We start from the raw sequence: 72,089 nt of genomic DNA, 5'->3' as shown, positions 1-72,089 counted from the left end.
CATACATTGAGGTAAATGGATACAATTTAATGACATCAGAGTGTCTGATATTTGGAACTGAACATCCAGGACCTTTTATATTTGGGGACGTAATACAAAACATAAAAGGAGGTGGGGTAGATCTCCAAGTAAAAGTTGAGATCTGTACAATTGTAAACAGAGAATCTTACATCAAATCTTCAAGTTTTTGGCTTAATCTTATTGTTTCTGTATGCAAAGTGCCAGTTGAGTTGGGTTTGGAGAGAGATTTTCACAATGACGCTGAGTGGATTTCACCAAACCTAATGGACAGAAGGGCCTGAGTGATGTGGCTTTTTATGACCCTATCACATTCTCAAACGGATATTCTCCGGAACATTCTCTAACCAACATTCCTCCGGAACAGTCTATGACTGACATTCTCCAACACATTATATAACTGACATTCTCCGGAACATTCTATAAATGGCATTCTCTGGAACATTCTACAAGTCACATTCTCTGAACATTCCATCACCAACATTCCCAGAATATTCTATTACTGACATTCTCTTAACACATTCTGTAACCAACATTCTCTGGAACATTCTATAAACAGCATTCTCCAGAACATTCTCTGACCCACCTTCCCTGGAACAATCTATAACCAACATTCTTCAGAACATTCTTTTACCAACATTTGTAGGAAAATTCTACAGCCTACGTTCCCCGGAACATTCTGTAACTACATTCCCCTGAACAATCTATATCCAACATTCTCTTGATCATTCTATAAGCAACATTCTATGAGCAAGATCCAGTTCCATGGAGGAGGAAACACTGTTTCGAACGCCCCTCAGCAGTTAAAGGGCTTTCCCCTACGTTTACACTTCTTCACCTCAGAGGATCGATCGACCACAATTTAGACTAAAAGACAGAAATTTCTAACGTCCGTTTTCTTTAAAGAACTGCAAGAGAATTCTTCAGGATAGCAATGTTTATCCTCTGTATTAGGAACTGTAAAGACGTGACCTATCTGCTTTCGAGTGATCGAGAGTGTGGGAATATTCTAGAATCCATCTGTTTTTATAGATGCTTGTCTGTGCGTTTAGGGATGGAGGGTTTCTTTTGTATTACATCACATTTCTGTCAGTAATTCAGAATTTGCCATGTGTTATTCCAGCTCCAACTACATCAATAAATCTCAGAACATTTCATTTTGAAAATCTCACTCTGATCTCAATCAATTGTAAAATGTCCTTCAGGCTGATGTCTAAATTGTTGGTTTTCCTTCCTCACAGTTAACATCATGACCATCTTCGTCCTGCTTTATAAAGATTGTGGATTGTCTCCATGTATCAGGCGTTACCTGGAGGCAATGGCAGTGACGGATCTACTGGTCATTATCCTCGATCTGATATTGAGACACATTCCCATTGTTTATCAGGAACAGTTTTATTTCCTGTACTCCGTCCCCGTGTGTAATATCCATGCCGTCCTGCTTTATGCAGCCACTGACTGTTCTGTCTGGTTCACTGTCACTTTCACCTTTGATCGGTTTGTGGCCATTTGTTGCCAGAAGCTGAAAAATAAATATTGCAGTGAGAAAACGGCGGCTGTGGTTCTGGGAACAGTGACTGTGCTGAGCTGCTTAAAGAACATTTTCTGGTATTTCATGCTCACGGGTCTTTATCGGTTGGGGAACTCCCCCTGGTTTTGTTACATCAGGAACGGTGTTCTATCTTCTCGTGTCTGGGTCACAATCGAGTTCCTCCATCACATTCTAACACCAGCTCTCCCATTTCTCCTGATTCTGCTGCTCAATGTTTTCACCATCAGACACATTTTAGTGACCAGCAGAGCCCGCAAGAGACTCCGGATTCACACCAATGGGGACACTCACCATGATACAGAAATGCAAAATCGCAAAACATCGATCATTTTATTGTTTGTGATCTCGGCCAATTTCATCCTGTTATGGTCAACATTAATGCTGTATTCAATATGGACTCGGATGTATGCCTTGGCATATAATTTTGTGTATCTGCATCGCTTTGTGCGGGAATTGGGCTTCATGCTGCAGCTCCTCAGTTGCTGCACTAACACCGCGATTTACGCTGTGACCCAGACTAAGTTCAGACAGCAGCTGAAAAATGTGCTGAAATATCCCTTCGCCCAAATTCATCAATCAATCAAATTCACTGATTCGTCAATTTATCCAGGATTTTCTCATTTCAGTTCAATGTTTCAGCAACGAAAAAGCCTGTTGCTATGATAACAGACTGAGGGCAGTGCTGTTTTTTCCAACCTGATTCAACAGGGGGTTACATGGACACATTTCAATGTTTCTCAACTCGGGGATCAGTGAAAAAAGGCACCATTTCACTGAATGTATCTGTCACTTCAATCTGTAAAAATGAAATTGTTCATTAAGAAGTACCAAGCAGCAGAACAAACTATTTTGTTGTTTGTGTTGAAGCAGCTGAGCTGGAGAGAGACAGACTCAGCCCCAAGTCCTGGTCATTAGGGAAGGGGAGGGAACTGGGTCTGAGCTCAGGAGTTGGGTTTAAGTCACTCTGTCCTTTACTTTCACCTCAGGGTCACTGACTCTGACCTGACCTCGGCAGATTTCATCTCTCTCTCCATATCCAGCTCTCATTCTCACAATGTCCCCTCTTTCTCGCATCCTCCCATTTTTGTTTCCTGTTGCTCATATCTCAGATGCAACATCGGTCAGCCAAAACTGCTGTGTCGCCAAAGAAATTGTTTGAAGAATAACACAACTGTGCAACATGAGAGATTCACAAGCTGTGATGCTCTCACCACAGAAAAGATCATCCACTCATGTAGCGGCATGTAGCGACCAGCAGAGAGTGGCATTGTATCACATTAAACAATTCCGGGGAGAGAGAGGGGTGTTTAACGGGGGCGTGTGTGTGTGTGTGTGTACGTGTGTGCAAAAGAGACTCAGCCTTTGATTCATCACTTTTTAATTCATTCACTCATTCAAACTTCCCTCCAGTCCCATTGCACGAGAGACAGATCCACAGGCACAAATATATAGAGACACAATTTGGAGATACTCTCCAATATGACACTTTACACACAAGATAGACAGACAGAAAGAAAGGGGAGAGACGGGTAAACACCATTTCAATGGATTCACCCCCAGAACAACAGAGGTCACTGCACAGTGACACAGACTTAGAGACACACTGAGTCAGAGGGACGCACACTAATACACACACTCATCTACAGCAGTTGATGGGCACACAGCTACAATAAGAGCTGAAATAGATCAGAAGAGACAGTTCAGTACAGATATACACACACACACAGATACACGCATAGATATATATATATATATATACACACATACACACACACAGATACACACACATAGATACACACACACTGACACAAAGACACAGACAGATAGACACACACACACAAAGATACACACATAGAGGTATACATACACACATAGATACACACACACATACAGATACACAGACACACACACACAGATACACAGACACACACAAACACAGATACACACATACATACACACACAGGTACAGATACACACACACACTCACACGCACACAGATACACACACACCCAGATACATGCAGACACACAGTCACACACACATGCACACAGACACACACAGATATACACACACATACAGATATACACACATACACAGATATACACACACACACTCACCCACACACACACAGATACACACATATACACACAGACATACACAGATACACACACACAGATGCACACACATGCACACACACACACAGATGTACACAAACACACACGCACACACATATATGGAGATACACACAGACACACACACACAGATACACACATACACACACACGCAGATACACACACATACAGACACACGCAGATACACACATAGATCCACACAGATACATATGCACACACACATGCACACACAGATACACACACACAGGCATGTACAGATACACACAGACACACATGCACACACAGACACACACACATGCACACGCACATACACACAGATACGCGCACACACACACACACAGATCAACACTAATACACACATCCATAAAAACTGCCTCAAACACTCAGAGCTAAGAACATGCAGATATAGTTTGTTTGGGATAGACACGCAGACAGTTACAGATAGAGAATCACATACAGACACAGAGATACACACAGGCACATTTATACACACAAACATATGGACTGACATAGATTCATACACATACAAAGACAGAAACAGACACAGACTGAGGTGCAGACGTGCAAACAGACCTTTACACAGACACAGACACAGAAACATATACATACAAACTCAAACACACAACCAAGCGCACAGACATATGTTATTGTGGGTAAAAACAAGGACTGCACATGCTGGAAACCAGAATCTAGATTAGAGTGGTGCTGGAAAAGCACAGCACGTCAGGCAGCATCCGAGGAGCAGGAAAACCAAGCCAGAACACCTCAAATATATTTTGGTAGCTGAGACCCTAACCTTTTTTTATTTTAAAGGCAGATTGGAAATCAATATTCCAGGTGTGATGCAGCTGGTCAGACCACTCAATACATAATTTATGAAAACACAGCAGTATAACAAAAGAAAATCAAATTTAGAATAACGTAATTATTGGAAAACCTAACTATCCAGATACAGCAAATTAATGAAGGGACTGTACCCATCCAGACATCCCAGAATACACACTTTGGCAAAATAGGGAAACTGAAACAGATTCTTTCAGGCAGGAGGAAACAACATCCAAAGAAATTCGAGAGCGACATTAAGTTAGGATTCATCTGCTGAGGGTTGGAATCATTTCTGGACTCCAGCATCTTGTGACTGCCACAGTTAAACCAAACTGGAAAGAAAAACGTGAACTGGGAGAACTGGCCACTCCCCTGCCATTGTTAACCTCGGCTCTTTCTAACCCCTTCAACATCTCTGCCTTTACAATCTCTCTTATCCGTGTTGGTGGAATTGAAGAATTGCATAGGTATAAATAAAACCATAGTTGGAGTTATGTACAGGCCTCCAAACAGTCGTCAGGAGGTGGGGCGCAAGATACAACCGCCTCCAGGACAGAACCCCACTGGTCCTCACCTACCACCCCACCAATCTCCATGTACAGCGCATCATCCGCCGTCATTTCCGCCACCTCCAAACGGACCCTACCACCAAGGATATATTTCCCTCCCCTCCCCTATCAGCATTCCGTAAAGACCACTCCCTCTGTGACTCCCTCGTCAGATCCACACCCCCCACCAACCCAACCTCCACTCCCGGCACCTTCCCCTGCAACCGCAGGAGGTGCAAGACTTGCGCCCACACCTCCCCCCTCACCTCCCTCCAAGGCCCCAAAGGAAACTTCCATATCCGCCACAGATTCACCTGCACCTCCACACACATCATCTATTGCATCCTCTGCACCCGATGTGGCCTCCTCTATATTGGGGAGACAGGCCGCCTACTTGCAGAGCTTTTCAGAGAACACCTCTGGGACACCCGGACCAACCAACCCAACCACCCCGTGGCTCAACACTTCAACTCCCCCTCCCACTCCACCAAGGATATGCAGGTCTTTGGACTCCTCCATCGCCAGACCACAACAACACGACGGTTGGAGGAAGAGCGCCTCATCTTCCGCCTAGGAACCCTCCAACCACAAGGGATGAACTCGGATTTCACCAGTTTACTCATTTCCCCTCCCCCCACCTTGTCTCAGTCAAATCCATCGAATTCAGCACCGCCTTCCTGACCTCTCCGCCCCCCACCCCAGTCTGACCTATCACCCTCACCTTGACCTCTTTCCACTATCACATTTCTGACGCCCCTCCCCCAAGTCCCTCCTCCCTACCTTTTATCTTAGCCTGCTGGACAAACTTTCCTCATTCCTGAAGAAGGGCTTATGCCCGAAATGTCGATTCTCCTGTTCCCTGGATGCTGCCTGACCTGCTGCGCTTTTCCAGCAACACATTTTCAGCTCCCCTGTTCTTGTCAACCAAGGTTCCTTAGTCTTACCCCTTTTTGCCTGTGTCAGTGGACAAATTTGTGTATCACTTGCAACAACTGCTCCTTAAATACTCTCCACATGTCTGTTATACCCTTTCTGTGGAACAATTGCTCCCAATCTGTACTTCCCAACTCCTGTCTGATAGTGATTTCCTTTTCCCCAATTAAATATCTTCCCTTGGAAACCGCTCCTTTCCCTCTCCAAGGCTATGGTAAATGTGAGGCAGTTGTGGTCACTGTAACCAAAGTGTTTCCCACCGCGAGATCTGCCACCTGTCCTGGCTCATTGCCGAGCACCAAATCCAAAATGGCCTCTCCCCTCGTTGGCCTGTCTACATACTGAATAAGGAAACTCACCTGAACACACCTGACAAAAATGGGTCCGTCCAAACCATCTGAACTAAGGAGGTTCCAGTCAATATTTGGAAAGTTGAAGTCACCCACAACAACCCTGTGACATCTGCATTTTTCCAAAATCTGCCTGCCGATGAGTTCTTTGATCTCTCTTCTGCTATTAGGGTGTCTGTAGGAAACCCCCAATGAGGTGGATGTTCCCTTGCTGTTCCATACTGACTCAGTAGACAAACATTTCTCAACAGCCTTCCTTTCTGTAGCTGAGATGCACTCTCTGATTAGCAATGCTGCACCCCCTCCTCTTTTTCCATCCTCCCTGTTCTTTTTAAATGTTCTAAACCCTGGAACATCTAGCAACCATCCCTGCCCCTGTGAAACCCACGTCTCCGTTATGGCCACAACATCATAGTCCCAAGTACTGATCCACGCTGTCAGTTCATCACTCTTATTTCTGACACTCCTGGATGTACTGGCCCTGGAGTCTGTTCATAGAAGGTTCACGAGAATGGCCCCAGGAATGAAAAGCTTAACATACGAGGAATGTTTCCGGACTCTGGATGGGGTTCAGAAGAATGAGGGAAATCTAATTGAAACCTGGAATACTGAATGTCCTGGACAGAATGGATTATATTAGATTATATTACAGTGTGGAAACAGGCCCTTCGGCCCAACAAGTCCACACCGACCCGCCGAAGCGAAACCCACCCATACCCCTACATTTACCCCTTACCTAACACTACGGGCAATTTAGTATGGCCAATTCACCTGACCCTGCACATCTTTGGACTGTGGGAGTTGGGAAGATGCTTCCATTGGTCGGAAAGACTAGGACCGAGGGCACAGCTTTAGGGTAAAGGGAAGACCTTTTTAAATGGAGTCAAGGAGAAACGTCTTCAGCCAAATAGTGATGCATCTATGGAATTCACTGCCTCAGAAGGCTGTGGGGGCCAGGACTTTGAATATATTTAAGACAGAGAGAGATAATTTCTTAACTGTCAGGGGGATCAAGTGTTACAGGGAGAATAGGGACGAGAAATGTAGCAGCCATGATTGAATAGTGGAGAAGGTTCGATGGGCTGAATGGCCTAATTTCTGCTTTTATGTCTTATAGCTGTTTTTAAAAAATGAAGGACAAAATAAGCTTGTCACATCCAGATGCACTGACACAGACATACATACAGATACACAGAAACACACACACCAACACACAGAAACATGTACACACAGACACACTGACTCGCACATCTATACAGATACACAGAAACATGCACACACAGACACACTGCCTCACTCATATATACAGACACACAGAAACATATACACACAGTGCAGTAAATGACACTTGCCTGTGTATAACCATTGAGAGAGTGAAACAGTGCTGTGATGTCCCTCAGCTATTGTCCGGGAGGGGGTGAATGTGTCTAACAAACCCATGATCATGAACAAACGTCCACTGGTACAATAGATCCATTAGTCCCTTTGTGTCCATCTGTGAAATAGTTTGAGGTTCACTCTCAGAAACTTGTCTGTGTAGAAATGCGATGTTCCCCTGTGGGATAAATCTGTGTTCCTTGGCTGCAGAAGACTGTTCCCTTGTCTGAATAAAGGTATTTTGTAACTGGTTTGAAACTGCAGCTTTGTCTCTGTGTGGATTAAAGGTCTGGGGCCAGTTTGTGTGTGTGTGTGTGTGTGTGTGTGAGAGAGAGAGAGAGAGAGAGAGAGAGAGAGAGAGAGAGAGAGAGAGAGAATGTGGGTTCTGCTGGAAGCTCAGTTCCAGTTTTGAACTTTTATCAATCCATCACTGAAACAGACCCTGTCTGAAGTGACCCCTGGAGCAGTGGCTATCCCTCATGGGAGCGAGGGAGAGTGAGAAGTCAGACAGAGAGAGAGCTGGGACCCACAGGAATGGTGAGTATCATCGTTTCAGACTGTGTCCTTCGTGAACTCCCGCCTGTCTCTGGCTGATTTCCCATCTCTTTCTCAGATTGTCATTTTATGTCTCTTTGTTTCTTACTTTGTGTCCCTGTATCTTTCTCTCAAAGTCTCTCCTCCTTTCTCTCTTTTGGTCTTTCTGTCTTTCCCTCCTGCATCTCTGTCTGTCACACTCTCAACTCTTTATTTCATTCTCCCTCTGTCTGTCCATTCCCTCCAGTTGTGTGTCCCCCTCCCTCTCTGTCTGCATTTTTTCGATCTCCTATCTCCACCTTTCTGCCCCTCCCTCTCTCTGCATTTTTCCTGCCCCTCCCAAAAATGTTTTTCTCGATCCAAAATTACTGAATGTGACTCCCTGCCAAATGTGACTTATCGAACTTTGTGTCATCCAATTTTGCGACCCCATACACCCCCCATTTTACACCCTCGCCTTCTCATTTTTGCCCCCGCAGATATTCCCTCAACATGTTTCACTACCTCCCACTTTTGCCCTTGTCTTTACTCCACAACTTTGCCGCACCCACACTGTGATTTGCCCCATCCCAAAATCTAGAGTCACCTCAGAAGAACATTACCACCCTCAGATGTTGCCCTCCCCCTGCACAAATATTTCGCCCACCATCTGCCAAATATTGTCTCGTCAAATGTAGTGTCCCATCAATTCAGTAGTCCCCAAATATCTTCCCACAGTTCACCCTCCATCCCAATTTTGGATTTTATGGGAAGACCCATGCCCTTAGTCACCAGGCCCCACAAACCTCTCCACAGATACAGCACTACCCCTGACACATGAGGCTCTGCTGGATTAGGGCCAAGCCCTCAGTAGGGTCATTAACCTTCACCATGATTTGATAAAGGCAGCGATGTCCAGACCCCACCAGGAGCCACCTCATCCGTTCCAACCTGGGGACTATGTAATGATCAAATCACTGGGAAAGGATTCTCGCTCTCCTCGGTGGAAAGGTCCATACTTGGTGCCTCTGACAGCCCCGACATCTGTCAAACTGAAGGGAAAACCTGATTGGACACATGGGACCTGCTGCAAGTGAGCTCCGCCCCCAAAAGACAACAACCAGGAAGCACAGCAAACGACAGCTCCACACCCTGAGGAAAGCTCCAGCTAACCACCACAGCCATTACCATCTTTATACTCCCCCTGATCATCCTGCCATGGGATGACTGGAACCAGGATCATGCAGTGAGACACCTTACCGTTCGCGAATCACTGGTCAATACATTCCTCTGTGTGTATGCTCAGGGGGTCAGCCAGAGTAGCTGTTGGGTTTGTGCTCTTGTCCCCATGCACTCCCAAGGGGGCATTCCCCTGAGACCCTTCCCTTTTAATGAATCAGACAATGCTGAATGGTGGGTGGGATGGGACAGGTCCCCTGAAGTAACCACTCTCAGCCTACCACCGTGAATGGGATCTTACAGAGGTAATTCTCCAGCCTGCTGGAAATCCGCAGAGTACCCATTAAACAATTTTCAGGGATGGTTCTATCCCTCATACAATCTTCCCCATGAACCCCAAGCCCTACTCCTCACAGACATTCCCGGACAGGGCACACCCATCGGATCGATCTGCCTCAAAAGCAGCCATCCATCCGGATGGAATGCTGGCTGGAGCCATGCACCAACTCCTTGCTCCTCACCCTACAGCAAGTCAGTCCACAGCAGAGGGCAGGATACTGAACCTTCACATCCCCAACAGGAGCAGGCAAAACCCCACTTTCACCACCACCTGGACAGGGACCCAGACCGACCGCCTGAGAACCTATAATGGCACTTACTTTATTTACAGCCACAAAGTCTCCCCTTGGCTCCTGTTATCCTGGACCAGGAGCTGCTGTGTTGGGTACGTGGTCCCATTGTATAACATTCCCAGTCTTTTCCCTTCACGAAGCCACCGTCTCGCAGGAAGTGAACCCCCAACACCCTTGACCAGATTCTCTCTGTCTGTTCACCCACCTATGCAGCCATTCGATTGAAAATAGAAGCCCAGCTGCTGGCCATCCCCTTGGAGGAGGTAGCCAATGCCACATCCAAAGCACTCACCCAGCTCAATGCGGAAGTTCTTGCCATTCACACTGTGGCCCAACAAAACAGGTCTGCCCCTGGATTATCTGCTGGCAGAGAAAGGGGCACATGTGCCCTCATCGGCTCTGATTGCTGCAGTTACATACCCGGCCCCAGTGGGAACATTACTAACTCAGCCCGACATATCCAACAGGCTGCCGCTGTACTGCACTACCCAAAACCAAAATGGGACCCACGGAACTGGGCACACTCCTGGCTGGGTTCCTGTGGCACGGCCTTGCTCCAGGGTCTCATAGTCCTCATTCCTATCATTGTCATTATTGCAGTTCTTGTCATGGCTATTAAAATGTGCTGCCTGAGCTTGTGCTCAATGCTGCTACCCCCCTGCCCTGACCTTACCACCCAACTAGTGAAGATCCACAGGGACAATAACTTTGCCCCCGACACAGAATATGTGGTCTCAGACTCGGACTCCGAATACTACCCCACTGATTCCGACCCTCCCCCTGGCTCTGGCTACATTCCCCCCTTCGCCTCTACCCCTAACTCAACGCTTCCCTGACAAAAACAAAAAAAGGGGAATTGTAGGAGAAAAGATAAACCACTCTGCCTGCCCACTGCGTGTTCAAAGAAACCATGCCTGTTCTTTGCAAAACAGAGCATGCTGGGACTGCAGGTCCATTCTGAAGGTTACTGCACAGGTGGATAGAGTGGTCAAGAAGGCATATGGTATGCTTGCCTTCATTGGATGCAGTATTGAGTATAAGAGCTGGTAAGTCATGTTAACATTGCACAAGACATTCGTTCAGCCGCATTTGGAATACTGTGTACAATTCTGGTCAGCACATTACCAAAAGGATGAGGATACTTTGGAGAGGGTGCAGAGAAGGTTTATGAGGATGTTGCCTGGTATGGATGATGCTAGCTCTGAAGAGAGGTTGAGTAGTTTAGTTTTACTTTCATTAGGAAAAAGGAGATTATGGAGGGACCTGATTGAGGTTTACAAAATCATGAAGGGTATGGACAGGGTGGATAGAAACAAGCTTATTCCCAGGATGAAGGATTCAATCGCAAGAGTTCATGTTTTCAAGCTGAGAGGTGGAAAGTTTAAGGGGGATAACACGCGGCAAGTGCTTCACACAGAGAGGGTGGTAGGCATTTGGAACGTGTTGCGAGCAGAGTTGGTAGAGGCAGGCACGGTAGATTCATTTAAGATGCGTCTGGACAAATACTTGAATGAGTGGGGAGCAGAGGGGTACAGATGCTTAGGAATTGATCGACAGGTTTAGAGAGTACATTTGGATTGGCTCAGGCTTGGAGGGCTGAAGGGCCTGTTCCTGGGTTGTAAATTTTCTTTCTTTGTTCTATAATCCCTCAACTTCACGACAACCAGCTCAGGAACTAAACAGCAAAACCAGACATTACCTAAACGGCTTCCAGACTGAAGGAATACACTCCTCAGATGATCTGATAACAGACTTCCTACCTCACAATAGCATCACCGCTCCTGCAGCCCCGAGGGCATTCACAGTGCCCTCACGTACTGAAGCCCCACAAAGCCTCCCTAGACTGAGTGGCACCCAGATACCTGACAAGAATACGCACCCCCCTGCAGGCCCATTGGAACCAGGATACTGGACATTAGCACCTGCTCTCGCAGAGGAACGGAACCTCCTGTTATAGTTATTACCTGATTGCTCCGACCGGCCAGCCGATTGTTTTCCATTGAATGTAATTTAATTCGTCTTGTCTTGTAATTAACACTACACTACTGTAACACCACTGTAACACTATAAAACTGTCTGTATCTGAAACTTGGGGAAAAGAATCCATGACTTAACTGGGCAAAGTGTCCGTTTTCTATGAGTATTGTCAATTTCTCTTTCCCACCATATAGTGAGAAATAAACTAGTGTTCGTCAATTTCACAAGATCGGTGTGTGGCCTCTCTTCGTAATTGGACGATTCTCCGACAGTGTCCTATATTGCAACAAGTGGCTCAGAGTCAAAATGTCATTTGCAGAGGCTGTGATTTTACATTTTCTTTCTCCCTCTCTGTCCCGCTGTGTCCATTTCCTTCTGTCTGACCTCCCTCAGTCTTGGGTCTTCGTCCATTTCTCTCTCTCCATCGTCTGGCTCTTTCTTTCTCACTCCACTCCCCTCTCTCTGTCTCTCTCTCTCACACACACACACGCACACCTACTCACTTTCTGCTTCTCCATCACAATTCTTCTGTCTGTCATCTTCCCCCGCCTCCCCATCAAACTCTCCAGAACGTCCCATCATGTTAATCCATCAATGCTGTAATGTTTCGAGTCAGGTTTACAAAATGCAACGAACTCCAACATTTCAGAGACAGAGGTTTCAATCACAGAAACATTTTTTTAATATTCTTTTGTGGGGCTTGGGCGCCACTGGCTGGCTAACATTGACAGCCCATCCTTGTTTGCCCTTGAGAAGGTGGTGGTGAGCTCCATCTTGAATCACTGCAGTCCCCAATGCCGGTAGGGAGGGAATTCCAAGATTTTCCCCCAACAATTGTGAAGGAATGGCGATATATTTCCAAGCCAGGGTGGCGAGTGGGTGGTGCACCCCAGTACCTGCTGCCGTTGTCCTCCTAGATGGGAGTGGTCATGGATTTGGAAGATGCTGTTGAAGGGTCTTTGGGGGATTTCTGCAGTGCATTTTGTAGATAGCACACACTGCTGCCACTGGGCGCCAGTGGTGGAGGGGTTGAATATTTGTCGATGTGGTGCCAATCAAGTGGGTTGCTTTGTCTTGGATGGTGTCAAGCTCCTTGAGTGTTGTTGGAGCTGCACCCATCCAGGCAAGTGGGGAGTATTCCATCACATTCCTGACTTGTACCTTGTAGACAGTGGATAGAGTTTGGGGAGTCAGGAGGTGAATTACTCGCCACAGTATCCCTAGTCTCTGACCTGCTCGTGTAACCACTGTGTTCATGTGGTGAGTCCACTGAGTTTCCGGTCAATGGTAACTCCAAGGATGTTGACAGTGACGGTAACACTGTTGAATGTCAAGGAGTGGTGATTACAGTGTCTTTTATTGGTGATGGTCATGGTCTGGCATTTGTGTGGCATGAATATTACTTGTCACTTGTTGGCCCAAGCCTGGATATTGTCCAGATCTTGTTGCATTTGAGCACGAATTGCTTCAGTATCTAAGGAGTCATGAAATGTGCTGAAAACTGTGCAAACATCAGCGAACATCCCCACTTCTGACCTTACGACAGAGGGAAGGTAATTGATGAAGCAGCTGAAGATCATTGGGCCTAGGACACTACCCATTTCTCCTGCAGAGATGTCCTGGAGCTGAGATGTCTGACCCTCTGCAACCACAATCATCTTCCTTTGTGCCAGGTATGACTCTAACCAGTGAAGTGTTTGCCCCCAATACCTATTGATTCCATTTTTGACAGGACTCCTTGATGCCATACCCGGTCAAATGCAGCCTTGATGTCAAGGGCTCACACCTAACCTCTGGAATTCAGCTCTTTTGTCCATGTTTGAACCGAGGCTGCAATGAGATCAGGAGCTGAATGACTTTGGCCAAACCCAAACTGGGCATCACTGAGCAGGTTATTGCTGAGCAGGTGCTGTTTGATAGCCCTCGACAAAAGTGAGGAGTGCAGATGCTGGAAACCCGAGTTTAGATGAGAGTGGTGCTGGAGAAGCACAGCAGGTCAGGCAGCATTTCACTCCTCAGATGCTGCCTGACCTGCTGTGCTTTTCCAGCACCACTCTGTTTGATAGCCCTGTTGATGGAGAGTCGGCAGATTGAGTGGTAATTAGCCAGGTTGGATTTGTCAAGCTTTTTATGTACAGGAAATACCTGGGCAATTTTCCACATTGTCAGGGAGATGCCAATGTTGTAACTGTGCGGGAGGAGTTTGGCTAGGGGAGCAGCAAGTACTGGAGTGCACTTCTACAGTACTATTGCCAGAATGTTCTCAGAGCCCATTGCCTTTGCAGTATCCACGGGGAGTGAATCGAATTGTCTGGAGACTGGTATCTGTGATGCTGGGGAGCACTGGAGAAGTCCAAGATGGATCATCTACTCAGCACTTCTGACTGAACATTGATGCAAATGCATCAGCCTTATCTTTTGCACTGATGTGCTGGGCTCCTCCATTATTGAGGATGGGGATATTTGTGGAGCATCTCCTCCAGTGAGTTGTTAAATTGTCCATCACCATTCACGACTGGATGTGGAAGGACTGCAGAGCTTAGATCTGATGCATTGGTTGTGGGAGCACGTAGCTCTGTCTATCACTTCCTGTTTATGCCATTTGGCATGCAAGTACTCCTGTTTAGTAGCTTCACCGAGTTGACACCTCATTTTTAGGTCTGCCTGATGCTGCTCCTGGCACACTCTCCTGAACTCTCCATTGAACCAAGATTGATCCCCTGGCTTGATGGTAATGGTTGAGTGGGGGATGTACCAGGCCATGAGGTTACAGATTGTGCTGGAGTACAGCAGTTTTGATGACCCACAGTGCTTCATGGATACCCAATATTGAGTTGCTAGATCGGTTCGAAGTCTGTCCCATTTAGCACAGTGATAGCACCACACAGCAAGATGGAGGGTATTCTCAATGTGAAGGCGGGACTTTGTCTCCATCAGGACAGTGCGGTGGTCACTTTTATCTATACTGTCATGGACAGAGGCGATTGCAACTGGCAGATTAGTAAGGATGAGGTCAAATACATTTTCTGCTCTTGTTGGTTCCTTCACCACCTGCCAGAGACCCAGTGTAGCAGTTATATCCTTTAGGACCAGACCAACCCGATCAGTAATGCTGCTGCTGTCGAGCCACTCTTGGTGGTGGACGTTGAAATCCCGCACCCAGTAGATATTTTACCACCCTCAGTGCTTCCTAGAGGTGTTGTTCAACATGGAGGGGCACTGATTCATCAGCTGAAGGAGGATAATATGTGATAACCAGTAAGAGGTTTCCTTGCCTCTATTTAACTTGAAGCCATGAGAGTTCATGAGGTCCAGAGTCGATGTCAAGGACTCCCAGGGCAACTCCCTCCCGACCGTATGCCACTGTGCTACCACTTCTGTTGGGTCTGTCCTGCCAGTGGGACCGGACATATCCAGGGATGGTAATGGTGGTGTCTGGGTACATAAAGTATGATCTGATAAGAATGAATATATCAGGCTGCTGCGTGACTTGTTTGTGAGACAGTTTTCTCAATTTCGGCACTAGCTCCCAGATTCCAGTAGAGAGGACAGGGCCGTTGTCTTTTCTGGTTTCAAGGTCGATGCCAGGTGGTCCAGGGTTTCATTTCTTTATTGTGAGTTTCTAGCGATTGATACGACTGAGTGGTTTGTGAGGCCATTTCAGAGGGCAGTGGAGAATCAACCACATTGCTGTGGCTCTGGAATCACATGGAGGCCAGACCCAGTAATGATGGCAAATTTCCTTCCCTAAAGGACAAAATGAATCTGATAGTTTTTTCCAACAATTGACAATGGTTTCACGGTTAACCCTTAATTCCGTTTTAAAAAAAAATTGAATTCAAACTCCATCATCTGCCATGGCACGATTTGAACCCAGGTCCCCAGAGCATTATTCTGAGTTTCTGGATTAAAGGTCAAGCGACAATACCACTAGACTATCAATTCCACTGAGGAGGTAGATGGGGATGCAGTGAGAAGGAGGGTGTGGAAAGGCAGGAATGGGAGTCAGCCTGGAGGGCCGTGGGAATGGGGATGTGTGGGGCAGGGAATAGGTACAAGGGCTGGGTTGGGGGTGGTGATAATCTCCTGTCACTGAGCATTGAAATTGCAGGAGAAATAGTTCTCAGCACATGAGTGAAGATGACAGCCTAGGAGAGAGAGAATGAGACAGAGAGAAGTTGGACAGATACACAAACATGAAGGGAGGGGGTGACAGTGTCTCAACCTTTGCAGTCTCTGGTTTCTAACCGTGTGTGTGATGTGCTTTTGTTGAAATGCAGTGAGACTGCGTGTGGAATCTTCCTTCATTCGACAAGGTATTGCACAAAAGGGCATAAGCTAAACATGTATTAGCATGGATACAGGATGGGTTAACTGACAGGAAGCAAAGAATGGGGATAAATGAGTGCGTTTCTGGTTGGTGATCAGTGACAAGTGTTTGCTTCAGTGATTACCATTAGGACCACAATTATTCACAATTTATAGAGATGATTTGGAGCTGGGACGACATTTAGTGCAAATGTTTATGGATGACACGAAGGTGAGTGGTAGAGTAAAGTGTGCAGAGCACTCTGAAAGTTTCCAAAGGGACATCGATAGTTCAAGTGAGTGGACAAAGGTCTGGTAGATGGAGGACAATGTTAATAAATGTGAAATCATCCAATTTGGAATAACTGTGAGAAGGATTGTTTCTGAATGGTGAAAGAAACCTGCAGCATGATGCTGTGCAGAGGGACCTGGGGGTCCTTGTGCATGGATCAGAGAATGTTAGTCTGCAGGTGCAACAAGTAATTCAAAAGGAAAGTGGAATTTTGTCTTTCATCGCTAAAGGGATTGAGTTTAAAAGTAGGGAGGTTACATTGCAGCTGTATAGGGTGCTGGGGAGGCCACACCTGGAGGACTGTGTGCAGGCTTTGTTTACGTACTTGAGAAAGGATGTACTGGCACTGGAGGTGGTGCAGAGGAGGAGGTTCACTAGGTTGATTCCGGAGTTCAAGGGGGTGGCTTATGAGGAGAGACTGAGCAGACTGGGATAATATTCCTTGGAATTTCCTGGAATATTGGGGATGGTGGGGTGGAAGTGGAATAGATAAGATAGAAGTAAACAGGGTGTTTCCACCAGCAGGTGAAACTGGGACAAGTGGGCATCGCCTCAAAATAAGAAGGAACAGATTAGGACTGAATTGAGAAGGAAGTTCTTCACCCAGAGGGTTGGGAATCTATGGAAATCCCGGCCCAGTGAAGCAGTTGAGGCTTCCTCAGTAAATGAGTTTAAAGTTAAGAGAGATAGATTTTTGAACAGGAAAGGAATTAAGGGTGATGATCCCAAAAAAAGACCAGCCATGATCATATTGAATGACTCAGGAGGCTCAAAGGGCAAGACGGACATTTCCCGCTCCTCATTCTTATGGTCTCATGGATTCGAACATTAACCTCTTCTGGGGGGTTGTGTGTATGTGTGTGGGGGTGGGAGGGTGAGGGTGGACATGTGTGTGTGGCGGGGTGGGGGTGGTGAGGATGGAGGTGTTGGGTAGGGTTGGGGGTGAGGATGGAGTCCTGAGCCTCTGAAGCTTTTTTTCAATCATTGTGGAAGGGTTGGATTATTACTTCAGACAGTGCTAAATGGAAGTTGCACGTGACACTCAAATGTAGTTTATTGGTCAGCTGAGGCTAATGGGGGAGGGAAAGAGAGGGTTGGATTTTTCTGTCTCTCCACCCAGCCGTTTCCTTTTCTGTATTTCCTCTCGGAATATCTGGGACAGACTCCACTGGGACTTGTCGCCATTTTAATGGGGAGGTGGGTGAGTGGTCAGTGGGGATCATGGTGTGGGAAGGGAGTGGGATCCCAACCCCTCCCCACCTCCCCCACAACATGTCCCACTCCCTCCTCCTACCCTTCTCAGTCTATCTGTGAGGTTTGGGGGATGAACAGAAGGAATTGTTGCCATTGACTGGGAACTTATTACGGGTAAAAACAATGACTGCAGATGCTGGAAACCAGATTCTGGATTAGTGGTGCTGGAAGAGCACAGCAGTTCAGGCAGCATCCGAGGAGCAGTAAAATTGACGTTTTGGGCAAAAGCCCTTCATCAGGAATAAAGGCAGAGAGCCTGAAGCGTGGAGAGATAAGCTGGAGGAGAGTGGGGGTTGGGAGAGAGTAGCATAGAGTACAATAGGTGAGTGGGGGAGGGGATGAAGGTGATAGGTCAGGGAGGAGGGTGGAGTGGATTGGTGGAAAAGGAGACAGGCAGGTAGGCATGGTTGAAGAGCTTCAGGGCAGAGGAAATGACCTGGGAGTTGCAGTGGCAGAGGGACTCCCTGAGATTCTTGTAGAGAGAGGAGGAAAACATCTTCAAGGCAGGCATCCCTGCAAGAGGATTCGCAGTAGGGTTAAGATCAACTAGGTAAAAGCAATGACTGCAGATGCCTCCCCCACTCACCTATTGTACTCTATGCTACTTTCTCCCCACCCCCACTCTCCTCCAGTTTATCTCTCCTACTTGTCACCTCTTCAGAGAATTCCAACAGGTTTGTCAGGCACGACCTCCCCTTACTAAATCCATGTTGACTTGTTCTCATCCGACCCTACTCTTCCAAGAATTTAGAAACATCATCCTTAATGATGGATTCTAGAATTTTACCAACAACTGAGGTTAGGCTATTTGGCCTATAATTTTCCAACTTTTGTCTTGATCCTTTCTTGAACAAGGGGGTTACAACAGCGGTCTTCCAATCATCCAGGACTTTCCCTGACTCCAGTGACTTTTGAAAGATCTCAACCAACACCTCCGCTATTTCCTCAGAACTCTAGGATGTAGCCCATCGAGGCCAGGAGATTTATCAATTTTAAGACCTTTTAGCTTTTCTAGCACTTTCTCTTTTGTAATGGCAACCACACTCAACTCAGCCCCCTGACTCCCTTTAATTGTTGGAATATTACTCATGTCTTCCACTGTGAAGACTGATGCAAAGTACTTATTAAGTTCTCCAGCTATTTCCTTATCTCCCAACACTAGGCTTCTAGCATCAGTTTGAAGTGGCCCAATGTCTACTTTTGCCTGTCGTTTGTTTCTTATGTATTGAAAGAAACTTTTACTATCATTTCTAATATTACTGGCTAGCCTATCTTCATATTTGATCCTCGCCTTCCTTATTTCTCTCCTTGTTATCCTCTGTTTTTGTAGCCTTCCCAATCTTCTGATTTCCCAGTGCTCTTGGCCACTTTATAGGATCTCTCTTTTTCTTTAATACATTTCCTGACTTCCTTTGTTAGCCATGGCTGTCTAATCCCTCCCCGGATAATCTTTCTCTTCTTGGGGATGAACCTCTGTACAGTGTCCTCAATTATACCCACAAACTCCTGCCATTTTTGCTCTACTGTCTTCCCTGCTAGGCTCTGCTTCCAGTCTATTTTTGTCAGTTCCTCTCTCATGCCCTCATAATTACCTTTATTTAACTGTAACACCATTACGTCCGATTTTGCCTTCTCTCTTTCAAACTGCAGACTGAACTCTACCATATTATGATCGCTGCTTCCTAAGTGGTCCCTTACTTTCAGATTTTTTATAAAGTCTGGTTCATTACATAGCACTAGGTCCAGAATAGCCTGCTCCCTTGTGAGCTCCATGACAAGCTGTTCCAAAAAGCCATCCTGTAAGCATTCCATGAATTCCCTTTCTTTGGATTCACTGGCAACATTATTTACCGAGTCTACCTGCATATTGAAGTCTCCCATGATCACCGTGACCTTGCCTTTCTGACATGCCTTCTCTATTTCCCGGTACATGTTGCGCCCCTGGTCCTGACCACTGTTAGGAGGTCTGTACATAACTCCCATTATGGTTTTTTTGCCTTTGTGGTTCCTCAATTCCACCCACAGCGACTCCATATCATCCAACGCTTTGTCATTCAGTGCCATAGATTTAATTTTGTTCTGAACTTACAAGGCAACCCCGCCCCTTTGCCCGCCTCCCTGTCTTTTCGATAAGCTGAAAATCCTTGGATGTTTAACTGCCAGTCCTGACCCTCCTGCAACCACGTCTCTGTGATGCCTACCACATCATAATCATTCACGATGATCTGTGCCGTTAGTTCATCTGCTTTGTTACGACTGCTATGAGCATTCAGGTAAAGTGCCTTAATGCTAAATTCCTTATCATTAGAAATATTGGAAGTCATAAGATGTCCTAAGTTATCCTTCCTTTTTGCTGCACTCCCAGTCTGCCTCAAGTTTAAATCCGCCTGCACACATGCTATCCTGCTGCTTGCTTATCTTTCCATTTAACTCCATACTCCCTGTCGCTTTCACTTTCCCTTCCCCCCAACTCAGAAGATTAAAGTCTGACTGATTAACACAAGTGTCACCAGCACATCAGCTCAAGTCACAGACCATATTGGGCAAATATAACCAAGTTCAACCTCTTGGCTCATCAAAGAAACCAAGACACTGGGTACAATGGAAACCTGAAATACAAACAGGAAATGGTAGAGACACCACCACAGGCAATGCATTCCATGCATTCACAACTCTCTGCGTAAAGAACCTTCCTCTGATGTCGTCTCTATACCTTTCTCCTAATATCTTAAAACTATGACACCTCATACCAGTCATTACTGCCATGGGAAAAAGTCTCTGACTATTGACTCTATCTATTCCTCTCATTATTTTGTACACCTCGATCAGGTCACCTCTCTTCATCCTCTCCAGACAGAAAAGTCCGAGCTTATTCAACCTCTCTTCATAAGGCAAGCCCTCCAGTCCAGGCAGCATCCTGTTAAACCTTCTTTGCACCCTCTCCAAAGTCTTTGTATCTAGAACTGGACACAATATTCCAAGTGTGGTCTCACCAGGGACTTATAGAGCTGTCACAAAACCTCGCTGCTCTTAAACTCGATTCCCCTGTTAATGAAAGCTAAAACACCATATGCTTTCTTAACAACCCTATCCACTTGGGTGACAACTTTGAAGGATCTATGTACTTGCACACCAAGATCCCTCTGTTGCTCCACACTGCTAAGAATCCTGTCTTTAATCCTATATTCAGCATTCGAGTTTGAACTTCCAAAATGCATCACTTCACATTTATCCAGGTTGAATCCCATCTGCCATTTCTCAGCCAGGCTCTGCATCCTGTCTGTCACACTGCAGAATGCAATAGCCCTCGTTACTATCAACGGCAACTCCAACCTTTGTGTCATCTGCAAATTTACTAATCCACCCCTCAAACTCCTCATCCAAGTCATTTATAAAAACGACAAAGAGTAGAAGCCCAAGAAAGAGCCCTGCGGGATGCCACTCAACAGTTACCTACAGGCAGAATACTTTCCAATTACAACCACTCTACAACCACTCTCTGACTTCTGTCAGCCAGCCATTTCTGAATCCAGATAGCCAAATCTCCCTGTATCCCATACTTCCTGAATGAGCCTACCATGGGGAACCTTATCAAATGCCTTGCTAAAGTCATATACACCACATCCACTGCTCGACATTTGTCGACCTGTCTTGTTACCTCCTCAAAGAACTCAATAAGATTTGTGAGGCATAACTTGCCCCTCACAAAACCATGCTGACTGCCTTTCATCACACTACGCTTTGCCAAATAGTCATAAATCCAACTCTCAGAATTCTTTCCAAAACTTTGTTGACCACAGACTAAGACTGACTGGTCTGTAATTGCCTGGGATTTCCCTATTACCCTTCTTGAAAAGAGGAACAACATTTGCCTCCTTCCAATCCTCCGGTACGACTCCCATGGAGAGTGAGGAGGCAAAGATCTTCACCAGTGTCTGATTAACCTCCTTTCTTGCTTCCCGGAGCAGGCTAGGATAAAACTGGTCTAACCATGGGGACTTATCAATCTTAATGTTTTCCAATATTTCCAGTACATCAACTTCTTGATCTGGTCAAGCCTGTACCCCAGCTCCTCAAAGTTCTCGTTCACAACAATGTCACTTTGCTCAGTGGAAACTGAAGAAAAAAACTCATTTAGGGCTTCCCTATCTGCTCAGACTCCACACACAAGTTCCCAACGCTATCCCTGATCGGCCCTACCTACTCCCTGATCGTTCTCTTATTCCTCACAAATGAGTAAAATGCCTTTGGGTTCTCCATAATCCTTCCTGCCAAGCCTTTTTTTGTGCCCCCTCCTGCTCTCCTCAGTCCACTTCTGAACACCTTTCTAGCAAGCCTGTAATCCTCTAAAGCTGTGCTAGATCCTTGCTTCCTCCACCTTACATAAGCGGCCTTCTTCCTTTTGACGAGAAACTCCTCTGTTCTCGTCATCCAAGGTTCCTTAATCCTACCCCTTCTTACCTGTCTCAGAGGAACAAATTTGTGCATCACTCACAACAACTGCTCCTTAAATAGTCTCCACATGTCTGCTGTTCCCTAATTGTGGAACAATTGCTCCCAGCCTGTACTTCCCAACTCATCTGATCGCATCATAATTTCCTTTTCCCCAATTAAATATCTTCCCTAGTTGACTGCTCCTTTGCTCCAGTGAACTGGATCAGTACCAAGCTGATAACATTCTTCGTTGTTCAACTGCTCAGTAGGCAGTGACATCCAGGTAACGTATACACCTGTACAAAATAAAAAATGTGCAATTTATCCAAACTTGTCATGGCACAGAAAAAAATAAGTCAGAGAGAGTCATAGAGTCATAGAGATGTACAGCACAGAAACAGCCCCTTCGGTCCAAATATCCCAACCCAATCTAGTCCCACCTGCCAGCACCCGGCCCATATCCCTCCTAAGCCATCCTATTTATATACCCACCCAGATGCCTTTTAAATGTTGCAATTGTACTAGCCTCTACCACTTCCTCTGGCAACTCATTCCGCACACATACCACCCTCTGAGTGAAAAAGTTACCTCTTAGGTCTCTTTTATATCTTTCCCCTCTCACCCTAAACCTATGCCCTCTAGTTCTGGACTCCCCCACCCCAGGGAAAAGACTTTGCTTATTTACCCAATAATTGCGGTCTTTGAAGAAGGAGGCCATCTGGGTATTGGAACTGTCCTCCTGGTAGCAGATGCGGCGGAGACGAAGGAATTGGGAATTCCCCCCAGACGTGATCAACGATGTCCTCCACCGCTTCCCGCTCCTCCGCCCTTGAGCCCCACACCTCCAATCACCACCAGGACAAAACCCCACTGGTCCTCATCTACCATCCCACCAACCTCCATATACATCGTATCATCCGTCGTCATTTCCGCCACCTCCAAACGGACCCCACCACCAGGGATATATTTCCCTCGCCTCCCCTATCAGCATTCCGAAAAGACCACTCCCTCCATGACTCCCTCGTCAGGTCCACAACCCCCACCAACCCTACCTCCACTCCCGGCACCTTCCCATGCAACCACAAGAAATGCAAAACTTCCGCCCACATCTCCCCCCTTACTTCCTTCCAAGGCCCCAAGGGATCCTTCCATATCCACCACAAATTCATCTGCACCTCCACACACATCATCTACTGCATCCGCTGCACCCGATATGGCCTCCACTATATTGGGGAGACAGCCCGCCTACTTGCGGAACGTTTCAGAGAACACCTCTGGGACACCCGGACCAACCAACCCAACCACCCCGTGGCTCAACACTTCAACTCCTCCTCCCACTCCACCAAGGACATGCAGGTCCTTGGACTCCTCCATCGCCAGACCATAGCAACATGACGGTTGGAGGAAGAACGCCTCATCTTCCGCCTAGGAACCCTCCACCACAAGGGATGAACTCAGATTTCTCCAGTTTACTCATTTCCCCTCCCCCCACCTGGTCTCAGTCAAATCCCTCAAACTCAGCAGCGCCTTCCTAACCTGCAATCTTCTTCCTGACCTCTCCGCCCCCAACCCCACTCCGGCCTATCACCCTCACCTTGACCTCCTTCCACCTATCGCATTTCCAACGCCCCTCCCCCAAGTCCCTCCTCCCGACCTTTTATCTTAGCCGGCTGGACACACTTTCCTCATTCCTGAAGAAGGGCTCATGCCCGAAACGTCGATTCTCCTGCTCCTTGGATGCTGCCTGACCTGCTGCGCTTTTCCAGCAATACATTTTCAGCTCTGATCTCCAGCATCTGCATTCCTCACTTTCACCTCCCTGACTGCAGGGAAAAGACTTTGCCTATTTATCCTATCCATGCCCCTCATAATTTTGTAGACCTCTATAAGGTCACCCCTCAGCCTCTGACGCTCCAAGGAAAACAGCCCCAGCCTGTTCAGCCTCTCTCTATAGCTCAGATCCTCCAACCCTGGCAACATCCTTGTAAATCTTTTCTGAACCCTTTCAAGTTTCACAACATCTTTCCGATAGGAAGGAGACCAGAATTGCACGCAATATTCCAACAGTGGCCTAACCAATGTCCTGTACAGCCGCAACATGACCTCCCAACTCCTGTACTCAATTCTCTGACAAATAAAGGAAAGCATCCCAAACACCTTCTTCACTATCCTATCTACCTGCAACTCCACTTTCAAGGAGCTATGAACCTGCACTCCAAGGTCTCTGTTCAGCAACACTCCCTAGGACCTTACCATTAAGTGTATAAGTCCTGCTAAGATTTGCTTTTCCAAAATGCAGCACCTCGCATTTATCTGAATTAAACTCCATCTGCCACTTCTTAGCCCATTGGCCCATCTGGTCAAGATCCTGTTGTACTCTGAGGTAACCCTCTTTGCTGTCCACTACACCTCCAATTTTGGTGTCATCTGCAAACTTACTAACTGTACTTCTTATGCTCGCATCCAAATCATTTATGTAAATAACAAGCACCAATCCTTGTGGCACTCCACTGTTCACAGGCCTCCAGTCTGAAAAACAACCCTCCACCACCACCCTCTGTCTTCTACCTTTGAGCCAGATCTGTATCCAAATGGCTAGTTCTCCCTGTATTCCATGAGATCTAACCTTGCTAATTAGTCTCCCGTGGGGAACCTTGTCAAACGCCTTACTGAAGTCCATATAGATCACATCTACTGCTCTGCCCTCATCAGTCTTCTTTGTTACTTCATCAAAAAACTCAATCAAGTTTGTGAGACATGATTTCCCTCGCACAAAGCCATCTTGACTATCCCAAATCAGTCCTTGCCTTTCCAAATACATGTACATCCTGTCCCTTAGGATTCCCTCCAACAACTTGCCCACCACCGAGGTTAGATTCACTGGTCTATAGTTCCCTGGCTTGTCCTTACCACCCTTCTTAAACAGTGGCACCATGTTTGCCAACCTCCAGTCTTCCGGCACCCCACCTGTGACTATCAATGATACAAATATCTCAGCAAAAGGCCCAGCAATCACTTCTCTAGCTTCCCACAGAGTTGTCAGGTATACCTGATCAGGTCCTGTGGATTTATCCACCTTTAACCGTTTCAAGACATCCAGCACTTCCTCCTCTGTAATCTGGACATTTTGCAAGATGTCACCATCTTTTTCCCTACAGTCTATATCTTCCATATCCTTTTCCACTGTAAATACTGATGCAAAATATTCATTTAGTATCTCCCCCATTTTCTGTGGCTACACACAAAGGCCACTTTGCTGATCTGTGAGGGGCCCTATTCTCTCCCTAGTCCTCAATATATTTGTAAAACCCCTTTGGATTCTCCTTAATTCTATTTGCCAAAGCTATCTCATGTCCCCATTTTGCCTTCCTGATTTCCCTCTTAAGTATACTCCTACTTTCTTTATACTCTAAGGATTCACTCGATCTATCCTGACTGTACCTGACATATGCTTCCTTCTTTTTCTTAACCAAACCCTCAATTTCTTTAGTCATCTAGCATTCCCTATATCTACCAGCCTTCCCTTTCACTCTGACAGAAATATACTTTCTCTGGATTCTTGTTATCTCATTTCTGAAGGCTTCCCATTTTCCAGCCCGTCTCTTTACCTGCAAACATCTGCCTCCAATCAGCTTTTGAAAGTTCTTGCCTAATACTGTCAAAATTGGCCTTTCTCCAATTTAGAACTTCAACTTTTAGATCTGGTCTATCCTTTTACATCACTATTTTAAAACAAATAGAATTATGGTAACTGGCCCCAAAGTGCTCCCCCATTGACACCTCAGTCACCTGCCCTGCCTTATTTCCCAAGAGTAGGTCAAGTTTTGCACCTTCTCTAGTAGGTACATTCACATACTGAATCAGAAAATTGTCTTGTACACACTTAAGAAATTCCTCTCCATCTCAACCTTTAACACTATGGCAGCCCCAGTTGATGTTTGGAAAGTTAATATCCCCTATTATTCTTACAGATAGCTGAGATCTCCTTACAAGTTTGTTTCTCAATTTCCCTCTGACTATTAGGGGGTCTATAATACAATCCCAATAAGGTAATCATCCCTTTCTTATTTCTCAATTCCACCCAAATAACTTCGCTGGATGTATTTCCGGGAATATCGTCCCTTAGCACAGCTGGAATGCTATCCCTTATCAAAAATGCCACTCTCCCTCCTCTTTTGCCTCCCTTTATATCCTTCCTGTAGCATTTGTATCCTGGAATATTCAGCTGCCAGTCCTGCCCATCCCTGAGCCATGTTTCCATAATTGCTATGATATTGTGGGCGGCACGGTGGCACAGTGGTTAGCACTGCTGTCTCGCAGCGCCAGAGACCCGGGTTCAATTCCCGACTCAGGCGACTGACTGTGTGGAGTTTGCACGTTCTCCCCGTGTCTGCGTGGGTTTCCTCCGGGGGCTCCGGTTTCCTCCCACAGTCCAAAGATGTGCAAGTCAGGTGAATTGGCCATGCTAAATTGCCCGTAGTGTTAGGTAAAGGGGTAAATGTAGGGGTACGGGTGGGTTACGCTTTGGCGGGTCGGTGTGGACTTGTTGGTCCGAAGGGCCTGTTTCCACACTGTAAGTAATCTAATCTAATCCCAGTCCCATGTTCCTAACCATGCCCTGAGTTCATCTGCCATCCCTGTTAGGCCCCTTGCATTGAAATAAATGCAATTTAATTTATTAGTCCTACCTTGTCCCTGCCTGCCCTGACTGTTTGACTCACTTCTGTTCTCAGTTGTACCTGTCTCAGATCGATCTCTTTCCTCACTATCTCCCTGGATCCCACCCTCCCACCTTACTAGTTTAAATCCTCCCAAGCAGTTCTAGCAAATTTCCCTGCCAGTATATTAGTCCCCTTCCAATTTAGGTGCAATCTGTCCTTCTTGTACAGGTCACTTCTACCCCAAAAGGGATTCCAATGATCCAAAGATGTGAATCCGTCTCCCAAATACCAGCTCCTCAGCCATGCATTCATCTGCTCTCTCCTCCTATTCCTGCCCTCACTAGCTCGTAGCACTGGGGGTAATCCAGATAATACTACCCTTCGATGGACCCAATAAGGAGAGACTTTTATTTTAATTCTACTTTCGGTTCAAAGCAGTAGAGGGAACCCCACATTGAGTCGAAGCCGTTGTTGTCTCTGTCGTTGGACTGTTTAATGACAATGATGAGGCAGCTGTACTTTCATTTTAAAAGAGTAGAGTCAGATTTAATTTCTATCTACCCTGTGCCAAACCTATTCCAAGGTGTCTGATGGAGACAGTATGTGGAGAAAGTGAGGACTGCAGATACTGGAGATCAGAGTCGAGAGTGTGCTGCTGGAAAAACACAGCAGGTCAGGCAGCATCCAAGGGACAGGAGAATCAATGTTTCAGGCATAAGCCCTTCAACAGGAATCAGGAGACAGTATGTGGCATGATTTAATGAATATCTAATTCCATGTTGAACACAGCCTGGGGATTTGAAAGGGCCTAGTGGAGAGAGAGATGTACATTGTAATTAAACATGTGCATACCTGTTCTCGAATGTTTGATGAGGGAGGTTTATTTTCGAAGTGGAGGCACAGGAAAGGTGTTGGCGAGGTGCTCATCCTCGTCGATAATGTGTTGCAGGCTGCAAAGAACGTGTTGTAGTCATTTGGCTCTCGGGAAGGACTGGACAATGAAGTGTACACTGTCTGTTGTAGACTGTGGCTGTCTCCTGAGGAGGTCACTACGCTTTCTCACTATGGCACAACAGAACTGGCAGTCGATGAGTTGAGCATTGTACCCTGTTCTTATGAGGGCATCCTTGAGCACTGTCAAGTGTCCATCATGCCTCCTCCTCCTCTGAGTTGACTGAGTGTGACATCAAGGAGCCTGAGCAAAACTATGATCAATGGGAATTGGAGAAAATTCTGCACTGGCAATGCCCTCAACTGTAAATGGGAAATCCAATCTCTGTCAGTTGTCTTCCAAGTCACTTAACATCCTGACCAGGGACTAATTTACTGCTCCTTCACTATCGTTTGTTAAAAATCTTGGAATCCCCTTCCAAACAGCTCTGTGTGTACGACTGCACCACTTGGATAGAAGAGGTTCTAGACGGCAGCTCCCTGTTACCTTCTCCAGAGCTGTTGGGAATAACAAATAAACTCTGTCTTTACTAGTAGAAAGTGAGGACTGCAGATGCTGGCGATCAGAGCTTAAAAATGTGTTGCTGGAAAAGCGCAGCAGGTCAGGCAGCATCAAAGGAGAAGGAGAATCGACGTTTCGGGCATAAGCCCTTCTTCTTTGATGCTGCCTGACCTGCTGTGATTTTCTGGCAACACATGTTTAAGCTCTGCGCTTGCTAGTGCCTTCCAATACCCATGAACCGATGTGTTAAAATCGGTTTTATGTTTTCACAGTTTGTTCTGAAGTCTCAGAAAGGGAAGACCTTGCTGTATGAGTGTGACACCAGTAACATCAGGAGCACCACATGACATTGAGGTAACAATTCCCTTCGTTTTCACACAGTCAGAGGATTGATCGTGTGATGTCAATGCCATTGAGATCAACATTTACATCGCAAGTTATAAAAATGCAACACATCATTGATATCGGGACATTTAATATGGAAACTTAGTAATTTCTCATTTGCTGTCCGTCACCAAATACTTGTAAGTCCTCTGACACGGCAGCTTTGCTGTTCCTGTTCACATCAGACAATTTGTCACAGTTCAGAAAGAAGAAACAAAAATTAAACTGCTGGAGAGAAACTCAGCAGGTGAAAAGACAGAAACAGAATTAATGTTTTGAGGCCAATGAAACTTACTCACAACAGCTTTATGTCAGAGTCAATATGTTTACTCTGTTTCCCTATTCAGATGTAACCTCATCTGCTGCATGTCTCTACCGGTTTCTGTTTGTATTTCAGGTTTCAGTTGCTTTTTCTGACGAGTCTCGAGGTTGAACTTGGTTATATTTGCCCAATATGGTCCACTCCTTGAGCTGTTGTGCCAGTGACAGTTGTGTTACACTGGAGTCTGTTTTTTCTTCATGTTCCAAAAAATCTCTTTTTGCTCATATCCATCCAAATATGCAAATCTCAGGAAATCGGTTTTATTTGAAAAGGCATTTTGCGGAAACTGCATTTCACGAAACAACAGGAATAGATTATTGATGATGCCGCACTCTCTGGCCTTCATTGAACAAGTTTGTCTCCTCAGACTCCAAAAGATTTTAATACATATCAGAGACTAATTACAGCAAAGCCCACCATCTCTGCACTGACCCAGACTGAGTTATATATCTCCTGTTATTATCATGTAATCTCCCTGTACCCCTGCACATTTTGTTGTCTCTGCCTGTTTTAATTCTGAATATCCTGTGCAGATATGAACAATCTTTTCAACCTGTTACCCTGCGATGAAAGAGTGTGTCTGTAAAATCTATTGCCTGAATCACATTTATAATTCTCCTGTTCTATTCAGATTATCGATTGACATTCCATCTCCCAAATGTAATCTGTCTCCTTGCTCTGCATTATATTTCATTCCACCTGTTTGAAAGCGTGATGTTTGAATACAGGTGACTGGACGATATCATTGTACTCCCCTCCAATCTCCACAGCCAAAGCCTCCAATCCCCTGTATCTCTGAGGCAATGTCAAATTCATTCTGTCCCTGATCCCTAAATAAGCAATGATTTAATAAACTGTTGTACATATCACATTTTGGTCTAAAGTCAAAGAATGTAAATATTGCTGATTTAAACCAAATAAACTGCAATAATATATTTGCTATTTTAAAAAAATGCTGAAGAGCACTTTGTGGTGAAGTTACAAAGTTGCCTTATTAGATCTGTGAAAGGAACATTCAGGCAAATCCATACTTCCTGCAAATGGTCAGAGTAATTATGGTGACAATCTGGTGGTTGGCGGTTGATCGAGTGATCAGCACAGTAACAACCTCTTGACTGCTTTTTTTGAGGAGGGCTGTTGGATGCAGCATTGTGCAGGGAAAACACAACAGGATCATCCAGCCTGCAAAAAAGAAACATCCATCATTCTCCCTCCCCACTGACTTCACTAGAACAATTGGCAATGGGAGATAAGAACAATAGCCAGTGATATCAAATCCAGTCCCATTATCAATGTGTACTGAAAGTGTTGTATTGAAAAGGGGTTAACTAGAAATGTTTGTTCAGTCACTGTGATTAACGTCAATCTCCATGGAATCTAATTGCGTAACTGGAGGCTTTCTCTCTCCTATTAGTAAGGGCTTCTTTCAATGCATCATCCCCTTGTTTCAGCAACTGCATCACATCCACCACTAACGGCAGCTGCAGAGACAGGGAAAGGAGAGATCAGAATCTGAGAACAATGGACTGGAATGTTCCAACAATGGACAGGAGTTTATCCTTGGGGCTTAACTTCCTTTCCTGGTCTTTATTATCTTATCGGATAAAAGGTGTACTGCTGATTATTCAGGCAGGTTACTATCCCATCCTCGCTATTGTTGGTGTTCCTGGTAAGTCCCTTTATGTCTATCTCCATTCATTTGTTTCCCTAAATCATGTTGAACTCCATTGCTATTTCTGTTGTCTGTATTTGACAAGGACAGAAACTATTAACTTCAGTTTCAATTAAACACTCCATTCATTATCCACAAATTTCAGACCCCTCCCTCACAAGCATCTGATACCGAGACTGCTCACAATGTCGAGGCCCTTTTTATCCTGAACCGATTTGTGTCTTGGTATTGTGTCCATCATCAAACCTGTCCATTGCCGGCTCCATAATACCACCAGATTCCACCTACATTTCAGTACTGTTGATGAATAAACAATTATCTCAGCCTGGTCACACGTTCAGTTGTGAATATTTCAATTGCAAACTTGTTCTTGGCTCGAAAGTAATTCCATGACAGAAACACCATGTCATGAATTAATGTCACTGGAAGGATAATTCAGAGACACAAGCTAATGTGCGAAAGACACTGTTTCATATTCTATCACAACTGAAAACAGACCTTAAATTCAAATGACAAGAATTGGAGAAAAAGTGAGTTTCACTAATAACAACCATAAGACCCCCACGATTTTGTCTGAAATCCGAGCTGTTTCACTGATGTTGTTTGGGAAAGAAATCTAACATGCTTATCTGGTTTGGGTTAAGTGTGACTTCGGATCCAAAACATGTCATTAAACTTGTAATCTGAGGCCAAATAGTAGAAGATAGACTGGGACCTTTTTCACAGGAGTGCAGGAGATGGAGAGGCAACCTGATAGGAGTTGAGAAAATGATGAGAGGAACAGATCGTTGTCTTTTCTCTATGATGGGGGATTTCAAGACTGAGGGCACCTTTTTCTGGTGAGAGGTGAGAGATGTTAAAGACATGAGAGGCAAAGCTTTTACACAGGAGGTGGTTCACATGTGGAATGAATTTCCTGAGGAAGTGGTGGATGTGGGTACAATTACAACATTCCAAAGAGATTTGGATAAGTACATGAGTAGGGAAGATTTGGAGGGTTTTGAACAAGGAGCAGGGAGGTAGGAAAAGTTTAGTTTGGGATTATGTTCAGCATGGACTAGTTGGACTGAAGGGTCTGCTTCTGTGCTGCTATGTAATGTGCTTGGCTCTATTCTGCCTTGGGGAATGGCCTCTCAGGTCAAGGTCAATCAGTGTTGGTCATCAAACGCTGTCCATACCAGTGATCAGGACATTCCCATGGAATCAAAAACATCAAGGGTTAAATCAAACAAAGGAATATGCTGCCGTTTTGAAACAAAAAAAAGTGTTGGGAAAAATGAACATGTTTGCCCGCCTGTGTCGAAAGAAAGACAGAGTTCACATTTCGAGTCCACTGACCATACGTGAGAACTGAAAGCAGCTGGGAAATATTGTGATTATTTTAGTGACAGAAATGTTTGTTATGAAGAGGAGAAGGAGTGAGTTGAACAGAAGGAGAAAGAGAGAGGGAGAGAAAAAGGAGCAAACAAAGGGATTGCTGATCGGCTGGGATGGAAATAAAATGTGGCATTAATCTCATTTATTTTTCGCCTTTTCCCATACTCTTGAAAATCATTCCAAGTCGCTGTTTAAACTGAGTTATGTCCCCTCTGCCTCTCTTCCCAGAGTGTGCTCATCTCCTTATATTCACTAATGGGACATGGGTATCACAGACTGGGCCAGCGTTTATTTCCCCTGCCAATTGCCCTTGAGAAGATGCTGCTGAGCTGCCTTCTTGACCAACTGAAGGTGCCTCGGCCCATTCAGTTTCATTTCTCTGAGACTTTGTAGTGATTGATCCAGCTGAGTGGCTGACTTGGCCATTTCAAAGGACAAGTGTCAACCTTATTGCTGAGAGTCTGGAGTCACATGTAGGCCAGACCAGGTGAAGGTGGTAAATTTCCTTCCCTGAAGGACATTAGGGAGCCAGGTGGGTTTTCCTGACAACAAACGATGGTTTCAGAGTTTCATTTGAGTCATAATTCCAGATGTTTGATTGAATTCAAATTCCACCATCTGCCACGGTGGGATCAAATCCGAGGTCTCGGTTATTACCTGGGTCCCTGGATTAATAGATCACAGGCTGGACCATCGCCTCCCCATATTCTCTAATCACCTCCCCATGCAATAGTGGTGTTGCTGTCATCGTGACTGAGGGACAGAAAATGGTGCGATTGTCAACTACTTCTATGGAGACTGGAACTGCTAATATTTCGGGTCAGTGGGACTGTGCAGAGATGTAACAGTTCATCAGCAACTGACAAGAATCTGAGAACGAAGGCATTTTCAACACAGAGTGGGTGTGCCATGTATATGTGGATTTGACCTGCTCCTGTCACTGGAACAACAGTGAAGGTTCTGTAAATGGTTTCCTCAGGTTTGTGTACCAGCTGCTGCATTCATTCAGGGAGAGCTGAGGGTCTGGTGAACCCACTCTGTACAAGGTGTGGGCAGGGCATTCACAGTGTATCGGGGTCTTCAACACGGCTAACAAATGGAGCAGAGACTGCACAGAAGGGAAGCTCTGTAAACAGTGGGGAGCAGGGCACTACAATCTCCTCTCTGGGATTTCCAGGAATATTTTCCAATGTTGTACCTATTCCAGGTGCAATGTGTGACGCCAGTTTGATTAGACAATGAGGAGGTCACAGAGCTGTGTCGCTTGCTTCAGCAGAACCTGTCACACCAGGGAGAGGACTGTGCTGATATGGACCATGAAGTGAACTGGTTTGATTCTGGAAGTTCCAATCCAAAAATGTGCAACAGAGGTGAATTGGCCTAAATTGCCCATTGGATTGGTTATTAGTGAGGGGTAAATATACAATAGCTGAATGGTTCTGGGTGGGTTACACTTTGGAGGGTCGATGTGGACTTATTGGGCCGAAGGGCCTGTTTCCACAATGTAGGGATTCTAATTCTAAAAGAATAGGTGTCATATCCCTCAGGTGCCATAATGCCATTTCTGAGATATTCAGGCTATCTCTGTCCCATGAGGTGAATATGTTGGTTCTGTCTCCACAGTGAAAGGAACAGAAAATCTTCCAGAAATATTAGGGAACAGAGTGACCAGTGAAGATGAGTGAGTGCAGGAAATTAGAATTATTGAAAAGGAATTACTTGAAAAACACATTACATTGAAGTGTGGTAATTGCTGCACCAAATGAGTAATGAATTTCGAGGACTGCGGAGATGGGGCTACAGACAGAGCATGCTGGACAGCTCTTTTAGGAGCCGGTATTGACATGATGGGTCAATGGCCTCTTTTCATCCTGTAAATTCCTTGATTCTATGAGGCACTTCCCTGAGTCTTGAGAGAAGTCAAAGTTCTTCAAAGCTCTTCCGATTCTGGGAAATATCCAGGACCGTAGTGAGTAGGTGCTGTGGCTGCAAATATTTAAAACACGGTGCAGAGGGAAAACAGAAAACAAAATTGTGGATAACTTGACATCAGTTGTGAGGAAAGTATTAGCATGTTTGTAAGGTATGTGATAACTGGATAATTGGAGAATAATGGTATAACTTAACAGAGTCAGCCCAGATTCACAAAAGGGAAATTATCTTTGATAAATCTGCTGGGGTTTGTGGAGAATGTTGTTTCTGACATTGACAAATGAGAACAGTGGAACTGGAATATTTCAATTTTCAGAAGAATTTGAGATGTTTGGTTACAGGTAAGTGAAGAACGTTAGAGCCCAGGAGTAAGAGGGGAATATACTGCAAGGATTGATGTTACGAAGTTGAAAGAGTGTTTGGTCACTACAAGAAGGAGGGTGCATTTCTGAGCTGAGAGAGTTTCATAGCCCATGTGCCTGTGACTAGGTGACATCTGCAGAGAGTGCTGAGAATTGAGAAAATGTAACCAAAGGCTTCGAGTTGTGTTTTTGGGTTAATGAAACCGGATTTGAATTTATCCAATTAATTGAAGTTATGCCCAGGATATCAAAAACCAATTGAATTTGAATTTAATTGTATTGACAACATTTGACCAACCTGAGGTTATGAGTCTTCGTGTTTTAAAAGGAAGGACATTTTAAAAAGTAGTCCACCACCAGCGTCCATTTGTCTTTGAGGAACTGGGAGAGAATCCTTCAGGACAACAATGTTTATTCTCCATATTAGGAGCTGTAAAGCAATGACCTGTCTGCTCTCGAGTAATCACGTGTTTGGGAATTAGATTAGATTACATTACAGTGTGGAAACAGGCCCTTTGGCCCAACAAGTCCACACCGACCCGCCGATGCACAACCCACCCATTCCCCTACACTTACCCCTATATCTAACACTACGGGCAATTTAGCATGGCCAATTCCCCTGACCTGCACATCTTTGGACTATGGGAGGAAACCGGAGCACCCGGAGGAAGCCCACGCAGACACAGAGAGAATGTGCAAACTCCACACAGACAGTCACCTGAGGCGGGAACTGAACCCGAGTCTCTGGCGCTGTGAGGCAGCAGTGCTAACCACTGTGCCACCGTGCCGCCCAGTGTTCTGGGAATGTTCTAGAAACCATCTGTTCTTGTGGATGTGTGTCTGTGTGTTTAGGGAGGGAAGGTTTCTTCTGTATTACATCACCTATCTGTCAGTAATTCGGAATTTGCCATGTGTTTTTCCAGCTACAACTACATCAATAAATCTCTGAACATTTCATTTTGAAAATCTCACTCTGATCTCAATCAATTATAAAATGTCCATCAGGCTGATGTATAAATTGTTGGTTTTCCTTCCTCACAGTTAACGTCATGACAATCTTCGTCCTGCTTTATAAAGATTGTGGATTGTCTCCATGTGTCAGGCGTTACCTGGAGGCAATGGCAGTGACGGATCTACTGGTCATTATCCTCGACCTGATATTGAGACACATTCCCAACGTTTATCGGGAACAGTTTTATTTCCTGTGGGACATCCCCGTGTGTAATATCCACGGCGTCCTGCTTTATGCAGCCACTGACTGTTCTGTCTGGTTCACCGTCACTTTCACCTTTGATCGATTTGTGGCCATTTGTTGCCAGAAGTTGAAAAATAAATATTGCAGTGAGAAAACGGCGGCTGTGGCTCTGGGAACAGTGACTGTGCTGAGCTGTTTAAAGAACATTTTCTGGTATTTCATGCTCACGGGTCGTTATCGGTTGGCGAACTCCCCCTGGTTTTGTTACATAAGGAACGGTGTTCTATCTTCTCGTGTCTGGGTCACAATCGAGTTCCTCCATCACATTCTAACACCAACTCTCCCATTTCTCCTGATTCTGCTGCTCAATGTTTTCACCATCAGACACATTTTGGTGACTTGCAGAGCCCGCAGGAGGCTCCGGATTCACACCAATGAGGACACTCACCATGATAAAGAAATACAACACCGAAAAAAATCTATTGTTTTATTGTTTGTGATCTCGGCCAATTTCATCCTGTTATGGTCAATGTTAATGCTGTATTCAATATGGAACCGAATGTATAGTCTGGCATATGACTCTGTGTATCTAGATGCCTATGTGCAGGAATTAGGCTTCATGCTGCAGCTCCTCAGTTGCTGCACTAACACCGCGATTTACGCTGCGACCCAGACTAAATTCAGACAGCAGCTGAAGAATGTGCTGAAATATCCCTTTACCCAAATTCATCAAACAATCAAATTCGCTTATTAATCAATCCATCCAGGATTTTCTCATTTCAGTTCCATGTTTCAGCAATGAGGCAGCCTGTTGCTATGGTAACAGACTGAGGGTAGTGCTGGTTTATCCAATCTTATCCCACAGGGTGTTACAGGGACACATTTCAATGTTTCTCACAACTTGGGAGCCAGTGAGAAAAGGCACCATTTCACTGACTGTATCTGTAACTTCAATTTGTAAATAATGAAAATGTTCATTAAGAAGTGCCAAGCAGTGGAACAAACTGCTTTATTGTTTATCTTTGTGTTGAAGAAGCTGAACTGGAGAGAGACAGACCCGACCCAAGTCCTGGTCCTTAGGGAAGGGAAGGGAACCGGGGCCGAGTTCAGGAGTTGGGGTTCAGTCACTTTGTCCTTTACCTTCACCTCAGGATCACTCTCTCTGACCTGGCATCAGCAGGATTCATCTCTCTCCCTTGATTCCTCTCCCTCCATTTCCAGCTCTCACTCTCACAATGTCTCCCTCTCTCTCCTCTCCACCCATTGTTGTCTCCTTTTGCTCACATCAATGATGCAACATCAGTCGGACAAAACTGCTCTGTGTCGCCAAAGACATTGTTTGAAGAACGAGACACCAGCAACCTGAGAGATTCACAAGCTGTGATGCTCTGTCTGAAGGAAAATATCGGCCACTTTTGTAGTGGCATGTCGAGGCCACCAGAGGGTGGCATTGTATTACATTAAACACAGGAAGGGAGCAAGAGAGACTCAGCCTTTAATTCATCACTTTTTAATTCATCAATTCATTCAAACTTTCCTCCAGTGCCATTGCAGCCAGAGACACAGGCTGCACAAACACATACAAACACACATTTGGAGATAAACATCAAAAGGACCATTGAATGTGCACACAGATACATAACACAGTTCGGCCGACAAAGACACACATACACACACATTCACACAGATACGGAGACATACACTAATACACACATCCATATACATTACCTCACACACTTATAACTACAAACACGCAGAGATAGATCGACTGAGATAACGCACACAGTTCAAGAGAGAGAATCACATACAGACACACACAGGCACATTTACACACACAAACATGCAGACCGACATAGATTCATACACATACAAAGACAGAAACAGACACAGACTGAGGTGCAGATGTGCAACAGGCCTTGACGCAGACACACACAAACACACAGAAACACATTGTTATGGACCAGGCCAGCCCACCTTAAAATATTTGAAGGCAGTAGCTTAGACCCTAGCATTTTACTCTTTTAAAGACAGATGTGAAATCGATATTCTCATATACTTCGGGAGTGTTGCTGAACAAAGAGACCTTGGAGTGCCGGTTCGTCGCTCCTTGAAAGTGGTGTCGCAGGTAGATAGGATAGTGAAGAAGGCGTTTTATATGCTTTCCTTTGTTGGTCAGAGTATTGAGTACAGGAGTTGGCAGGTCATGTTGTGGCTGTAGAGGACATTGGTTAGGCCACTGTTGGAATATTGCATGCAATTCTGGTCTCCTTCCTATTGGGAAGATCTTGTGAAACTTGAAAGGGTTCAGAAAAGATTTACAATGATGTTGCCAGGGTTCGAGGATCTGAGCTACAGGGAGAGACTGAACAGGTTGGGGTTGTTTTCCCTGGAGTGTCAGAGGCTGAGGGGTCACCTTATAGAGGAATACAAAATCATAAGGTGCATGGATAGGATAAACAGACAAAGTCTTTTCCCTGGGTTTGGGAGTCCAGAATGAGAGGGCATAGGTTTAGGGTGAGAGGGGAAAGATATAAAAGAGACCAAAAGGGCAACTTTTTCACACAGAGGGTGGTATGTGTATGGAATGAGCTGCCAGAGGAAGTGGTAGAGGCTGGTACAATTGCAACATTTAAAAGGCATCTGGATGGGTATATGAATAGGAAGGGTTTGGATGGATATGGGCCGGGTGCTGGCAGGTGGGGCTAGATTGGGTGGGGATATCTGGTTAGCATGGAAAGGTTGGACCGAAGGGCCTGTTTCCATGTTGTACATCTCTTTGATTCTATATCTCTATTCCAGGTGTAATGCAGCTGGTCAGGCCGCTCAACTTTCAGCAAAACAGAGTTTATTTAAACATGAGAGTTTAACAAAACAAAACAGAATTTAGAATAACGTAACTATTGGAAAACATAACTGACCAGATACAGCAACTTCGTTCAGGCACTATTCCAATGCAGTAACATCCCATAACACACACCATCCTGATACACCAGGAATAAAAGAATGACTAGAGTAAGATTAGGACCAATCAAGGATAGTAGTGGGAAGTTGTGCATGGAGTCCGAGGTGAATGGGGAAGCATGAAATGAATATCTGTCAGTACTTACACTAGAAAAAGACAATGTTGTTGAGGGGAATACTGAGATACAGGCTACAAGGCTCGAGGTGAATGAGGTTCACAAGGAGGAGGTGTTAGCAATTCTAGAAAGTTTGAAAATAGATAAGTCGCCTGGACCAGATGGGATTTATCTTCGGATTCTCTGGGAAGTAAGAGAGGAGATTTCCAAGCCTTTGGCTTTGATCTTGATGTCACCATTGTCGAAAGGAATAGTGCCAGAAGGCTGGAGGATAACAAATGGAACACAGAATATAGAACAATACAGCACAGAACAGGCCCTTCGGCCCTCGATGTTGCACTGACCTGTGAGCTATTCTCAGCTCGTCCACCTACACTATCCCATTGTCATCCATTATCCAATGATTGTTTAAATCTCCATAATGTGGAGGAGTTAAGTACATTGGCAGGTAGGGCATTCCATACCCTTAACACTCTCTGAATAAAGAACCTGCCTCTGTCATCTGTCTTAAATCTATCACCTATCAATTTGTAGTTATTCCCCCTTGCACAAGCTGGCGTCGTCATCCCAGGAAAAAGACTTTCACTGTGTACCCTATCTTATCCTCTGATCATCGTGCATGTCTCTATCAAATCCCCTCTTAGCCTTCTTCTTTCCAATGAGACCAGAGCCAAGTCTCTCAGCCTTTCCTCATGAGACCTTCCCTCAGAGCAGGCAACATCCTGGGTAAATCTCCTCTGACTCTTTTCCAGTGCTTCCACATCCTTCCCAAAATATGGCGACCAGAACTGTACACAATATTCCAAGTGTGGCCGCACAAGCGTTTTGTATAGTTGCAGCATAAAATTGCTGCTCCGGAACTCAATCCCTCTACCAATGAAACCTAACACACCGTATGCCTTCTTAACAGCACTATCTACCTGGGTAGCAACTTTCAGAGATCTATGTACATGGACTCCAAGGTCCCTCTGCACATCCACACTACCAAGAATCTTTCCATTGACCCAGTACTCTGCCTTCTTGTTATTCTTCCCAAAGTGCATCACCTCACATTTATCTGCATTGAACTCCATTTGCCATCTTTCAGCCCAATTCTGCAGTTTATCCAAGTCCCCTGGAACCTGTAACATTCTTCCAAACTATCCACTACCCACCGACTTCAGTGTCATCTGCAAATTTACCTATGCCTGCGTCGAAGTCATTTATCAAAAATGACAAACAACAGTGGCACTAAAACAGATCCTTGTGGCACACCACTAGTAACTGGAGTCCAGGCCGGATATTTTACATCAACCACTACTCGCTGCCTACTTTCAGAGAGCCAGTTTCTAATCCAAGCTCCAAAATCACCCCCAATCCCATGCCTCTGCATTTTCTCCAACAGCTTACCATGTGGGACCTTATCAAAGGCCTTACTGAAGTCCATGCATACCACATCAACTCCCTATCCTCATCTACATGCTTGGTCACCTTCTCAAAAAACTCAATGAGGCTTGTGAGACATGACCTGTCCTTGATGAAACCATGTTGACCATCTGAAATCAAATTGTTGCTTGCTAGAATAATCCTTTCCAAAATCTTTCCTACAACAGAAGTACGACTCACTGGTCTATAATTACCTGGATCATCTCTACTGCCTTCTTGAACAAGGGCACAACATTTGCAATCCTCCAGTCCTCTGGTACAAAACCTGTAGACAATGACGACTCAAATATCAAAGCCAAAGGCTCTGCTATCTCCTTCCTAGCTTCCCAGAGAATCTTCGGATAAATCCCATCCGGACCAGGGGACTTGTCTACTTTCGTTCCTTTGAGAATTGATGACACCTGTTTGTAACTAACCTCGATTCTTCCTGGTCTAATATCTCGTACCTCATTCTTCTCCTCTACAATATTCTCCTTTTCCTGAGTGAAAACTGATGAGAAATGTTCATTTATGATCTCTCCGATCTCGACAGGGTCCACACTCAACTTCCCACGTCTGTCTTTGACTGGCCCTATTCCTACACTAATCATCCTTTTATTCCTCACATCCTTTTATTCCTTTATTCTATTTGCTAAACACTGCTCGTGTCCTCTCTTTGCTTATCTTAACTCTCTCTTTAAATCCTTCCCAACTGATCCGTATCCCTCCATCACCTCATCTGAACCATCTTGCCTCATCAACACATAAACCTCCTTCTTCTGCTTAACAATTTCTGCTGTAAACCACGGTTCCGTTACCTTATCACTTCCCCCCTGCCTGACAGGGACATACCTATCAAGGACACACAATATCCGATCCTTAAACCAGCTCCACGTTTCCATTGTCTGCATCCTCTGCATTTTGTTACCCCATTCTTTGCATCCTAATTCTTGCCTAATCGCATTATTACTGCCTTGCCCCATCAATAACTCTTGCCCTGTGGCATGTACGTATCCCTTTCCATCGTTAAACTAAACATGACTGAATTATGGTCACTCTCTCCAAAGTGCTCGCCTACAACTAAATCAAACACTTGGCCTGGTTCATTACCAAGCACCAGATCCAGTGTGGCTTCCCCTCTTGTCAGCCCTTCGACATACTGGGTCAGGAAACCCTCCTGTACACATTGGGCAAAAACTGATCCATCCGAGGTACTAGAGATATAGCATTTCCAGTCAATGTTGGGGAAGTTAAAGACACCATACTGATCACCCTGTTCCTTTCACTCCTACCCAGATTAATGTTGCTAATCCTCTCTTCCACCTCCCTGGAACTCTGCAGAGGCCGATGAAAAACTCCAAGTAATGTGACCTCTCCTCTCCAGTTTCTAACCTCAGCCCACACTATCTCAATGGATGTGTCCTCATCAAAGGTTCTCTCAGCCACTGTTATACTATCCTTGACTAACAATGCCACACCTTCCCCTCTTTTACTGCTTTGCCTGTTCTTAATGAAAGATCTAAATCCCTGGAACCCATTCCTCACCCTGATCTATCCATGTCTCCGAAATGGTCACAACATCGAAGTTCCAGGTACCTATCCATTCTGCAAGCTCACCTACTTACTTCGGATACTCCTGGCATTGAAGTAGATACACTTCAAACCAGCTTGCTGTCTGCCAGCACATTCCTGTGACCCTGAAATCCTGTCCCTCTCCTTCCTACTATCATCCTCCGGTGCACTGCAACTACACCTCAGGTTCCCATTCCCCTGCTGAGCTAGTTTAAACCCACCCGAATAGCACCAGGATATTAGTACCCCTCTGGTTCAAGTGAAGACCGTTTGTACAGGTCCCACCTTCCCCAGAATGAGCCGCAATTATCCAAGTACCTGAAACCCTCCCTCCTGCACCATCCTTGCAGCTACGAGATCAGCTGATGTCTTTCTCTATTCCATGCCTCGCTATCACGTGGCACGGGTAACAAACCAGAGATAACAACAAACATTGTCCCCTTGTTAAAGAAGGGGAGTAGAGATAACCCTGGCAATTATAGACCTGTGAGCCTTACTTCAGCTGTGGGTAAAGTATTGAAAAATGTTATAAGAGTTAGGATTTATAATCATCTACAAAGGAATAATTCGATTAGGGATCGTCAATATTGTTTTGTGAAGGGTAGGTCGTGCCTCACAAGCATTATGGAGTTCTTTGAGAAGGTGACCAAACAGGTAGATGAGGGTTAAGCAGTTGGTGTGGTATATGTGGATTTCAGTAAGATGTTTGATAAGGTTCCCCATGGTAGGCTATTGCACAAACTACGGAGGCATGAGATTGAGGGTGATTTAGCAGTTTCGATCAGAAATTGGCAAGCTGAAAGAAGACAGGGGATAGTGTTTGATGGGAAATGTTCATCTTGGAGTTCAGTTACTACTGGTTACTGCAGGGATCTGTTTTGGGTCCACTGCTGTTTGTCATTTTTATAAATGATCTGGATGAGGTCATCTGGATGGTAGTAAATTTGTGGATGACACTAAGGTCGGTAGAGTTGTGGGTAGTGCCGAAGGATGTTGTAGGTTACAAAGGGATACAGGTAAGCTGCAGAGCTGGGCTGAGAGGTGGCAAATGGAGTTAATGCGGAAAAGTGTGAGGTGATTAACTGTGGAAGGAGCAACAGGAATACAGAGCACTGGCCTCACGGTAAGATTCTTGGTAGTGTCGATGAGCAGAAAGATCTTGGTGTCCATGTACATAGAAAGTTGTCACCCAGGTTGATAGGGTTGTTAAGAAGTCATTTGGTGTGTTAGCTTTTATTAGTAGAGGGACTGAGTTTCAGAGCCATGATGTCATGCTGCCGCTGTACACAACTCTGGTGCAGCCGCACTTGGAGTATTGTATACAGTTCAGGTAACCGCATTATAGGAAGGATGTGGAAGCTTTGGAAAGGGTTCAGAGGAGATTCACTAAGATGTTGCCTGGTATGGTGGGAAGGTCTGACCAGGAAAGGTTGATGGACCTGAGACTGTTTTCATTAGAAAGAAGAAGGTTGAGAGGTGACTTAATTGAGACATATAAAATAATTAAAGGGTTAGATAGGGTGGACAGTGCAAACATTTTCCTCGGATGGTGATGGCTCGCACAAGGGGGCATACTTTAATTTGAGGGGTGATGGATATAGGACAGATGTCAGAGGTAGGTTTTTCACTCAGAGGATAGTAGGGACATGGAATGCACTACCTACTACAGTTGGAGACTCGCCAACCTTAAGGACATTTAAATGGTCATTGGATAGACATATGGAATAGTGTAGGTTAGATGGGCTTCAGATGGGCTTCACAGGTCGGCGCAACATTGAGGGCCGAAGGGCCTGTACTGCGCTGTAATGTTCTATGTTCAATAATATAAACTGGAACACAGATTCTTACAGGCAAGAGGCAGACTTGGTCAGGGAGCTTAAGGTGAAGGAATCCTCAGCAGGCAGTGATCATAATATGACTGAAATTACTCTGCAATTTGAGAGGGAGATGATAGAATCAAAGGTAATGGAATACAGCTGAATAAAGGCAACTACAGAGGCATGAGAGAGGAAGTGGGTAGAATTGACTGGGAGAGGAGTGTATCAGGAAAGACAGTGGAACAGCAATGGCAGGAGGTTCTGGGAATAACTCAGGAGACACAGCAGAGATTCATCCCAAGGGAAAGAAGCCTGGTACAGGGAGGAAGAGGCAACCATGGCTGACTAGGGAAGGCAGAGATAGCATAAAAGTAAAAGAGAAAACAGATCATTTGGGGAAGGGCAGTGGGAAACCAAAGGATTGGGAACTTGCAAAGACCAATGGAGAGCAACAACAAAAGATATAAGGACGGTCACGATGAACTATGAGGGTAAGCTAGCCAGACATATCAAGGAATACTGCAAGAGTTTCTACAGATATATAAAGGGCAAAAGAGAGGCAAAAGTGGACATTGGATCACTGGAAAATGAGGCTGGAAAGATAGTTGTGGGGAAAAGGAAATGGCTGAGGAATTGAATAATTATTTTGTGTCTGATTCATGGTGGAAAATACGAGTAATATCAAATATATTCAAGAGAGTCTCGTGGCAGAGCTGAGTATGATTGTCATCACCAAAAGAGAAGGTTCTAGATAAACCGAATGGCCAGAGAGACACAGACAGACAGAGATGCACGGTGGCTCAGTGGTAAACACTGCTGCCTTAGTGCCAGGGACCCAGGTTCAAATCCAGCCTTGAATGACCGTCTGTGTGGAGTTTGTACATTCTCCTTGTGTCTGCCTGGGTTTCCTCTGGGTGCTTTGGTTTCCTTCCACAGTCCAAAGATGAGCAGATTAAGTGGACAAGCCATGGGAAGTGTAAGGTTACAGAGATGGGAAAGGTTTGGGGAGGCTGTCCTTCAGAGGGTTGGTGTGGAATCAATGGGCTGAATGGCCTGCTTCCATCCTGTGGGGAATCTATGGAAACCCAAGGAGAGAAAGAAGTCGGTGGGGAGAAAGGCAAACAGATACCATTGAGCATGAGCGATGGAGAGGGACAGAGAACGAGGGGGATGTGGCTCAAATGACCCTCAGGGAGCAATAGCAAGATCACAGAGGGCAGAGAGAGGTTGGCGGGAAAGGCCAAAGATCGGAAATACTGAACGACAGATCAGTTCCTGAAAAACCTGGGGAGAGGGTGAGAGAGTGGGCAGGGGTAGATGTGAAGGATATGGCAGAGAGAAGAATGTATAGAAAGCTGCGTGAGGGACAGGCAGCTGGGAATATGGAGGCAGAGAGAGAAGGAGGCAGTGAAATCTGTGGGATCAGACTGTGCAGCAACTCCCTTTTTGCCCTTCTGTCTTCCCACACCCTCTACCCCCCCAGAGTTCACCCCCTTGTGGTACAAACCCCGGAGACTGCCTGAGCCCCACAATTGTTCTCCCCCAGGAGTGTGTGTTTGTGTGTAAATGAATGACAGGAGATGGGACAGTTTATAATAATTGTCTCTCTCTCTGTCTCTGCATCATCCAGTGTTTCACCTCCCGAAACAAATGGGGGTGGAAGGACTGAGAGAGAAATGAAAATTAATTAGTTTTTCACAAACTCCTGCACCAAAAGCACAGCAAGATCCCACCGCTCGCTGCCTCCACAATCTGACAGGCTCCTCCCAACACAGCCCCTGATATTAAATACATGGATCGGGAACGGGAAGGTTACTCAGACTGCCTCAGGACTGTCCCAGTGTTTCTGTTTGAGGGGAGCAGGGTCAGAAATATTTATTGTCTCCCATCATCCCAACTCCCCCTCCCCACACACCACCCCCATTCCCATTGCCAGAGTCTTTGTCTCCCTCAGTGTCCAAGGTTCAGTCTCTCAGAAATCCTCCCAGGAGAGAGATGGAAATTGATCAAATCAAAGCTAAGATGTTCTGAAACAAAACTGAGGAGAAACAAATGAGATCCCATCACTGACTGACTTCCAAAGTCTCTATGTTTAATCAGCACCTCGCCCTGATCTTAAACCCAGAGAATAGGAACAGATTTCAAATGGGATTAGGGGCAAATGCTTTCTGACTGCCCCCAGGGTTTATTTTCTGAGGGGCTGGGCAATGACTCAGTGGTGGAGAGTCATTCACCACAACTTGTGTCCCTCTCCCCCTTTTCCCACCACTCGCCCCCAGCCCCCACCATCCATTGGGTTTCATCTGCCCTGTCCAGCTGGTTCTCTGACACTCCAGGGGGTACGAAAAGCACAAGAAATAAGACCAATGTTCCCCTGACCCACTCCCATTCAAAGGGCGCCACCCCCGTGTCCACTCCATCTGGGATTAGTGCAGTTTCTATATTAAATATTAATGAGGAACCTTTCCCTGGTACAGGCACCTCTCGATCTGTGTGTCCCTGTCTCTCTCTTTCACTCCTCTCTCCCTCTGTCTGACCCTATCCACTTGTCCATCTCTGTTCAGCTTTCTCCTCCTGTTCTCGCAAATCAATCAATGTCTTTCCTTCTCTGACCCCTTCTCCCTCTTCCTCTTTCACTGTCCCAGCCACACCTCATCTCTGGTCAGATTTCCCTTTCCTCTCGATAATCTCTCTCTCTTTCTCTCCATTCCACACATGTTTTGATTGAAATGCCCTCTCCTGCCTCACGTTTGCCTTGTGCTCCAATCTCTGCACCATGTCTCGGAGAGTGTGGGGATGACGGGAGGTGGTGGGAGGGTCAGAGCTATGGGGGAAATGGAGGCTCGGTGCAGCCCAAAACACTATCAGACCATCAGTGACCTCAGCCTGGGGTCCGATGGATAGGCTAACGTAACATGTGAGGGTGAGCTGCAGGCCGAGGGAGTGCACTGCAAGATCCCATAGGGAGCTGAATGCAGGACTGCCATGGCATTCCTTCAACAACCTGTCAGAGCCCACATCCACTCACCAACCCCCCCACCTCCCCAGTGCCCCCACAGAGAGGGGCTGACATTGGAGTGAAGGGTATTCTGCACAGCTGGATCCCACCAGCTGTCCCCAGTTTCCCCCACTCCATGGTGAATGAAACTGAAGGTTTCTGTACCTTCACCATCCACGTTCAGAACCCCTTGCCCTCACCTCCTGAATTTCCTGAATGTGAAAAGTGTTGCTCCCTGCTACTGTAAAGGAAATGGCTGCAGTCTATCCCCACACAGCAAGATCCCACAGACTGTAATGTGAAAACAGCACTCCCCCCCCACCCCCCATCCCCACTAAGCCACCAGCAAATACTAAACCCTCCCGTTTCAACCTGGAGCTGGGCTGGGTCTGAACACTGGAGTAAACCCTCACACCCTCCCTCTAGATCCCGTACCTAGCCCCCCACCACCCCATCCCTCTTTCACTCCAACAACCCCATCTTCACCCCCCCCCCCGCCCCCACAATCCCTGCTGTGCAGGATCCCACAAGAAGCAAAATGAAAAAATGGCCAATCGTTGATGGAGTGGGTTAATATCATCCTGAACGTTGGCCAAAAGGGAGTGGGGCGGCAGGGGAGGGTGGTGGGGTGGGGGCTGCGCAGGGCGGTGTGGGAGGGTGGTGAGGTGGGGGCTGTGCAGGTCCTGTATTTCTTGCCCCTTTGCAATGCTGAGGACCCTCCTCAGTCCCAGAGCCTACTCCAAAACCCCACCCCCTAACCCCAGAGACAGTAATAAGATCCCAGTCAATAGCAACAATTCCTTCTGTTCATCCCCCAATCCTCACAGATAGACTGAGAAGGGTAGGAGGAGGGAGTGGGACATGTTGTGGGGGAGATGACGGGTCTTGTGATCCCCTCTGACCATTCACCCACCTCCCCATTAAAATGGCGACAAGTCCCAGTGGAGTCTCTCCCAGATATTCCGAGAGGAATTACAGAAAAGAAAACGGCTGGTGGAGAGACAGGAAAATCCAACCCTCTCCGCGCACCTCCCACCGCCGCCATTAGCCTCAGCTGACCAATAAACTACATTTGAGTGGCACCTGCAACTTCCATTTAGCACTGTCTGAAGTAATAATCCAACCCTTCCACAATGATTGAAAAAAAGCTTCAGAGGCTCAGGACTCCACCCTCACCCCCAAACCCCCTCCCCCACCACCAACACCTCCATCCTCACCGCCCCCACCCCTGCCACACACACACCCCCACCCTCACCCCCCACTGCCCTAACACCTCCATCCTCACCGCCCCCCACCCCACACATACACACAACCCCCCAGAAGAGGTTAATGTTTAAATCCATAAGACCATAAGAATGAGGAGCAGGAAATGGCCGTCTGGCCCTTTGAGCCTCCTGCGTCATTCAGTGTGATCACGGCTGGTCTTTTTGTGGCATCAGCTCCACATACCCACCCTCTCACCATCACCCTTAATTCCTTTCCTGTTCAAAAATCTATCTCTCTTAACTTTAAACTCATTCACTGAGGAGGTCTCAACTGCTTCACTGGGCCGGGATTTCCACAGATTCACAACCCTCTGGGTGAAGAACTTCCTTCTCAATTCAGTCCTAATCTGTTCCTTCTTATTTTGAGGCTATGCACACTTGTCCCAGTTTCACCTGCCAGTGGAAACACCCTGTTTACTTCTATCTTATCTATTCCACTCCCACCCCACCATCCCCAATATTCTAGGAAATTCCAAGGAATATTATTCCAGTCTGCTCAGTCTCTCCTCATAAGCCACCCCCCTTGAACTCCGGAATCAACCTAGTGAACCTCCTCCTCTGCACCACCTCCAGTGCCAGTACATCCTTTCTCAAGTATGGAAACAAAGCCTGCACACAGTCCTCCAGGTGTGGCCTCCCCAGCACCCTATACAGCTGCAATGTAACCTCCCTGCTTTTAAACTCAATCCCTTTAGCGATGAAAGACAAAATTCCACTTTCCTTCTGAATTACTTGTTGCACCTGCAGACTAACATTCTCTGATCCACGCACAAGGACCCCCAGGTCCCTCTGCACAGCATCATGCTGCAGGTTTCTTTCACCATTCCGAAACAGTCCCTCTCACAGTTATTCCAAATTGGATGATTTCACATTTATTCACATTGTCCTCCATCTTCCAGACCTTTGCCCACTCACTTGAACTATCGATGTCCCTTTGGAAACTTTCAGAGTGCTCTGCACACTTTACTCTACCACTCACCTTCATGTCATCCGCAAACATTGACACTAACTATAAATTGTGAATGATTGTGGTCCTAATGCTAATCAATGAGGCAAACACTCGTCACTGATCAACAACTAGAAAGGCACTCATTTATCCCCCCTCCTTGCTTCCTGTCAGTTAACCTATCCTGTATCCATGCTAATACATGGCCCGTATGTTTAGCTTATGCCAGAATCTTTTGTGCAACCCCTTATCGAATGAAGGAAGATCCCACACGCAGTCTCACTGCATTCCAACAGAAGCACATCACACACACGGTTAGAAACCAGAGGCTGCAAAGGTTGGGACACAGTCACCTCCGCCCTCATGTTTGTGTATCTGTCCGACTTCTCTCTGTCTCATTCTCTCTATCCCAGGCTGTCATCTTCACTCATGTGCTGGGAACTATTTCTCTCGCAATTTCATTGCTCAGTGATTGGAGAAAAATAAATAGCCCTGTCCTCCAACCTGGAATCTGGGAGCTAGTGCCGAAATTGAGGAAACTATCTCACAGACGAGTCAAGCAACATCCTGATATAATCATTCTTATCAGATCATACCTTACATACCCAGACACCACCATTACCATCCCTGGATATGTCCGGTCCCACTGGCAGGACAGACCCAGCCGAGGTGGCAGCACAGTGGCATACAGTCAGGAGGGAGTTGCCCTGGGAGCCCCTGACATTGACTCTGGACCTCATGAGGTCTCATGGCTTCAAGTGAAACAGAAGCAAGGAAACCTCTTACTGCTTATCACCTATCGTCCTCCTTCAGCTGATGAATCAGTGCCCCTCCATGTTGAGCAACACTTGGAGGAAGCACTGAGGGTGGCAAAATATCATACTGTGTGGGGGATTTCAGTGTCGACCACCAAAGAGTGGCTCAGCAGCAGCAGCATTACTGATCGGGTTGGTCGGGTCCTAAAGGATATAACTGCTACACTGGGTCTCTGGCAGATGGTGTAGGAACCAACAAGAGCAGAAAATGTATTTGATCTCACCCTTACGAATCTGCCAGCTGCAATCACCTCTGTCCATGACAGTATTGATAAAAGTGACCACCACACTGCCCTTATGGAGACAAAGTCCCGCCTTCACATTGAGAATACCCTCCACCTTGCTGTGTGGTGCTATCACTGTGCTAAATGGGACAGACTTTGAACCGATTTAGCAACTCAATATTGGGTATTGAGCTGTGGGTTATCAACAGCAGCAGAACTGTACTCCAGCACAATCTGTAACCTCATGGCCCAGCATATCCCCCACTCAACCATTACCATCAAGCCAGGGATCAATCTTGGTTCAATGGAGAGTTCAGGAGGGCGTGCCAGGAGCAGCAACAGGCAGACCTAAAAATGAGGTGTCAACCTGGTGAAGGTACTAAACAGGAGTACTTGCATGCCAAATGGCATAACCAGGAAGTGATAGACAGAGCTACGTGCTCCCACAACCAACGCATCAGATCTAAGCTCTGCAGTCCTTCCACATCGTGAATGGTGGTGAATGGTGGTGAACAATTTAACAACTCACTGGAGGAGATGCTCCACAAATATCCCCATCCTCAATAATGGAGGAGCCCAGCACATCAGTGTAAAAGATAAGGCTGATGCATTCGCAGCAATCTTCAGTCAGAAGTGCTGAGTAGATGGTCCATCTCAGGCTACTACAGTGGTCCCCAGCCTCACAGATACCAGTCTCCAGACAATTCCATTCATTCCCCGAGACATCCAGAAATGGCTGAGGCACTGGATACTGCAAAGGCAATGGGCACTGAGAACATTCTGGCAATAGTACTGAAGTACTTACCACTCCCCTAGCCAAGCTCTTCCCGCACAGTTACAACACTGGCATCTCCCTGACAATGTGGAAAATTGCCCAGGTATTTCCAGTACATGAAAAGCATGACAAATCCAACCCGGCTAATTACCACCCAATCTGCCGACTCTCCATCAACAGGGCTATCAAACAGAGTGATGCTGGAAAAGCACAGCAGGTCAGGCAGCATCCAAGGAGTGAAATGCTGCCGGACCTGCTGTGCTTTTCCAGCACCACTCTGATCCAAACTCGGGTTTCCAGCATCTGCACTCCTCACTTTTGTCGAGGGCTATCAAACAGCACGTGCTCAACAACAACCTGCTCAGTGATGCCCAGTTTGGGTTTGGCCAAAGTCATTCAGCTCCTGATCTCATTACAGCCTCGGTTCAAACATGGACAAAAGAGCTGAATTCCAGAGGTTAGGCGTGAGTGACAGCCCTTGACATCAAGGCTGCATTTGACCGGGTCTGGCATCAAGGAGTCCTGTCAAAAATAGAATCAATAGGTAATGGGGGCAAACACTCCACTGGTTAGAGTCATACCTGGCACAAAGGAAGATGATTGTGGTTGTAGAGGGTCAGACATCTCAGCTCCAGGACATCTCTGCAGGAGAAATGGGTAGTGTCCTAGGCCCAATGATCTTCAGCTGCTTCATCAACTACCTTCCCTCTGTCATAAGGTCAGAAGTGGGGATGTTCGCTGATGTTTGCACAGTTTTCAGCACCTTTCACGATTCCTTAGATACTGAAGCAATCTGTGCTCAAATGCAACAAGATCTGGACAATATCCAGGCTTGTGCCAACAAGTGGCAAGTAACATTCACGCCACACAAATGCCAGACCATGACCATCACCAATAAAAGACACTCTAATCACCATTCCTCGACATTCAACGGTATTACCATCACTGAATTCCCCCCACTGTCAACATCCTTGGAGTTACCATTGACCGGAAACTCACTGGACTCACCACATGAATACAGTGGTTACAAGAACAGGTCAGAGGCTAGGGATACTGTGGCGAGTAATTCACCTCCTGACACCCCAAATTCTATCCACTCTCTACAAGGTACAAGTCAGGAATGTGATGGAATACTCCCCACTTGCCTGGATGGGTGCAGCTCCAACAACACTCAAGGAGCTTGACACCATCCAGGACAAAACAATTCACTTGATTGACACCACATCGACAAATATTCAAACCCTCCACCACCGGTGCCCAGTGGTAACAGTGTGTGCTATCTACAAGATGCGCTGCAGAATTTCACCAAAGATTCTTCAACAGCACCTTCCAAATCCACGACCACATCCGTCTAGAAGGACAAGGGCAGCAGGTACTTGGGAACACCACCACCTACAAGTTCCTCTGCAAGCCACACACCACCCTCACTTGGAAATATACCGCCATTTCTTTACAGTTGTTGGGTGAAAATCTTGGCATTCCCTCCCTACCGGCATTGTGGGTCAACTCACAGCAAGGGGACTGCAGTGATTCAAGAAGGCAGCTCACCACCACTTTCTCCAGGGCAAATAAGGATGGGCTGTCAATGTTAGCCAGCCAGTGACGCCCAAGTCCCACAAAAGAAAATTAAAAGAAGTTTCTATGATTTAAATCTCTGTCTCTGAAATGTTGTAGTTCCTGTCATTTTGTAAACCTGACTCGAAACGTTACAGCATTGATGGTTTAAACTGATGGGATGGTCTGGGGCATCTGATGGGGAGGCGGGGAAAGATGACAGACAGAGGAATTGTGATGGAGAGGTAGAAAGGGAGTGTGTGTGTTTGTAAGATATCATGGGAAAGAGAGTTGACCAGGCTGACAGAAAATGGACACTTTGCTCAGTTATGTTAGGAATCTATTCCCCAAGCTGCAGATACAGACAATTTTTATCGTATTACAGTAGTGTACTGTTAATTACAAGAAAATATGAATTAAATTACATTCAATGGAAAACAATCAGCTGGCCGGTCACAGCAATCAGGTAATAACTATAACAGGAGGTTCCGTTCCTCTGCGAGAGCAGGTGCTAATGTCCAGTATCCTGGTTCCAATGGGCCTGCAGGGGGGTGCGTATTCTTGTCAGGTATCTGGGTGCCACTCAGTCCATGGAGACTTTGTGGGGCTTCAGTACGTGAGGGCACTGTGGATGCCCTCAGGGCTGCAGGAGCGGTGATGCTATTGTGAGGTAGGAAGCCTGTTATCAGATCATCTGAGGAGTGTATTCCTTCAATCTGGAAGCTGTTTAGGTAATGTCTGGTTTTGCTGTTTAGTTCCTCAGCTGGTTGTAGTCAAGCTGATGGATTATGGTATGCTCTGTTCAGATAAGAACAGACATGGTTTCTGTGAACAAATAGTGGGCAGGCAGAGTGGTTTATCTTTTCTCCGACAATTCCGTTTTTTTGGTTTTGTCAGGGAAGCGCTGAGTTAGGGGTAGAGGCGAAGGGGGGAATGTAGCCAGAGCCAGGGGGAGGGTCGGAATCAGTGGGGTAGTATTCGGAGTCTGAGTCTGAAACCACATATTCCGTGTCGGGGCAAAGTTCTTATCCCTGTGGACCTTCACTAGTTGGGTGGTAAGGTCAGGGCAGGGGGGTAGAAGCATTGAGCACAAGCTCAGACAGCACATTTTAATAGCCATGACAAGAACTGCAATAATGACAATGATAGGAATGAGGACTATGAGACCCTGGAGCAAGGCCGTGCCACAGGAACCCAGCCAGGAGCGTGCCCAGTTCCATGGGTCCCATTTTGGTTTTGGGTTGTGCAGTACAGCGGCAGCCTGTTGGATATGTCGGGCTGAGTTAGTATGTTCCCACTGGGGCCGGGTATGTAACTGCAGCAATCAGAGCCGATGAGGGCACATGTGCCCCTTTCTCTGCCAGCAGATAATCCAGGGGCAGACCTGTTTTATTGGGCCACAGTGTGAACGGCAAGAACTTCTGCATTCAACTGGGTGAGTGCTTTGGATGTGGCATTGGCTACCTCCTCCAAGGGGATGGCCAGCAGCTGGGCTTCTATTTCCAATCGAATGGCTGCATAGGTGGGTGAACAGACAGAGAGAATCTGGTCAAGGGTGTTGGGGGTTCACTTCCTGCGAGACGGTGGCTTCGTGAAGGGAGGAGACTGGGAATGTTATACAATGGGACCACGTACCCAACATAGCAGTTCCTGGTCCAGGATAACAGGAACCAAGGGGAGGCTTTGTGGCTGTAAATAAAGTAAGTGCCATTATAGGTTCTCAGGCGGTCGGTCTGGGTCCCTGTCCAGGTGGTGGTGAAAGTGGGGTTTTGCCTGCTCCTGTTGGGGATGTGAAGGTTCAGTATCCTGCCCTCTGCTGTGGACTGACTTGCTGCGGGGTGAGGAGCAAGGAGTTGGCGCACCGGCCCCAGCCAGCATTCCATCCGGATGGATGGCTGCTTTTGAGGCAGATCGATCCGATGGGTGTGCCCTGTCCGGGAGTGTCTGTGAGGAGTAGGGCCGGGGGTTCATGGGGAAGATTGTATGAGGGATAGAACCATCTCTGAAAATTGTTTAATGGGTACTCTGCGGATTTCCAGCAGGCTGGAGAATTACCTCTGTAAGATCCCATTCACGGTGGTAGACTGAGAGTGGTCACTTCAGGGGACCTGACCCATCCCACCCACCTTTCAGCATTGTCTGATTCATTAAAAGGGAAGGGTCTCAGGGGAATGCCCCCTTGGGAGTGCATGGGGACATGAGCACAAACCCAACAGCTACTCTGGCTGACCCTCTGAGCATATACACAGGTCACACAGAGGAATGTATTGACCAGTGACTCGCGAACGGTAAGGTGTCTCACTGCATGATCCTGGTTCCAGTCATCCCGTGGCAGGATGATCAGGGAGAGTATAAAGATGGTGATGACTGTGGCGGTTAGCTGGAGCTTTCCTTGGGGTGTGGAGCTGTCGTTTGCTGTGCTTCCTGGTTGTTGTCTTTTGGGGGCGGAGTTCACTTGCAGCAGGTCTGTGTGTCCAATCAGGTTTTCCCTTCAGTTTGACAGCTGTCGGGGCTGTCAGAGGCACCAAGTATGGGCCTTTCCACCGAGGAGGGAGAGAATCATTTCCCAGTGATTTGATCATTACATAGTCCCCAGGTTGGAACGGATGAGGTGGCTCCTGGCGGGGTCTGGGCATCGCTGCCTTTATCAAATCATGGTGAAGGTTAATGACCCTACTGAGGGCTTGGCCCTAATCCAGCAGAGCCTCATGTGTCGGGGGTAGTGCTGTATCTGTGGAGAGGTTTGTGGGGCCTGGTCACTAAGGGCATGGGTCTTCCCATAAGGGCCAAAATTGGGATGGAGGACAAACTTTGTGATGATATTTGGGGACTACTGAATTGATGGTAACACAACATTTGATGAAACAATATTTGGCAGATGGTGGGCAAAATATTTGTGCGGGGGGAGTGCAACATCTGAGAGAGGGTGATATTCTTTTGGAGTGACTCAAGATTTTGGGAAGGGACATATTATTGTGAGGGTGGGGCAAAGTTGTGGAGTAAAGACAAGGGCAAAAGTGGGAGGTAGTGAAACGTGTTGAGTGAATATTTGAGGGGAAAAAAGAGAAGGCGAGGGTGTGAAATGGGGTGTGTATGGGGTCACAAAATTGGATGACACAAAGTTCGAGAAGTTACATTTGGCAGGGAGTCACATTCAGCAATTTTGGATCGAGAGAAAAATTTGGAGGAGGGGCAGGAAAAATGCAGAGAGAGGGAGGAACAGAAAGGTGGAGACAGGGGACAGAAAAAATGCAGTCAGAGAGGTAGGGGGAGACACGGCTGGAGGGAACGGACAGACAGAGGGAGAATGAAATAAAGAGTTCAGAGTGTGTCAGGCAGAGACGCAAGAGGGAAAGACAGAAAGACCAAAAGAGAGAAAGGAGGAGAGGCTTTGAGAGAAAGATACAGGGACACAAAGTGAGAAACAAAGAGACATAAAGTGATAATGTGAGAAAGAGAATGGGAAATCAGACAGAGACAGGCAGGAGTTCAGGAAAGACACAGTCTGAAACGGTGATACTCACCACTACTGTGGGTCCCAGCTCTCTCTCTCACTGATTTCTCACACTCCCTCGCTCCCATGAGGCATGAACACTGCTCCTGGGGTTCACTTCAGACAAGGTCTATTTTGGGGACAAGTTGGTAAAGGTTCAAAACTGGAACTGAGCTTCCAGCAGTACTCCCCCCCCACACACACACAGACGCACACACACGCACACAAACACACACGCATGCCGTCAGAGAGAGCCTGACACCCTCTGGGCTCCATTCACATAGCAAAAGGAAGTCTGACGGCCAAGACCTGCTTTATAAACGCCCAGGTCTGTCACTCAAACCCCTTTCTCTTCCCAAATCTCACTTCATCCTGTCAGTTTCCAGTTTCCTCTACCTGAAACACACCACCCCCAGATACAGAGCAAAGCAAGAGGCTTATTTGGGAGATTAAAGTGGGGAGGGATAAGGGTTGAGAGAAACAGCAATTCAATAGTACAGTCCAATGGCTCTTGTTTGACGCTGCATTCCCCCTTCACACAATTATTCACACTCTGTGTCTCTCTCTCTCTCTCTCACACACACACAGGCCCCAGAGCTGAAATCCACACTGAGACAAAGCTGCAGTTTCAAACCAGCTACAAAGCGCTTTTATTCAGACAAGGGAACAGTCTTCTTCTGCCAAGGAACACAGATTTATCCCAGAGGGGAACATTGTATTTCCACACTGACAAACACAAGGTGTGAGTGGGATGAACTTAACCAGTAAAGTTAGTGAGTTTCTGAGAATTAAAATCTAACTATTTCACAGATGTGTGTGAAGGGCCTACATGGATCGGTTGTACCAGTTGGCATTTTTTCATTGTACAAATGATCATGTGTTTATTAAACACATTCACCTCCTCCCTGACAATAGCTGAGGGACATCATAACACTGTCTCACATTCTCATTGATGTTTCATCAGGAAAAGCTGGGAATTATCAGATTGACTCAAACCCTTTTAAAAATAGTTAAACCCAGGCAAGTGTCATTTACTGCACACGCAGTCTGTGTTAGTATATGTTTCTGTGTGTCTGTGTATATGAGTGAGGCAGTGTGTCTGTGTATGCATGTTTCTGTGTGTATGTGTGTATATGTTTCTGTATATGTGGGAGTCAGTGTGTCCGTGTGTGTACATGTTTCTATGTGTGTTTATATGTGCCAGTGTGTCCGTGTGTGTACATGTTTCTATGTGTGTTTATATGTGTCAGTGTGCGTGTTTCAGCCTATCTGTAAGTATGTCTGTGTCAGTGTGTCTGTACGTGTGTATTGTGATGATGCTGTCACTTTAACAAACTTATTTTGTCCTTGGGTTTTTTTTTAAGACGATAAGACATAAAAGCTGAAATTAGGCCATTCTTCTGAACCCCATCCAGAGTCCGGAAACATTCCTCGTATGGTAAGCTTTTCATTCCTGGGGCCATTCTCGTGAACCTTCTCTGAACAGACTCCAGGGCCAGTACATCCAGGGGTGTCAGAAATAAGAGTGATGAACTGACAGCGTGGATCAGTACTTGGGACTATGATGTTGAGGCCAGAATGGAGACGTGGGTTTCACCGGGGCAGGGATGGTTGCTAGATGTTCCAGGATTTAGAACATTTAAAACGAATAGGGAGGGTGGAAAAAGGGGAGGGGGTGTGACATTGCTAATCAAAGAGTGCGTCACAGCTACAGAAACGAAGGCTGTTGAGGAAGGTTTGTCTTCTGAGTCAGTATGGGTAGACGTAAGGAATAACAAGGGAGCAGCCACCTCATTGGGGGTTTTCTATAGACCCTCTAATTGCAGTAGAGAGATTGAAGAATTCAGAGGCTGACAGATTTTGGAAAAATGCAGATGTAGCAGGGTTATTGTGATGGGTGACTTCAAATTTCCCAATATTGACTGGAACCTCCTTAGTGCAGATGGTTTGGAGGGAGCCATTTTTGTCCGGTGTGTTCAGGAGGGTTTCCTTATTCAGTTTGTAGACAGGCCGACAAGGGGAGAGGCCATTTTGGATTTGGTGCTCGGCAATGAGCCAGGACAGGTGTCAGATCTTATGCTGGGAGAGCACTTTGGTGACAGTGACCACAACTGCCTCACATTTACATAGATTTGGAGAGTGAAAGGAGCAGTTACCGAGGGAAGATATTTAATTGGGGAAAAGGAAATTAGGGCGTTGGGAAGTACAGATTGGGAGCAATTGTCCCACAGAAAGGGCACAGCAGACATGTGGAGACTATTTAAGGAGCAGTTGTTGCGAGTGATGCACAAATTATTTCCACTCAGACAGGGAAGAAGGGGTAAGATTAAGGAGCCTTTGTTGTCGATAACAGGGGAGCTTCTTGTCAAAAGGAAGAACGCAGCTTATGTGAGGTGCAGGAAGCAAGGATCTACCTCAGCTTTAGAAGATTACAGGTTTATGAGAATGGAGCTCAGAAATGGACTGAGGAGACCCAGGAGGGGTCATAAAAAAGGCTTGGCAGGAAGGACTGGGGAGACCCCAAAGGCATTTTACTCATATGTGAGGAATAAGAGAACGATCAGGGAGAAGGTAGGGCTGCTCAGGGATAGTGTAGGGAACTTGTGTGTGGAGTCTGAGCAGATAGGGGAAGCCCTAAATGAGTTTTTTGCTTCGGCTTTCACTCAGGAAAGGGACCTTGTTGTGAATGAGAATTTGAGGAGCTGGGAAACAGGCTGGAACAGATCAAGATTGATGAAGTTGATGTCTTTGGTGATGGCCACCACACGAGCTCTGTCCCTACCCTCTCTTGATATTTTGAGATATTAATCATGTCTTCCACAATAAAGACTGACGCAGAATAATTATTCAATTCCTCAGCCATTTCCTTTTCCCCATCACATCTTTCCAGTGTCATTTTCCAGTGATCAAATGTCACTTCTTCCTCTCTTTTGCCCTTTATGTATCTGAAGAAACTCTTGCAGTATTCCTTGATATGTCTGGCTAGCTTACCCTCATATTTCATCGTGACCCTCCTTATATTTTTTGTTGTTGCTCTCTATTGGTCTTTGCAAGTTCCCAATCCTTTGGTTTCCCACTGCCCTTCCCCAAATGATCTCTTTTACTTTTATGCTATCCCTGCCTTCCCTCGTCAGCCATGGTTGCCTCATCCTCCCTGTACCAGGCTTCTTTTCCCTTGGGATGAATCTCTGCTGTGTCTCCTGAGTTACTCCCAGAACCTCCTGCCATTGCTGTTCCACTGTCTTTCCTGATACACTCCTCTCCCAGTCAATTTTAAGATTAGATTCCCTACAGTGTGGAAACAGGCTCTTCAGCCCAACAAGTCCACACCGACCCTTCGAAGAGTAACCCACCCAGACCCATTTCCCTCTGACTAATGCACCTAACACTATGGGCAATTTAGCATGGCCAATTCACCTGACCTGCACATCTTTGGGCTGTGGGAAGAAACAAGAGCACCCGGAGGAAACCCACGCAACACGGGGAGAATGTGAAACTCCACACAGTCAGTCGCCCGAAGCTGGAATCGAACCTGGGACCCTGGTGCTGTGAGGCAGCAGTGCCAACCACTGAGCCACCGTGCCACCCACTTATTATTTATTTTAAAATCCTGAGGAATGTTTCTACATTATCTCCCCAAACCCTAAAAATAAAAAGGTGAGCAGGACAATTCAATGGCTCTTGAAAAAGATGCCACAGACTGAATGTCCTCTCAGAATGTGCCAACCATTTGAATTTATTATGAGATGCAATTCTGAGGAAACACTGAACTTTTCTTGCTATCACAGAAGGGGGCTCTGAAATTTCAGATTTCTTTATGACACAGAATAACAAAATTAACATTGATAGCCTGAGCATCCAGAGCTGAAAAGTGTGGTGCTGCAAAAGTGCAGCAGGCCAGGCAGCATCCGAGGAGCAGGAGAATCGACGTTTCGGACATAAGCCCTTCTTCAGGAATGAGGCTGATGTGCCAAGTGGGCTGAGATAAAAGGTGGAGGGGGGATTTGTGGGAGGGGCACTGGAAATACGATAGGTGGAAGGAGGTGAGGTTGAGGGTGATAGCCTGGAGAGGGGATGGGAGCGGAGAGGTCGGGAAGAAGATTGCAGGTCAAGAGGGCGGTGCTGAATCCAGGGATTGGGACTGAGATAAGGTGGGGGGAGGGGAAATGAGGATGCTGGAGAAATCTACATTCATCCTGCGTGGTTGGAGGGTTCCTCGGCGGAAGATGAGGTGCTCTTCCTCCGGGCGTCGTGTGGCCAGGATCTGGCGATGGAGGAGGCCAAGGACCTGCATGTCCTTGGCGGAGTGGGAATGGGAGTGGGAGGGGGAGTTAAAGTCGGGGCGGTTGGGTTGGTTGGGTTAGTTGGTGCGGGTGTCCCAGAGGTGTTCCCTGAAACATTCCGCAAGTAGGCGGCCTGTCTCCCCAATGTAGAGACCACATCAGGTGCTGCGGACACAGTAAATGATGTGTGTGGAGGTGCAGGTGAATGTGCGACCGATATGGAAGGATCCATTGGGGCCTTGGAGGGAGGTGAGGGGGGAGGTGTGGGCGCAAGTTTTGCACTTCTTGCGGTGGCAGGGGAAGGTGCCGGGAGTGGAGGTTGGGTTGGTGGGGGGTGTGGACCTGACGAGGGAGTCGTGGAGGGAGTGGTCTCTCCAGAATGCTGATAGGGGTGGGGAGGGAACTATATCCCTGGTGGTGGGGTCTGTTTGGAGATGGCGGAAGTAATGGAGGATGATACGATGTATCCGGAGATTGGTGGGGTGGAAGGTGAGGACCAGTGGGGATCTGTCCTGGTGGCGATTGGAGGGGCGGGGTTCAAAGACAGAGGTGCAGGAAGTGGTGAAGATGCGGGAGAGCATTGTCGACCATGTCTGAGGAGAAATTGCAGTCTTTGAAGAAGGAGGCCATCTGGGTTGTTCGGTATTGGAATTGGTCCTCCTGGAAGCAGATGCAGCGGAGGCAAAGGAATTGGGAATATGGGATGGTGTTTTTACAGGGGCCAGGGTGGGAGGAGGTGTAATCTAGGTAGCTGTGGGAGTCTGTCGGTTTGTAGTAAATGTCTGTGTTGAGTCGGTCACCTGAGATAGAAATGGAGAGGTCGAGGAAGGGGAGGGAGGAGTCTGAAACAGTCCAGGTGAATTTGAGGTCGAGGTGGAAAGTGTTAGTAAAGTGGATGAACTGTTCAACCTCCTCGTGGGAGCACGAGGTAGCACCAATACAATCATCGATGTAGCGGATAAAAAGATGGGGGATGGTGCCAGTGTAGCTGCAGAAGATGGACTGTTCCACATATCCAACGAAGAGGCAGGCATAACTGGGGCCCATGCGGGAGCCCATGGCTACTCCTTTGGTTTGGAGGAAGTGGGAGGATTGAAAGGAGAAGTTGTTAAAAGTGAGGACCAGTTCAGTCAGTCGAAGGAGGGTGTCAGTGGAAGGGGTACTGGTTGGGTCGGCGGGAAAGGAAGAAGCGGAGGGCTTGGAGACCTTCGTGATGGGGGATGGAGGTGTACAGGGACTGGATGTCCATCATGAAGATAAGGCGTTGGGGGCCGGGAAAGCGAAAATCATGGAGGAGGTGGAGAGCGTGGGTGGTGTCCCAAATGTAGGTGGGGAGTTCTTGGACTAAGGGGGACAGGACAGTGTCGAGGTATGCAGAGATGAGTTCGGTGAGGCAGGAGCAGGCTGACACAATGGGTCGGCCGGGGCAGTCGGGTTTGTGGGTTTTGGGCAGGAGGTAGAAACGGGCGGTGCGGGGTTGTGGGACTATGAGGTTGGAGGCGGTGGATGGGAGATCCCCTGAGGTGATGAGGTTATGGATGGTCTGGGAGATGATGGTTTGGTGGTGGGAGGTGGGGTCATGGTCAAGGGGGCAGCAGGAGGATGTGTCCGCGAGTTGGCGTCTAGCTTCAGCGGTGTAAAGAACAGTGCGCCAAAATACCACTGCGCCTCCCTTGTCTGCCGGTTTGATGGTGAGGTTGGGCCTGGAGCGGAGGGAGTGGAGGGCTGCACATTGCGAGGGTGAGAGGTTGGAGTGGGTGAGAGGGGTGGACAGGTTGACGCGGTCAGTTTCGCGGCGGCCAATATCGCGGCGGCACCGATCTTTACACCTGCTTTTCATTTGCTCTGCACAGTATGTTCTGCAGGTTCAGTAGGAGAGGGTCATCACAAGATTCCACTGGCCCATGTCGCTAGGTTGCCTGAAACTGAGCATGGGGGACTTTATTAAGCAAATGGACGAGGTGAATTATGTGGCCGGTGGATCCAAAGAAAGGGAATTCATGGAATGCTTACGGGATGGTTTTTTGGAACAGCTTGTGATGGAGCCCACAAGGGAGCAGACTACTCTGGACTTAGTGCTATGTAGCGAGCCAGACTTTATAAAAGATCTTTAGGAAGGGAACACTTAGGAGGCAGCGAACATAATACAGTAAAGTTCAGTCTGCAGTTCGAAAGAGAGAAGGCAAACTTGGATGTAATGGTGTTACAGTTAAATAAAGATAATTGCAGGGGTATGAGAGAGGAACTGACAAAAATCGACTGGAAGCAGAGCCTAGTGGTGAAGACAGTAGAGCAACAATGGAAGGAGTTTCTGGGTATAATTGAGGACACAGTACAGAGGTACATCTCAAAGAAAAGATAAATTACTGGGGAGTGTCGGGAAATTAGACCACCATGGTTGACGAACAAACTCAGGAAATGCATCACAGAAGAAGAGAGAGTCTATAAAGTGGCTACCCACCTCCTCTCTCAAGCCACTGTAGTTGCCTTTATTCAGCTGTAATACTATTACCTTTGATTCTATCATCTCCCTCTCAAATTGCAGAGTAATTTCAGACATATTATGATCACTGCCTGCTGAGGATTCCTTCACCTTAAGCTCCCTGATCAAGTCTGCTTCATTCCACATCACTAAATCCAGTATTGCCTGTTCCCAACTGGGCTCCATCACAAGTTGGTCCAAAAAAGCCATCTCGTAGACATTCCATAAATTAACTTTCTTGCGAACAGTTCCCAACCAATTCCACCAACATGGAGAAGAGAGGTTGTAAAGACGGAGGTGTTGAAGGGGCTTGAAAGAGTCGAGGTTAACAATGGCAGGGGAGTGGCCAGTTCTCTCATTACAGGTTTTTTCTTTCCAGTTTGGTTTAGTTGTGGCAGTCACAAGATGCTGGAGTCCAGAAAAGATTCCAAGCTACAGCAGATGAATCCTAACTTACTTTCTCTCTTGAATTTCTTTGGATGTTGTTCCCTCCTGCCTACAAGAATCTGTTTCAGTTTACCTGTTTTGCCAAAGTGTATGTTCTGGGATGGCTGAATTGGAACAGTCCCTTCGTTAATTTGCTGTATCTGGATAGTTAAGTTTTCCAATAATGACGTTATTCTAAATTTGATTTTCTTTTGATAAACTGCAGTGTTTTCATAAATTCTGTTTTGCTGAAAGGTGAGTGGTCTGACCAGCTGCATCACACCTGGAATATTGATTTCCCATCTGCCTTTAAAATAAGAAAAAGTTAGCGTCCAAGCTCCTTCTCAATATATTTTGAGGTAGTCTGGCCTCGTCCATAACAATATGTGTCTGTGTGTTTGGGTGGGTGTGTGCGTTTGTCTGTGTCGGTGTAAAGGTCTGTTTGCACGTCTGCACCTCAGTCTGTGTCTGTTTCAGTCTTTGGATGTGTATGAATCCATGTCCATCTGTATGTTTGTGTGTATAAATGTGCCTGTGTGTGTAACTGTGTCTGTATGTGATCCTCTCTCTGTAACTGTGTGTGTTTATCTCAGTCGAACTACCTCTGCATATTTGTAGCTATGAATGTTTGAGGTAGTGTGCATGGATGTGTGTATTAGTGTGAAGCTGTGTGTTTGTGTGTGTCTGTGTATCTGTGTCTGTATCTGTGTATGTGTGCATGAGTGTGTGTATCTGTACTGAACTGTCTCTGCTGATCTATTTCTGCTCTGTGTGCACATCAGCTGCTGTAGATGAGTGTGTATTAGTGTGCATCTCTCTATCTCAGTGTGTCTCTAAGTCTGTCACTGTGCAGCGGATTCTCTGTTGTTCTGGGGGTGAATCCATTGAAATGGTGTTTATCCGTCTCTCCCCCTTCTGTCTGTCCCTCTTGTGTAAAGTGATACAATTGTCATATTGGTGTATATCTCCAAATGTGTGTCTCTATATGTTTGTGCCTGTGGATCTGTCTCTGGGTGCAATGGGACTGAAGGGAAGTTTGAATGAGTGAATTAAAAAGTGATGAATCAAAGGCTGAGTCTCTTTGGCCATCTCTCCCCCACCTCCCCCCGACCTGTGTTTAATGTGATACAATGCCACCTGCTGGTCGCGACATGCCACTACATGAGTGGATGATCTATTCTGTGGTGAGGGCATCACAGCTTGTGAATCTCTCATGTTGCACAGTTGTGTTATTCTTCAAACAATTTCTTTGGCGACACAGCAGTTTTGGCTGACCGATGTTGCATCTGAGATATGAGCAAAAGGAAACAAAAATGGGAGGACGAGAGAAAGAGGGGACATTGTGAGAGTGAGACCTGAATACGGAGAGAGAGATGAAATCTGCTGAGGCCAGGTCAGAGTCAGTGATCCTGAGGTGAAAGTAAAGGTCAGAGTGACTTAAACCCAACTCCTGAGCTGGGTACTGGTTCACTCCCCTTCCCTAACAACCAGGACTTGGGGCTGAGTCTGTCTCTCTCCAGCTCAGGCTGCTTCAACACAAACAACAAAATAGTTTGTTCTACTGTTTGATACTTCTTAATGAAGAATTTCATTATTTACAGATTGAAGTGAGAGGTACAATCAGTGAAATGGTGCCTTTTCTCACTGATCCCTGAGTTGAGAAACATTGAAATGTGTTCCTGTATCCCCCTGTTGAATAAGGTTGGAAAAACCAGCACTACCCTCAGTCTGTTACCATAGCAACAGACTGTTTCATTGCTGAAACGTTGAACTGAAATCAGAAAATGCTGGATGGATTGATTAAAAATGAATTTGATTGATTGATGAATTTGGGTAAAGGGATATTTCAGCACATTCTTCAGCTGCTGTCTGAACTTAGTCTGGGTCACAGCGTAAATCGCGGTGTTTGTGCAGCAACTGAGGAGCTGCAGCATGAAGCCCAATTCCCGCACAAAGCGATGCAGATACACAAAACTATATGCCAAGGCATACATCCGAGTCCATATTGAATACAGCATTAATGTTGACCATAACAGGATGAAATTGGCCGAGATCACAAACAATAAAATGATCGACGTTTTTCGATTTTGCATTTCTGTATCATGGTGAGAGTCCCCATTGGTGTGAGTCCGGAGTCTCCTGCGGGCTCTGCTGGTCACTAAAATGGCGCTGAATACTGATCAATCATTGGTGAACATCCCTAATTCTGACCTTATGACAGAGGGAAGGTAATTGGTGAAGCAGCTGAAGATCATTGGGCCCAGGAAACTACCCGAAGTCCTGGAGCTGAGATGACTCACTCTCCACAAACACAACCGCCTTCCTTTGTGCCAGGTATGACTCGAACCAGTGGAGTGTTTGCCCCCGGTACCCATTGATTCCAGTTTTGCCAGGGTTCCTTGATGCCATACCCGGTCAAATGCAGCCTTGATGTCAAAGTCTGTCACTCACACCTAACCTCTGGAATTCAGCTCTTTTGTCCATGTTTGAACCGAGGCTGTAATGAGATCAGGAGCTGACTGACCCTGGCCAAACCCAAACTGGGCATCACTGAGCAGGTTGTTGCTGAGCAGATGCTGTTTGATGGCCCTGTTGATGATGCCTTCCATCACTTTACCGATGATGGAGCATAGACAGATTGGGCGGTAATTGGCCGGTTTGGATCTGTCCTGCTTTTTGTGGACAGAACATACGTGTGCAATTTTCCACATTGTTAGGTAGATGCCAGTTGTAACTGTACTGGAAGGGGTTGGCTAGGGGAGTGGCAAGTTCTGGAGCACAATTCTTCAGTACTATTGCCGGAATGTTCTCAGGGCCCATTGCCTTTGCATAATCCCAGTGCCTCCAGCCTTATCTTGATATAACAGGCAGTGAATCGAATCAGCTGGAGATTGGTATCTGTGATGATGGGGACCACTGAGAAGAGCCCGAGATGGATCATTTACTCAGCACTTCTGACAGAAGATTGTTGAAAATGCAGCAGCCTTAACTTTTGCACTGATGTGCTGGGCTCCTCCATCATTGAGGATGGGGATATTTGTGGAGCATCCTCCTCCAGTGAGTTGTTTCATTCAATCATGACTGGATGTGGAAGGACTGCAAAACTTGGATCTGATTCATTGGTTGTGGGATCACTTTGATCTGCCCATCACGTGCTGTTTATATCATTTGGCACACAAGTAGTCCTGTTTGGTAACTTCACCAGTTTGACAACTCATTTTTAGGTATGCCTGATGCTGCTCCTGTCATGTTCTCCTGCACTCTCCATTGAACCAGGATTGATCCCCTGGCTTGATGGAAATGGTTGAGTGGGAGATGTACCAGGCCATGAGGTTACAGATTGTGCTGGAGTACAGTTCTGCTGCTGTTGATGATCCACAGAGCTTCATGGATGCCCAGTATTGAGCTGCTAGATCGGTTCGAAGTCTGTCCCATTTAGCACAGTGATAGCAGCACACAACAAGGTGGAGGGTATTCTCAATGTGAAGGCGGGACTTCATCTCCATAAGGACAGTGCGGTGGTCACTTTTATCTGTACTGTCATGGACAGAGGGGATTGCAACTGGCAGATTAGTAAGGGTGAGGTCAAGTACATTTTTTTGTTGGTCTCTTGTTGGTTCCTTCACTACCTACCAGAGACCCAGAGTAGCAGTTATATCCTTTAGGACCTGACCAACCCGATCAGTAATGCTGCTGCTGCCGAGCCACTCTTGGTGGTGGACATTGAAATCCCCCCCCCCCCAGTAGACATTTTCCCACCCTCAGTGCTTCCTCCAAGTGTTGTTCAAAATGGAGGGACACCGTTTCATCAGCTGAAGGAGGATGATAGGTGATAACCAGTAAGAGGTTTCCTTGCCCTTGTTTAACCTGAAGGCATGAGATCTCATGGTGTCCAGAGTCGATGTCAAGGACTCCCAGGGCAATCCCTCCTGACCGAATGCCACAGTGCAGGCACTTCTGCTGGAGCTATCCTGCTAGTGGGACAGGACATATCCAGGGATTGTATTGGTAGTGTCTGAGGTATTATCTGTAAGGTATGATTCTGTAAGAATGACTGTATTAGACTGTTGCTTGACTAGTCTATGAAAGAGCTCTCCCAATTTCGGCACTCACTCCTAGATGTCAGTAAGAAGGACTTTGCATGGTCGACAGAACTGTTTGTGTTTTTGCTGTTGTCTTTTCCGATTCCAAGGTCGATGCCAGGAGGTCTGTCCGGTTTCATTTCTTTGTTGTGACTTTCTAGCGATTGATACGACTGAGTGGTTTGTGAGGCCATTTCAGAGGGCAGTGGAGAATCAACCACATTGCTGTGGCTCTGGAGTCACATGGAGTCCAGACCCGGTAAGGATAGCAGATTTCCTTCCCTAAAGGACATAAATGAACCAGATAGTTTTTTTCTGACAATTGACAATGGTTTCATGGTTATCAGTCGACTCTTAATACCACATTTTTTTACTGAATTCAAATTCCACCATTTGACATGGTAAGCTTCGAGCCCAGGTCCCCAGAACATTTTTCTGGGTTTCTGGATTAATAGTTGTAAAATAATACCATTAGGCCATCACCTCCACTTCTTCAACGTCCATAATTTCCCCTTCCCCGTGAACAATGAGGCCCACAACCACATTCTGCCCTCGAACACCTCCCAGCCACAACAAGGATAGAACCCCTTCACATTCCACCCTAGTAATCTCCAAATCCAATTCATCATCCTCTGCCATTTTCACCATCTGCAGTCTCACTCCCACGATATTTTCTACCCCATCTGCTTACCTAGGGACCATTCCCTATATGACTCCCTAGTTGGGTCCTCATTTCCCACCATCCTCTCCTCCACACCTGGCACCTTTACTTGCGAACGTAGGAAGTGCAACACCTGATGCCACACCTCCCCTCTTTCCTCCATCCAAGGTCCCCAAAAAAACTTTCCAAGTCCAGCAGAGATTCACCCTTATTTCCTCTAACCTGATTTATTGCATCCCTTGTTCCCACTGTGTTCTCCTCTATACATGAGAGACCGAACACAAACTCTGGGACCAGATCAGGGAACATCTATGGCCCGCATGCTCCAATCAACCCCACCTTCCGGGTCAGCCATTTCAACTCCCCCAAAGAAATGAGCCTCCTCCAATATCAAAATAAAGCCAAACAAGAACTGGAGGAAAGAGCTGGCAACAATATGGCCTCAATATAGGATTCACCAGCTTCCAAATCTTCCCACCTCCCACCTCATCCTGTCCAGGCCTCTCTCTCCACCCCTGTCCTCTTCACCTGACCTAACCTGTCTATCGTCCTTCCGATTGATTAATCACAATTGCCTCCGATCTGTATCTACCTTTCATCATCCCACCTACCTTCCCCCAGAACCACCACCCCAGTTATTTCTCAGCCCCCTTCACCTCCCCAACCCTGATGAAGGATCTCAAATCCCAACATTGACTTTCCTGCTCCTGTGAGGCTGCTTGACCTGCTGTGCTTTTTGCCTCTCCACATTTTATCATCTCCAGTCCTCACTCTGTTCAAACTCCTCAAATGTTGCATCTACGTAAGTTTTGAGCACCCCCATAATTTGCAACCTTCCAAATATTTTGCAAACCTCAAGTTCCTCTACAATCATGCCCTCAAATTTTGCACCTCCCCAGATGTCCTACCTACAGATTTGGCACTCACCACCCATCCTTCCAATTTTTGAGGTTCCCCCAAGTATTTTCCCAGACTGTATTTATTCCCATTCCCAATGAACAGCCACCCCATGTTATATGCTGCCACTCCCTTCGTTGCACACCTCATCATTTTTGCCAACTCCAATCACACCACCACAAATTTTACATCTCTCAAATTTGCACCCAATTTTTAATGATCCAAAATTTTTGGTTAAATTGCAGTCTCTAACTCACTCCAGAGTATCTGTTGCTCCATATTCAAAACCACCTCAAAAACTATAATGCATTCCTTTGTATCTATGACTGTACAGAAACATGCTGAACTCCTCGATTCGATTCCAGCCTGTAACTCACTCCTGGGTATCTATTGTTCGATATACAAACCACCCTGAACCCCTTGATTGATTGAGAACAGAGATCAGTGCAGAACAGTACAGGCCTTTCGGCACTCATGGCTGTGCTGGCCTTTTATCCTACTCTCAGATCAGACGAACCTCCATACCTTCCATTGTACTATCTTCCATGTGACTATTCAAGAGTCACTTAAATGCCCCCAGCATATCTTACCCTACTAGCACTGCTGGTATCCACCACTCTCTGTGGAAGGAACCTACCTCTGACATCTCCCCTAAACCCTCCACCAATCACCTTAACATTATGTCCCCGTGATAGACATTTCCTTCAGAGGAAAAAGTATCTGGCTATGATAGTCTCTATCTATGCCTCTCATCATCTTATCCACCTCTATCAAGTCATCTCTCATCCTTCTTCGCTCCAATGAGAAAAGCTCTAACTCCCTCAACCTTGCTTCATAAGACATGCCCTCGGGTCTTGGCAGCATCCTGATAAATCTCCCCTGAACTCTCTGTAAAGCTTCCCCATCTTTCCTGTAATGAGGCGACCAGAACTGAATGCAATATTCCAAGTGTGGTCTAACCAGGGCTCGATAGAGCTGCAGCATCACCTTGTGGCTCTTAAACACAATACACTGGCTAATAAAAGCCAACACACCATATGCATTCTTAACAACCCTATCAACTTGGGTCGAAACTTTCAGGAATCTATCAACATGGACCTCAAGATTCCTCTGTTCCTCCACGCTGTCAAGAATCCTGCCTTTAACTTTGCGTTCTTCATTCAAATTCAACCTTCAAGCCCTATAACTCACTTCTGTGATTCTCTTATTCTCTTTATTAATCACGCTGAACTCCTCAAATAGATTCCAGCCACTATTTCACTCCTGTGCATCTTGTATTCTGTATCTAAACCATTGCTAATCACCTCAGAATCTAGTCTCTGACTCCTTCTGGAATATCTGGAAGGTCATGAGGTTACATATTTGGGTGGTTGCTTTCCCCTAAACACTACTCGGGAATGTCTCCCACCCATCCTCGTCCTCTAACCAAAAAAATAGTTCTGTACATCGGTTGAAAGGTGACAAGTGTTTTCTTTCATGTTTCATTTTCTCAGCATTCAACTTGGGAATTTAGAATAGTGAGAATGGAGGTTAGGGCAGTTGAATGTTCATCCTGCAGTTTGTGGGATGTAAGGGTCACGTCTAGTGTCCCTGATGATTTCCTTTTGGGAAGTGCACCCAACTCCAGCTCCTTGAGAACCATTAGGGAACTGGAGCTGGAGCTGGATGAACTTTGGATCATTCGGGAAGGGGAGGGGATTATTGAGAGAAGTTACAGGGAGGTAGTTACTTCACAGCCACATGAAGGTAGATAGATTACCGACAGGGGTAGGAAAGGGAACCTGCAGGCAGTGCAGGGATCTCCTGTGGTGGTTCCCCTCAACAACAAGGAGACCGTTTTGGATACTGTTGGGGGGACAATTTACCAGGGGTAAGCAATGGGGTACAGGGCTCTGGCACAGAGTCTGTCCCTGTTGCTCAGAGGGGAAGTGGGGAGAGGAGCAGAGCTTTAGTCATTGGGAACTCCATAGTTAGGAGGACAGACAGGAGGTTTTGTGGAAATGAGAGACACTCAGGATTGGTGTTTTGCATCCCAGGTGCCAGGGTCCATGATGCCTCTGATTGTGTTTTTGGGATCCTTGAGGGGGAAGTGGAGGAGCTCCAAGTTGTGGTCCACATAGGCACCAGCGACAGAGGTAGGAAGAAAGGTGGGGATCTAAGGCAGAAATTCAGGAAGCTAGGGTGGAAGCTGAGAGCTAGAACAAAGAGAATTGTTATCTCTGGTTTGTTGCCAGTGCCACGTGCTGGTGAAGCGAGTAGCAGGGAGAGAGTGGAGCTGAACACATGGCTGCAGGGATAGTGCAGGAGGGAGGGATTTGGATTCTTGGATAATTGGAACTCTTTCTGGGGAAGGTGGGACCTTTCCAATTGGATGTCCTGGGGTGGGGGAGCGGGGAGATTAGCTAATGCTCTTCGTGGGGGTTTAAACTAATGCAGCAGTGGGATAGGAACCTGAATTGTAGTTCCAGTGTACAGGAGTTGTAGGGTATTGAGGTCATCGGCAATCAGGATGTTGGTTTGAAATGCATGTACTTCAATGCCAGGAGCATCCGGAATAAGGTGGGTGAACTTGCGGCATGAGTTGGTACCTGGGATTTTGATATTGTGGCCATTTCAGAGACATGGTTAGAGGAGCAATGGTTATTGCAGATTCTGGGATTTAGATGCTTCAGTAAGAACAGAGAAGGTGGTAAAAGAAAAGTGTGATTAGATTACTTACAGTATGGAAACAGGCCCTTCGGCCCAACAAGTCCACACCGAACACCGAAGCGCAAACCACCCATACCCCTACATTTACCCCTTACCTAACACTACAGGCAATTTAGCATGGCCAATTCACCTGACCTGCACATCTTTGGACTGTGGTAGGAAACCGGAGCACCCGGATGAAACCCACGCCAACACGGGGAGAATGTGCAAACTTCACACAGTTAGTCGCCTGAGGTGGGAATTGAACCCGGGTCTCTGGCGCTGTGAGGCAGCATTGCTAACCACTGCGCTACCGTGCCGCCGTGTGGCATTGTTAAGCAAAGGTGGTATTACAGCAGCTGAGATAAAGTAGTATTACAGCAGTTTGAGGACTTATCCACTGAGATACTTTGGGCTGAGGTTAGAAACAGGAAAGGAGAGAGGGCACCCTGTTGGAAGTTTTCTGTCGGCATCAAAGTTAAAAATCACACAACATCAGGTTATAGTCCAACAGGTTTATTTGGATGCAGTAGGTCTCAGAGCACTGCTCCTTCATCAGGAATAAAACATCATAAGACACAGAATTTAGAGCAGAAGTTTACAGTGTGATGTAACTGTAATTATATGTTGGAAAAGACCTGGATTGTTTGTTCAATCTCTCATTTTCTTCGAATGAACATGTTGGTTTCAGTTCTTTCATATGCAAATCGCATAACTTTTCTAAAGATATGTACTTCAATGCCAGGAGCATCCAGAATAAGGTGGGTGAATTTTAACAATTGGTGCCATGTCAGATCAGATGATGCATTGAAGGTGTGAGGTGCCCTGTGTAACACTGTCTGTGCCACCACAATGGTCAGGCTGATTCTGATCTCAAAAACGGATTTAATGAATCTTATGTGGATTCATGCAGTTTTTGAGCAAAATAAAATGCAATTCTGCAAGTAT

At 46.3% G+C, this 72,089-nt stretch overlaps 1 long non-coding RNA gene across 1 annotated transcript; it reads right to left on the bottom strand.

Moving 5' to 3' along the window:
• Positions 1 to 37,630: 37,630 nt before the first annotated feature.
• Positions 37,631 to 56,090, bottom strand: LOC148142756 (uncharacterized). Its single transcript, XR_015751937.1, has 3 exons — positions 56,019 to 56,090; positions 55,654 to 55,752; positions 37,631 to 37,953 (listed from the first exon to the last, which is right to left on the bottom strand). It is a non-coding gene; the product is annotated as an uncharacterized LOC148142756 (long non-coding RNA).
• Positions 56,091 to 72,089: the final 15,999 nt, after the last annotated feature.

The sequence above is a fragment of the Chiloscyllium plagiosum genome, unplaced genomic scaffold (assembly GCF_037043375.1).
Source record: "Chiloscyllium plagiosum isolate Xiang-an unplaced genomic scaffold, Cpla_swu_hap1 HiC_scaffold_28, whole genome shotgun sequence".
Classification (NCBI taxonomy): domain Eukaryota; kingdom Metazoa; phylum Chordata; class Chondrichthyes; order Orectolobiformes; family Hemiscylliidae; genus Chiloscyllium; species Chiloscyllium plagiosum.
Note: the sequence above shows the minus strand (reverse complement) of the source record. Positions and strands in the feature narration are given on the sequence as shown.